Source organism: Somniosus microcephalus, unplaced genomic scaffold (assembly GCF_052327205.1).
Source record: "Somniosus microcephalus isolate GS21.2 unplaced genomic scaffold, FLI_Smic_1.0 unresolved_chr1, whole genome shotgun sequence".
NCBI lineage: Eukaryota > Metazoa > Chordata > Chondrichthyes > Squaliformes > Somniosidae > Somniosus > Somniosus microcephalus.
Window position 1 is genome coordinate 19,272,393 of NW_028225179.1, and position 72,089 is coordinate 19,344,481.

A 72,089-nucleotide genomic window follows, 5' to 3' on the forward strand; every position below is an offset into this window, starting at 1 on the left:
ATCTATTATAAAAGATGTAATAGTAGAGCACTTGGTAAGCAGTGACAGGATCAGACACAGTCAACATGGATTTACAAAAGGTAAATCGTGCTTGACTAATCTACTGGAATTTTTTGAGGATGTAACTGGTAAAATAGATAAGGGAGAACCAGTGGATGTGGTGTATTTGGACTTTCAGAAGGCTTTCGATAAGGTCCCACATAAGAGATTAGCGTGCAAAATTAAGGCACATGGGATTGGGGGCAAGGTATTGACTTGGATAGAGAACTGGTTGGCGGACAGAAAGCAAAGAGTTGGAATAAGGGGATCTCATCGAAACCTCTAAAATTCTGTCAGGCCTGGACAGACTAGATGCAGGAAGGATGTTTATGATGGCCAGGGAGCCCAGAACCAGGGGCCATAGTCTAAGGATAAGGGGTAAGACATTTAGGACTGAAATGAGGAGGAATTTCTTCACCCAGAGAGTGGTGAACCTGTGGAATTCTCTGCCACAGAGGGCGGTGGAGGCCAGTTCATTAAATATATTCAAGAAAGGGTTGGATATATTTCTTAAGGCTAAAGGGATCAAGGGATATGGGGAGAAGGCAGGGACAGGGTACTGAATTTGGATGATCAGCCATGATCGCATTGAATGGCGGAGCAGGCTCGCAGGGCCGAATGGCCTACTCCTGCTCCTATCTTCTATGTTTCTATGTTTCTATGTTTCTATGTGATGTAGGAAACGCGGCAGCGAAATTGCGCACAGCAAGCTCCCACAAACAGTTATGAACAGATATCCTGTATTAGTGACGTTGACTGAGGGACAAATATTAGTCAGGACACCGGGGATACCTCCCCTGCTCTTCGTCGAAATAGTGTTTACTGTCCCCCTGAGAGGCCAGACAGAGCCTCGGTTTATAGTTTCATCCAAAAGACGGCATCTCCGATAGTGCAGCACTCCTTCAGTATTGCACTGAACTGTCAGCCTAGATTTTTGTGCTCAAGTCTTGGAATAGTTCGTGGATTTCAGGAGACGGGTGGAATCTCTCCCAAGCTCCACCTTAATCTCCGCACAGACATGTCCCATAAACCCTTCATTTTCTTTGCATGTATCTCTCTATCTCTCCCTAACTATTTTTTTTCTCAACCTTTTTCCCTGATGGACTTCGCAGGCTTCCGAGAACGGCCACTGCTGATCTAACCTGCAACACTAGCAGAAAACGGTAAAGAAAGAAATAATGACTGAGGCGGCAGGGAAAGTAATTCTGGAAAGTACAATGGAATGAACAAAATATTTCAAGTAGGTGCGCAGATTGAAGCTGGCCTGTTCTTCAATCACAATTCAGGAGATCTCATTGGCCATTCCCATTCTCTGAAGGGCTTCAATCAACCAGTTGTGGCTTTGCTGCAAAATGTCACCACCGGAACCTGGCTGAATAACAACTCTGCTGGGGCTCGAACCCACAGCCTTTGAATGACTTTCATCGATCATTAACAAGAAGTCCAATGCGCTATCCATTGCGCCACAGAGCCGATCATAGAGTACAGTTTCACATTGCTCATTACACGGATAGTCATTGCCGTCAAGTACAGATTTATCTCCTAATCTCTCTGCTGCGCTTCTTGTCACTCTCACTGTCAATCTTCCTGCCTATCGCTTTGTCTCACTCTCAATAACTCACTCTCAATCTCTCTCTCCCTCTGCGCCTTGCTCTGTGTCTCTCTGCCTTTCTCTATCTCTCGGTCTCTCTCTCTGCTTTTGTCTCTCTTCCGCTCCCAGTAGGGTCGTAAACACTTCAACCTAAGTCAACAGATATGTGGTACAGGTCGGGAAGACTCAAGGCTTGAAGACACCGAGTGTCTTTAGGGGCAGAACAGCAGTTTAATCAAGTAATGCCCCACAGCAACCAGCACACAGCTCAGGGAAACGTCCTCATTTCTTGTCAGGACAGGATGAGCCCTCCCCAGTAGGGGCTGAACTTTTTTGATTACAGGCAGTGTAGTGGGGAAATGGTCGGCAGTTGGAGCTCCGGTTTTGGAAGAGTTAACGTATATCAGATACTTCCAGTTGTGGGCTGTCCAAAACTAGGGGTCATCAATACACGATAGTCACTGACAAATCCAATAGGCAATTCAGGACAAACTTCTTCACTCAGAGAGTGGTTAGAATATTGAATTGCCGGCCACGTGGAGTGTTTGAGACGAATAGATGCATTTCAGGGGAAGCTGGATACACACATGAGGGAGACAGGAACAGAAGGTTCTGCTGATTGGAGGTGATGAAGCAGCTCGGGAGGAGGCTGGTGTGGAGCAGAAACACCGACACACACCAGTTGGGTTCAGTGGTCTGTTTATGTTTTGTAAAAGTCAGCGTCATTCTACGTAATTCCCGCCTTCTGTTTGGCTTTGTTCTTTGAGGGAATGGGAATATCGACAATGCTGGAAATGTAGATTCACCTTCTGTCAGCAAACTTCACCGGAGAGCAGCTCCCGCCACTAGGTGCTGAGATACCGGAGAGACTGAGGACTCTGGGGGAGGAATGTCCGCGTGTTGCACAGGCTCGGAACATTAGGACAGCTATCGCCCAGTGTATAAAACGGCCATGGACCGACTCGACCATGCAAATTATTCGGGTAAGATTACGCGCAGCAGCGAAGATCAGTTGCCTTCTCCACTAGGTTAGGCGGGAGCTGCCAGCTTGAGAAATAGCAGTGGAGAGAATGCTGAGCGATTTCAGAGTCAGCGCTCTGAGAAAAGAGAGGATTAAAGAACAAAAAGCAGATTTAGAACTTCTGAACAGATCCGCCGCGAGCAGGGTTCGAGCCTCAGCTAAACAAACCACCGGATTTTCGAATCCAACATCTTACCCACTCGGCCGTCGTATCTGAAATTGCCTCCGTTTTAAACAGACCCAGAATGATCCGGGACTGATTCACTTTTGTTCATGTTTCTGTCCTGGACAAACAAGTGGATTGCAGCTGCCAATCATAACATGGTTTGGAGGGAACTTCCTGCATTAACCAAACCACCAACAGCCTCCAGCTGTCAATTAACTCTCCCCATCAGAGAGAGAGAGAGAGAGAGAGAGAGAGAGAGACAGAGAGCTTCCTGCATCCAACCCTGAGCTTGTTACCCTCACCAGCTGCTCACTCACACCCCGCTGTCAGAAACACTGAACTTTATACCGAGACCCTTCAAATACAGTCTATAAAATGAGAAAAGATCAAAGTTCATCAAAATTCGATTGAGTGGAACAACGTTAATAAACTTTCCACCGTCGCTCGGTTACCATGTTCGGCATTCCTTCAATCGATAGAATAAATTATCGGCTGTTAGAATTGTTTCCACTGGGGTGAATAATTTTTGTGTGAGGAATGTTCCAGCATCGTAAACCAGGGAAACGCGCCGACCGAGCTGTGTCTTGATCGCTTCTGGGCAGCCGGACAGTTCGCCCTTCATTCTACTCTGATTCACTTTCCCAAAGCGGATCTACAGATCCTCAATCTGCTGACTGGGTTTTCTGTTTTAGGTTACTTTCGATTTTTCCCGCTCTTGACTGGCAATGTATTCCAGAACTCGGAGCAACTCTCCCCCTTGCATCGTGTCCCAGCCTCGATTGAAAGCGGCCCACAGCGACCCCAACCTCGTCACCCACCCGCTGACAGACACACCGTGGTCACACTCTGCTCCAGTGAGATTAATGTCCAGAGCGGGTTCAAGGTCAAATTCAACTGCGAGCAGAGCAGAGCACTTGAGAGCGAAACAACTTTGCCTTTTGTACCTGTCTTCTAAAGCGCCGCACTGCTCCACCAGACAGTTCATTAGGACGATAATGTATCTCAATAAGTTTATCCCAATTCAGCCGATCTCAGGGGTGCAGAAAGCAAAACGTGATGATCCTGCATTGGCTGGAATCGAACGCGGATCTCACATGGCAGGCAAAAACCTTCTGCCTGAACCAGGCAATGTCCGCACAGACCCGCGCTGCTGGTGTCCAGATAGAAACATGCCAGAAAGGACATGCAGTCTGACAGAGCTCCTGTGGTGACCCGACCCCGTCTGATCCACAGCTGCAGCACCAGCCGCTTGCAACTGCGATCACCGAGTGTTTAAGGCATTTGACTTGAAATCGAGTGGGGTCTTTCTGCGCAGATCCGAATCCTGCTCCCAGCGCCACTCTTTCAAGCTCTCTTCCTGAACTGCTCTGAAATGATGGCTGATCAGCCAGGGGAGGCGGTGTTGTGCTGCCCGTCACTACTCTCAGTGACTCGGCGTCTGTCAGCTGGCTGCATGTGTCTCAGTGTGAAACCTGTCTGAGCGCCCAGAAGACTGACTTTAGTTTGACCATCTTTTTAATTTGTTTTCCAAGAGTTGCACTGAGCAGGTGCTGAGTTTCCTTCTGGAAAGCGGTTCACCAATTCAGCTCCGAGGGAAAGTGGGCTGTGACTAGAGTCACTTGTGTAATAGGAAGTGTCAGGGCAGCAGTTTGCCTTCCTGAAGGACATACATCAACAAGTTGAGGTTTTGCAGTAAAATCACCCTGTCGAGCCGCGGAATCAAGGAGCCCTGACTTGCAACAGGACTCGAACCCACAACCTCTCAATGCTGCATCTATGAATCATTCATTCATTGCTCACAGATCCAATGAGATCTACCAGTGCGCCACAGAGCCGATTACATCACAAAGCCTTTTCAGTTACCCGGCTGGTTGGTTTTCACGTTGCTCCCATGACGCTCGGACAATGTGGGAAAATCAGCGCAAAATCTGCTTTCATCCTATTTAAAGGAATGTTGTTTTCTACACTGTCACATAAGCTGTGAGAAGGTGAGTTTTTACTAACAATAAATGGGGTTCGGTTGGGATTTCAACACGAGACCTCCCACATTTACAACTGGAAGAAACTCCACAAGGAGAGTCACACCCCTAAACCAACGAGCCGCTGACGGAGCACCTTGCCCCTCATGAAGCATTACATCCTCAGAATCTGTCATTCGTGAAGAAAGGCATTCGACCCATCGTCCCTGCGCTGGCTCTCTGAAGGAGCTGTCTAATTAATCCCACAGCCCATAGTAGTACAAATGTTTTCCTTTTGAAGTATATATTAGTAATTTGAGACATGACATCAGCTGAGTGCAGCATGTTTCGGAGCAAAAGGTTAAATTGGACCTGACGTTTAAGATGATTGATATCAGACCAGAGGCGACAGGAGGAAACTCAACGAGTTCTTGTGACCTGCAATGCACTGCCTGAAAGGATGGTTGAAACAGATTCACTAGCAGCTTTAAGAAGAGCATTGACTAAATACCCGAAGGGAAATCATTTACAGAGCTATGGGGAAAGAGCAGATGAGAGGGAATAAATGTACAGGTCTTTCATAGACCAGCACAGGCACGATGGACCGAATGACCTCGTTCTGTGCTGTATTCCTGGCCCACCTCACATCTTCCACCCTCCGTAAACTTCAGGTCATCCCAAACTGCTAACTCGCACCTAGTCCCCTTCACACATCACCCCTGAGCTCGCTCACTTACACTGGCTTCCGGTTATGCGATGTCTCGGTTTTAAAACGTTCATCCTTGTTTTCAAGTCCCTCCACAGCCTCTCCCCTCACTATCTCTGTAACCTCTTCCAGCCCTTCAACCCTCCGAGATACCTGCGCTCCTCCAATTCTCGCCTCTTGCGCATCCCCAATTTAATCGCTCCACCATTGGCGGCCGTGCTTTCAGCTGCCCCCGGCCCAAAACTCTGGAAACCCCTCCCTGAACCTCTCCGCCGCTCCACCTCTCTTTCCGCCTCCAAGACGCTCGTAAAACCCTCCTCTTTGAACAACCTTTGACCATCGGCCCCAATATCTCCTGATGTAACTCGGTATCACATTGTGTTTAAAACCTCCTCTTTGAACAACCTTTGACCATCGGCCCCAATATCTCCTGATGTAACTCGGTATCACATTGTGTTTAAAACCCCCTCTTTGACCAACCTTTGACCATCGGCCCCAATATCTCCTGATGTAGCTCGGTATCACATTGTGTTTAAAACCCCCTCTTTGAACAACCTTTGACCATCGGCCCCAATATCTCCTGATGTAACTCGGTATCACATTGTGTTTAAAACCTCCTCTTTGACCAACCTTTGACCATCGGCCCCAATATCTCCTGATGTAACTCGGTATCACATTGTGTTTAAAACCCTCCTCTTTGAACAACCTTTGACCATCGGCCCCAATATCTCCTGATGTAGCTCGGTATCACATTGTGTTTAAAACCCCCTCTTTGACCAACCTTTGACCATCGGCCCCAATATCTCCTGATGTAACTCGGTATCACATTGTGTTTAAAACCCCCTCTTTGACCAACCTTTGACCATCGGCCCCAATATCTCCTTATGTAACTCGGTATCACATTGTGTTTAAAACCCCCTCTTTGACCATCGGCCCCAATATCTCCTTATGTAACTCGGTATCACATTGTGTTTAAAACCCTCCTCTTTGACCAACCTTTGACCATCGGCCCCAATATCTCTTGATGTAGCTCGGTATCACATTGTGTTTAAAACCTCCTCTTTGACCAACCTTTGACCATCGGCCCCAATATCTCCTGATGTAACTCGGTATCACATTGTGTTTAAATCCTACCTCTTTGACCAACCTTTGACCATCGGCCCCAATATCTGCTGATGTGGCTCGGTATCACATTGTGTTGGAAACCGCTCCTGTGAAGCGAGTTGGAATGTTTTACTCAGTTAAAGGCGCTACATAAATGCAAGCTGCTGTTGTTGTATTATTGTATGATTCTCTGACGAGGCGCTGTGCGGTTTTTCTTATAATCTCTTTGCTCTTTAGGGTAATCAGAGTTAAGGTGAACCAAGACTTTAAAACTTTCTAATAATTGGTTTTATGAACATTATTACACAACTTTTACAGACAGTGTTTCGGACGACATTTGAGTCAGTTTTGCAACTGGAAACTCAGAACGGACAATGTTTCTGCTTCGGGAGACGGGGAGGTTAATTATTTATAAAAACTGAAAATATTGGAAATACTCAGCAGGTCAGGCAGCATCTGTGGAGAGAGAAACAGATTTAACGATTTAGGTCCATGACCTTTCGTCAGAACACATTTCCTGAGCTGCTGAGAGTTTCCAGCATTTTCTGTTTTTATTTCCGATTTCCCGCATCCGCAGTATTTTGCTTTGTCTGAGGTCAGTTATTTGTCAAATGTTTCAGCGGCTCATGGAAGTTTCCCTGCAGCAGATTGAGCAGCATTCCCTGTGTCTCCGTGTTTCAGAGACGGATTCTAACGTGAAATAAAAACAGAAAATGCTTCTAATACTCAGCAGCTCTGTCCATCACAGGACTGATCGGATCTCGATTCCCGATACAAAAAGTGAATCGTCTTTTAGAGACATCGAGAGAGAACAGGAACAGAGGACGGAACAAACGGCGGACTGGATTCCAATTCCGCTCCCGCAAGTTATTACTGACAAAAAACACCAGGAAATGGGAACAGCAGATGGATTTCTCCAGAATTAAATGTTCGGGTTTTAACCAAGGATTTCTCCCCTGTTCCCAAACACCCCACGAAGAATTGGGAAATTTTAAAATGTGGGAAATACAGGAGGGACAGGATTGCTGAACTCTCTGCAGCAGTTACTGAGCCCAGGGTGGGAATATTTTCCAGCCCGGGAGATTGTTAACAGTTAAAGAGATCGTGGGCTGGACACAGGGCGGGAGCTCTTTTCAGTTCCTCCACTTTAAGTTTTATTAACAGAGCGAGCGGTGGAATTAACATTAACAGTGAAAGAGATCGTGGGCTGGACACAGGACGGGGGCTCTTGTCAGTTCCCCCACTTTAAGTTTTATTAACAGAGCGAGCGGTGGAATTAACATTAACAGTGAAAGAGATCTTGGGCTGGACACAGGACTGGAGCTCTTGTCAGTTCCTCCACTTTAACTTTTATTGATGGAGCGAGCGGTGGAATTAACATTAACAGTGAAAGAGATCGTGGGCTGGACACAGGACGGGAGCTCTTGTCAGTTCCCCCACTTTAAGTTTTATTTATGGAGCGAGCGGTGGAATTAACATTAACAGTGAAAGAGATCGTGGGCTGGACACAGGGCTGGAGCTCTTGCCAGTTCCTCCACTTTAAGTTTTTTTTATGGAGCGAGCGGTGGAATTAACATTAACAGTGAAAGAGATCGTGGGCTGGACACAGGACGGGAGCTCTTGTCAGTTCCTCCACTTTAAGTTTTATTTACAGAGCGAGTGGTGGAATTAACATTAACAGTGAAAGAGATCGTGGGCTGGACACAGGACGGGAGCTCTTGTCAGTTCCTCCCCTTTAAGTTTTATTTATGGAGCGAGCGGTGGAATTAACATTAACAGTGAAAGAGATCGTGGGCTGGACACAGGAAGGGGGATCGTGTCAGTTCCCCCACTTTAAGTTTCATTAACAGTGCGAGCGGTGGAATTAACATTAACAGTGAAAGAGATCGTGGGCTGGACACAGGACGGGAGCTCTTGTCAGTTCCTCCACTTTAAGTTTTATTTATGGAGCGAGCGGTGGAATTAACATTAACAGTCACAATGTACAGGTTTGTTGCAAATCTGAAAACAGTGAAACAGAAGAACAGGAGGAGGCTATTCAACCCCTCGAGTCTATCCAGTGACCCTGAACCATTAATGCCCACGGTCAGTGACACTATACTCACAATGCCCAGAGTCAGTGACCCTAAAACAACAATGCTCAGGGGCAGTAACCCTGTACCCACAAAGCCCAGGGTAAGTGACCATGTAACCACAATGCCCAGGGTCAGTGACCCTGTACCCACAATGCCCAGTATCGGTGACCCTGCACCCACAATGCTCAGGGCCAGTAATCCTGTACCCACAATGCCCAGGGTCAGTGATCCTGTACCCACAATGCCCAGAGCCAGTGAACCTGTACCCAAAATTCCCAGGGCCAATGAAACTGTACCCACAATGCCTAGTGTAAGTGACCCTGTACGCAAAATGCCCATTGTCAGTTCCTCAGTACCCACAATGCCCATGGGCAGTGCCCCTGTACCCACAATACCAATGGTCAGTGTACCTGTACCCACAGTGCCCAGGGCCAGTGAGCTGTACCCACAATTCAGGGTTAGTGACCCATTACCCACAATGCCCAGTGTCACTGACCCTGCAGCCAAAATGCCCAGGGTCAGTGACCGTAAACCCACGATGCCCAGGGTCAGTGACTCTGTATCCACAATGCCCAGGGTCAGTGACCCTGTACACACAATGCCCGGGGTCAGTGACCAAAACCCACAATGCCCATGGTCAGTAGCCTGTACCCACAATGCCCAGCGTCAGTGTCTATGTACCCACAATGCGCAACGTCAGTGACACTGTACCCACAATGCCCAATGTCAGTGACACTGTACCCACAATGCCATGGTCAGTGACCCGGTACCCACAATGACCCGGGTCAGTGTTTCTATACCCACAATGCCCAGGGTCAGTGACCTATACCCACAATTCAAGGATAGTGACCCATTACCCACAATGCCCAGTGTCACTGACCCTGTACCAACAATGCCCCGGGTCAGTGATTCTATACCCATAATGCCCAGTGTCAGTGACCTATACCTACATTTCAGTGTTAGTGACCCATTACCCACAATGCCCAGTGTCACCGACCATGTACCAACAATGCCCGGGGTCAGTGATTCTATACACACAAGGCCCAAGGTCAGTGACCTATACTCACAATGCAGGGTCATTGACAGATTACACACAATTCCCATAGTCAATAACCCTGTACCCATTGCAGTTGGGAAAGAGTTAAACTGACATCGCTGATAGTTTCACTGAATAGTATAAGGAAGACAGGGACTACCATGAAAGACCACATTCATAAAGATGCGGTCAAAGATAGCTGACCTTTGGAGAGATATAAAACAATTAAATGGAGACAGGACGTCCAGCATTTCAACTGCCCGTAAGAACGTTATTACCTAGGTTACATTCCAAGGTATCTTTTAATTGGCATTCAGCAGTTTGAATGATTCATTGAAGAGGCAGCTTATACATGTTTATATTAAGATTCGTAACCAATCCTTGAAGGTGCATGCAGGTCAAGATCCTATCAGGTGGCAGGAATGAATTTAACATGAGGTGGCCATGCTTATTGTGATGTATAAAATCGTAGTGTTCTCTGTAACAATCTGGAAAGGTCAGGCTAAGACAGAGCAGACTGTTTCCCCATGCGTGCAGTAAAGACGACTTGACTATCAATCTAAAACCTTGTGACGGGTGTTGATTTAAAATAGTCCACAACAATTGGCATCACGAACAGGATCCACACGGACGGGAGGCACATACGAGTGAAGCTGAGCCAAAAACGTGAGTACTTTTAAATACCACGTACAGTTAGGACAAGGCAACAGTGTCGCGTGTCTACCACCCACTTTTGAATCAAAGAACTAAAAGGTTTGAATCGATAAATCAAGCGGTCTTGGGGTTAGGTTCGATCCTCATCTGCGCCTGGAGAAATTTTATCACTTTTAATGAGACTTTATAAGATTTTTCCTTTTTATCTCTATCAAAACCATTCATAATTTTGAACATTTCTATGAAATCTCCTCTTGAAGTTTTCTGCTCTAAGGAGAACAATCCCAGCTTCTCTAGTATCTTGGCATAATTGAAGTGCCCCATCCCTGGTAACTATCCAGTCAACCTATTCTGCACTCACTCGAAGGCCTTGACTTCTTTCCTGAAGCGTGGTGCCCAGAATTGAACGCAATACTCCAGCTGAGGCCTCGCCAGTGCTTTTTAAATGTGTAGCATAATTTCCTTGCTTTTATGCTCTATTCATCTATTAATAAAAGAAAGGATCCCAAATTATTTTTAAAAGCCTTCTCACCTTGCCCTGCCACCTTCAAAGATGTGTGTGCACGCACCCCATGTGTCCCTGTTCCTGCACCCTCTTTAAAATTGTATCATTTAGAGCTGGTTAATAAATTGCAGTGGAGAGCATTGTGAGCAGTTTCGGGGCCAGTGATCTCCAGAGGGAGCCGATAAAAGGAAATAATCGGCCCCATTAAAATGGTACCATTTAGTTTATATTGCCTCTCCTCATTCTTCCGACCACAATATATCACTTTGCACTTCTCTGCGTTAACTTTCACCTGCCATGTGTCTGCCTATTTCACCAGTCTCTTTCTGTTCATACGCCCTCTTTGTAGCTCTTACTGTCTGCTCTTACTATCTGTTCTTTGTATCTTTCCCATTCGTCAGGATCTGTGCTCTGTTTTGCATTTATGTATGCTTTTTATTTTATTTTAACGTGGTTTCTTACCTCTTTATTCGTCCATGCCTGTCTTTTGGGCAGTAGATTTCTTGCCCCTCAGGGGTATAAACTGCTTCTGTACCATATTCAATTTATTATGAACACCTCCCACTGATCTTCTCTCATTTTAACTATTAACAGATTTGCCTAGTTTAATGTGGACAGTCTCTGTCTCATTCCGTTGAAATCGGCTTCATTCAAATCTAGAATGTTAGTAACTGTTTCGCGTTTCTCCCGTTCAAACACTACATTGAACGCAATCATGTTATGATCACTATTAAATAAATGTTCACGCACTTTTAGTCTGTTTAATAAGTCTGACTTGTTACTCGTCACTAAATCTAATATGGCCTGCCCCCTTGTTGGTTCTAGGACATATTGTTGTAGAAAACTATTTTGGACGCGCGCAATAAATTCACTGACATTCTGATAGGTGCTAGTTTGCTAATCTCAATATATATGAAAATTAACATCCACCGTTAAAACCACTCTGCTTTTGCTACACGCTTGTCCAATTTCTGTATTTATAAAATCTAGAATTTCACAGCTGCGACCAGGGGGCTTCTACACAACTCCCACTACAGGCTTTAATCTTTTCCTAGCTTTTAATTCTACCCATAAAGTCTCCATTGCCTGCTTATCTCTCGTTATATCCTCTCTTAGCATTGAAGTGATTTCACCCTTAATCACTAAGACTACTACTCCCCCTGTACCATTTCCCTATCTTTCCTGTAGACGTCCAGCAGAACTTCCACCACTCTGTATTACGCCAACTTGAGATGAAGGCTACAATTCCATGAACCTTTCATTTTCTTTTGTACCTGTCCAGTAGTTTGAACTAATTAATCTACGTGGACTTTTAATACTTACTGCTCCTGCACAGTTCCTAACTTCTCAGCTTTTTCAATATACTCTGATCTATATTTCTCAGGCCTAAAGTGGATGATCTCACAGTTCTGCACGTCGAACACCATCGGCCACACTTTTGCCCACTCAGTTAATCTATACATTGCATTTTCTGCTCGCACCTACACTACTTACTGTGCCGCCTAACTTAGTGCCGTGAGCAAACTTGGATATACGATGGATGTCATCGAAATATAAAAGAGGGCTGGAAACGGGCATAGAACTGCGGGCTGAGGTGACAGGAGATTAGAATTCGGAATGTATAAAATGCAGTCTCCAATGCTCCGCTTATCTACATCAGACCGAATGTAATTTGCAATACATCATCGATCCATATTGGTCGCTGTAACCTGAGCGTGTAGCTCGGTGAATTGGTGTTACAGTTTGGAAAGGGTTGGGTCTCTGTGACACAATCAGTTGACACTGTCGGCTGTCAGCTGAAATAATTGATGGTTCCATTAATGATCGGGTAATCTTCACCTTAATGTCTTAGTTTCAGGTTTAAACGACTGAAGACGAATGTGCCGCAAACATTGCCAGCTGGGCCCGGCTGTTACTCCCACCATGTACCCTGTGGTCGGAGAGCAGGCACATCACATATATATATAAACGCCTGAGACTGGCTTCACGGAAATCAGAATTTGTCTTAACAGACAAGACCCCGAAAGGCTGGATGGGAGGCCGCACTGATTGCAGGAGAGTTGGTTCGCTGTGACATGGATACTTCAGTAGAGAGCCACACCAGACACTCCATGTTTCCACAATGAAACTCACACCGTTTATTTTGGAAATGCAAAATGATATTTACATTCTGACTGGTTTCAGTTGATTTGTGAGAGATCATTGTAAGATCCTGCAGGGCTGCCTCGGTTAATAACAACTGTTTTAAGCTGCATTTCAGACACGGCAACAAATCTATCCTTTTGTTGCTGTTTTCCAGAGCCCGGTTGAGTGAGGCCGCGAAAAGCAGCTCTCTTCAACAACCCGCTGCTGGCAAATAGCTGCGAATGTGGCCTCAGACAGGGCATTACAGCCCATCTCTGGGGAACAAGATCCCACTGAAGCAGAGCTGTGCAGACCTTTGCATCTCTCGCCTATAGGTGACGCCGTGGAGATCGATATCATAGACTAATAGAATATTGCAGCACAGTAGGGGGCATTCGGCCCATCGAGCCTTTGAAAGAGTGAACCAATTAATCCCACTTTCCTGCGGTTTCCCCATAGCCCAGCATATTTTTTTATTTCCAAGTGTTTATCCAATTACCTTTTAAATGTTAGTACTAAATCTGCTTCCTCTACCCTTTCAGGCAGTGCATTACAGATCATAAAATATTCACTGTATTAATGCTTCCTCCTGTCACTTCTGTTTCATATCCAAATACTGTAAATCTGTGAATTCAGGTAACCCGCCCTCTGGTCACCGGAAACAGATTGTTCTGCTTAACTCTCCCCAAATCCTTCAAGTTTTTAATCACCTCTCTCAAATCTCCCCTTAAGTTTCTCTGCTCTAACGAGAACAACGCAGCTTCTCTCGTCTCTGCACATAATTTAATTCTTTCATCACTGGTACCCTACTATTATCCACTGCACACTCTCTTAGGGCTTGACATCCTTCCTCGCTGTGGTGCCCAGAATTGGCCACAATACTCCAGCTTGGGCCTAATTCGTGTTTTATGAAGGTTGAACATAAATTCCTTGCGTTTTTACTATATTCCCCGATTTATAAAGTCAAGGACCGCGATTGCACTCTTTACAGCCTTCTCAAATTGTCCTACCACCTTCAGATACTTCTGAAGTTACACCCCCAGGTCGTCCTGCTCCTGCACCCACTTTAAATGTACCACGTGGTTTATTTTGACTCTCCTGATACTTCCAACCAAAATTAATTAATTCATCAAATTTCACCTGCCATGACCATTTCGCCGGTCTGTCTATGTCCTCCTGAAATCTGCCAATAACATTCTCACTATTTACTACGTTGACAAGACATCCGCAAACTTTGAAATTTGACTCCCTATACCCAAGTCCTGGTTATTTATATATAACAAGAAAAGCACTGATCCTAATACCCATCGCTGGGGGACCCACTGCAGCGAAGGCAGCGCATCACTACCGGTGAAGCAAGATACCACATGGCCAGGCAAAGCCTCCTCATGCACAGAACACATTGACAGTGAAATCCGGGGATATTGTATCCTGGTCACTCGGCCTTCCATCAACAGTTCGCGTTTTGTTTACCTCAGTGTGTAAGTGCAGGGGCAGTAGACTTTGCATCAGGAAGTCATGATGGCCGAGTGGTCTAAGGCTTCTCCGTTCAGGTAGTTGTCTTCTCTGCAGGTGTGGCTTCGATTCTCACCTTTGACATTTTGTCCTTTACTTAAGCGGAACGATTTTATCTGGATCTGCTGGAGGTAATTTTTCGGCCCAGTTGATTTATTCCTTCCAGAAAACGAAGCCCACTTCCATCCAAGGCATGTTTTTTTGTGGTTGTAAGTATGTATTGTGTAGGGAGTCAGCAGAACAGGGCCAGTGGAATCAATCTATTGTGCTTCAAACTTGCAGTTCCACATCATAAATGATCAGATAGGACCCAACTCATTCCATAGCAATCTCCAGTGGCTTTGGAAGAAGGTTAATGTAAACTACCACATTTACATCATGGCATTAAATACACTCAATTAAAGTTTGTTTTAGCAATCAATTACCTGTGATCCTTGTAGATATATTTGGGTGTGTCCATGTTAGATACACATGTATTTGAGAGTTACTAAAGTGTTGAATGCAAGTGATTTGCGTCTCTGTTAGTTACTGATATACTTAGATGTGTCTGTAGTATTATTTAATGTATTGGGTGGGGGATCTGTGTCAGTTATAAATGTATCTCTGAGCGCTGCAGATGTCCAGTCCGGCCCTATTCTACCTTCTCATCGACCCCACGTGGGACACGGCAGACCATCTGTTACATTCGGATTCAACTTTGCTTTCATTAACCATGTTAACATTTAGACAAGGAGATGTTTAGAAGATAACAACTCTTGTTCCACCAGCCTCGCTGCTACCTCCTAAGCCTCCCTCAATCTTGCTGATACAACCTGAGTATTCATTACCCACTCTGGGAGACTCTGCAGAGCATTGGTTCCCCTCGCTGAGAGCACCTCAGCGTCCCTTACTCTCTTCGATACATTCCGAGCGTCCCTTACTCTCTCTCATACCTCCCGAGCGTTCCTTACCCTCTCTGACACCTCCTGATTTCCCTTAACCTCTCCAATACCTTCTGAGAGTCCGTTACTCTCTCTGATATCCATTTAGAGCACTCATACCCACGTGATACTATATCAGAAACCCTTAAATTCCCCCACAGCCTCTGAGATCCCATTGTCATTGCAATCCCCTCTGATAAACTCTGAGACTCCCTGATACCAGGAGCAAAGTGTGTTTGGAATGCCGTGGCGCAGGACAATGTGGGCGGAAACGGCTGACTTACATCGTGTGTAGGAAAGTTAAGCACGATCATGTGTGTGAGAAAAGCGCAGAAACGTTTTGCCTGGAGCTGCTCCCTTGAGGCAAGTTTTGTCAGGTAAACTGCTGTAGTGAAAGCACAAAATTAAAAACAGAAAATGCTGGACATATTCAGCAGCTCAGGCAGCATCTGAAGAGAAATGTTACTTTTACCAGGACGTCACTGCCCACTTTGATTGATACTTCACGTAGCTCATATCGTAAAATTTCAACACCTCTGTGCAAGAAACAGTTTGGGTGGAAATGAGGACTTTGCTTATTTGAGCAAATAGAGTGAGGCAGCAAAACAGAAGCCGCACTGCGAATTGCGCAAGGATAGGACTCAGAAACAGGAGTCTTGGATGTGTTGAAAAAGAGGAAAAAGATTTAGTCTTAAATGCAATAATCGTAGAATTTGAAACAATGCGTGTAGAGCACAGACGATTAGTGACCCACCACCTTAATCTCTCAACCACCTCGCTCCATGAACACACCTCCAAAAGCTCTTTTATTTCCTTATGTCTCATTGCAAAGCCCTTGGCTCAAATCAAAAGCAACAGGAGATCCAGCTTTCAATTATCAGTCACCAGTATCAGAACTAAGACATGGCTGGCGTGGTAGCGTGGCCGAGCGGTCTAAGGCGCTGGATTTAGGCTCCAGTCTCTTCGGGAGCATCGGGTCGACTCCCACCGCTGCCATCAATTGTGCTAATTTTGTTGTTGTCCGAATCAATGCTCGCTGCAAAGTTCAAAATGAAAAAAAGATAAAGGAGGGAACGTTGATCAGGTCAAGCACTTCATCAACAATCCCTTTATTAAGTGGCATTGTGCGTGGCATAGCTGTTCTTTTTATACCTTCCTGCAATGTGGGCATCGCTGGCAAGGCCAGCATTTATTGCCCATCCCTGATTGTGCTTGACAAGGCGGTGATGAGCCACCTTCTTGCACCGCTGCAGTCCGTGTGATGAAGGTACTCCCACAATGCTGCTAGAGAGGGAGTTCCAGGGTTTGGACCCAGCGACGATGAAGGAACGATCATATATTTCCAACACAGAATGGTATGTGACTTGGAGGGGAACTTCGAGTTGATGGTGTTCCTATGCGCCTGCTGCCCTTGTTCTTCGAGGTGGTAGGGTTCGTGGGGTTGGCAGGTGCTGTTGAAGAAGCCTTGGTCAGGAGCTGCAGTGCATCTTGTAAATGGTACACACTGCAGCCGCCGTACACCGCTGGTGAAGGGAGTGAATGTTTAAGGTGGTGAATGGGGTGCTAATCAAGTGGGCTGCTTTGTCCTGTATGGTGTCGAGCTTCTTGATTTTTGTTGGAGCTGCACTCATCCAAACAATTGGACAGTATTCTATCACACACCTGACTTGTGCCTTGTAGGTGGTGGAAATGCTTCGGGGACTCAGGAGATAAGACACTCGCCACAGAATACCCAGCATCTGACCTGCTCTTGTAGCCACTGTTTTCAACGGCTTCCAGGCACGGCTCAAGTTGCTCTCCGCCGGTAGTGGCCGGATTAGAGATCGGGGAACCTGCGCTGTTGTTGAGGCAGTCTGGCTGCTGCTGCATCCACCTCTCGCACTCCGAGAGCCCGGGCAGCGGTCCGCACCGATCTACCTTCTCTGGATTCGGCGTCACTTGTAAACTGTGGACCTAGTGGCGGAACACCAGTGTATCTGCATTCGCAGTAAAATGCTGTGTGTTTGAATCACGGCGGGATCACTGAGCTTTCACAGTGTGCGAACCTGAGTTTATATCAGGGCACTGTTTCAAGGATTGAATATCCAGTTTTGGGGCAATAATTATTTTCAGAATTAAGTGCGCTTTTTCTGTTACTTTTGATTACACTCTAAGTTTTTCTGTTCGAGAGTATTTTTTCAATTTTATATCGGAACATTGTTTAAGGAATGTGGTGCGCTCACTGATTGTTGAATAACTCTCTCACCCACTTGAGAGAGCTTTCTGATGCGGTAACAGAGAGGGTTGATGAGGGCAATGCGACTGACGTGGTGTACATGGACTTTCAAAAGGTGTTTGACAAAGTGCCACATAATAGACTTGCCAACATAGTTAAAGCCCATGGAATAAAAGGGGCAGTGGCAGCATGAATACCAAATTGGCTAAGTACAGGAAACTGAGAGTTGTGGTGAACTGTTGCTTTTCGGACTTGAGGAAGGTAATCAGTGGTGTTCCCCAGGGGTCAGTTCTAGGACCACTGCATTTCTTGATATATCTAAATGATTGGGCCTGGGTGTTCAGGGCACAATTTGAAAAGTTGCAGCTCACGCAAAACTTGGAAGTATAGTGAACAGTGAGGAGGATAGTGATAGAGTTCTAGAGGTCATAGACAGGCTGGAGGAATGGGCAGACACGTGGCAGGTGAAAGTTAACGCAGAAAAGTGAGAAGTGATACATTTTGGTGGAAAGAATGAGGGCAGGAAATGTAAACTAAAGGGTACAATCCTAAAGGAGTCCATGAACAGAGAGACCTGGGGTATATGGACACAAATCGTTGATGGTGGGAGGGCAGGTTGAGAAAGCAGTTACTAAAAGCTTTCGGGATGCTGGGCTTCCTAAATAGAGGTATAGAGTACAATAGCTTTTTATTTACGATGATCCTGTATAAAACACTGGTTCGGCTCCAACTGGAGTATTGTGTCCAATGCTGGGCAACAAACTTTGGGAAGGAGGTGAAGGCCTTAGAAATGGTGCAGAAAAAGATTCAAGAAAATGATTCCAGTGATGAGTGACTTCAGTTACGTGGGTCGACTGGAGAAGCTCGGGTTGTTCTCCTTAGAGCAGAGAAGATTGAGAAGAGATTTGATAGAGGTGTTGAAAATCATGAGGGTCTGAACAGAGTAGATACAGTGAATGTGGTCCCATGGGCAGAAATGTTGAGAACCAGAGGACATATATTTAAGTTGATTGGCAACAGAACCAAAGGCGACTTAAGAAAATCTTTGTTTTCACAGCGAGTGGTTACGATCTGGAATTCATTCCCAAAAAAGGTGGTGGAGGCAGATTCCATCACAGCTTTCAAAAGGGAGTTGGATAAGTATCTGAAGGAAAAACATGCAGTGCTCCGGGGAAAGGGCGGGAGCGTGGGACTAGCTGAAGTGCTCTTGCTGAGAGCGGCACGGGCTCGACGTGATGGAAGGCATTCTTCCACACTGTAACCATTCTATTCTCTGATTCTGTGAAAGGTGCTATATAGAGTCAAGTTGTTGCTGTATTTCTGTTTTTTTAATATTCTTAACATAAAAAATCCAAACTTTACAAAACTGAATCCACACAAAATGCCACGTGGAAATTATTTTGAATAACATCCGTTGCACCTTTGCAACACATCATTCCGTTTATTTGTCTTTCCTCGGTTTGCTGATAAACGTTTAACTCGCGGCCTGTTCATGTTAATGGTAATAAGCAGGAACAGATCGACACAGCGTGTCTGACTGCCCCGAGATGTGCCAAAGGCATCATAGAGTCATAACGGCAGAGCAGCAGGCCATTTGGCCCATCGAGTTGGTGCCGGCTCTCTGTGTACAGCAACCCCATCCGTCCCATTCCCCACTCTATTCCCGTAGCCCTGCAAGTTTATTTCCCTCAAGTGACTTTCCAGTCTCCGCTTGAAAGCATTGAGTGTCTCCACTTCCACCACTTGCGTCAGCAGTGAATTCCAGCTCTTCACCACTCACTGCGTAAAAAAGTTTTCCGCTTCTACCGATATTTTGTCGGCATCCACCTGCTTAGTAAACACTGATACAAAGTACTCACTGAGTATTCTAGCCTTGCCCTGTGCCTCTAAGCATATATTGCCTTCTTTTTCCCTAACAGGCCCCACTCCGCCTCTTACTACCCACTTATTGTTTACATGCCGATAGAAGATTTTTGAGTTCTCTTTTATGTTAGCCACCATTCTACTCTCATATTCTCTATGCCAATCTTATTTTCCTCTTCACTTCCCCTCTCAACTTATTGTATTTGGTCTGGTTCTCCCTTGAAGAATTCACCTGTCATTCATCATACACCCTTTTTGCTTCATCATTTTCTCGAACTCACTCTTCATCCAAGGAGTCTTTGCTTTGGTTCCCTTACTTTTCCCACTTGTTTGAATGTACCTAGCCTTTACTTGGAACACCTACTCCTTAATCCTCATCCATTGTTCCGCTCCAGTTTGTCCTGTCATCCTTTGGTTCCATTTTATCCTGGCTGGATCAATTCGCATCCCATTGAAGTTAGCACTGTTCCACTTTAGACGATCCACTCTAGATTGTTCCTTGCTCCTCTCCATTGCTAATCTAAATCTTATGATACAATGATCACTCATACCCAAGTGTTCTCCCACAGACACTTGGTCGACCTGCTCCAACTCATTTCCCAGCACCAGATCCAGAAAGGCTTCCTTCCCAGTTGGGCCAAGAACATATTGGTGAAGGAAATTCTCCTGAACACATTTCAGAATTTTCTCCCCCTCCTTTTTCTTTACCCTAGCACTATCCCAATCGATATTTGGGTAACTAAAGCCCCCCAATAGCATCACTTTATAGATCTATAGCATCAGTTTAGGACAAATGCATCAAATCAAATGTTCACCCGACACAGACAGAAAAAAACAGAGAAACTGGTAGAAGGAGATAGGGAAACAAATCTAAATACAGAAAATATAAATATTTGCCATCATTGATTTCTCTCTATTCCAACCCAACGTTTCAGTGGTGGATAAATAACTTCCGTGTAAATCGTTCAGTTCGAGAATCGGACCAAAGGATGAGACACAAAAGATCTGAAAACGGTCGAAACCAGGGACCTTAGGATCTTCAGTCGAACGCTCTCCCAACTGCACTATTCTGGCCCCACATTAATGAAGCTTCGTGTAACTCTTTTGGAAGAAAATCTATCCCCAGGTGGACTCCGCTCGTTGCTCACTCTGGGGGAATGGGTCCCGACCAGATAACCGAGCTCAGGTTATGTTAATGATCTGCTGAAGTGTTTATAAACACAGAAAGCTGACACACCAGGGGAGACGTCGCAGGTTTGGATACGGAGTGAAATGCACCGAAGGATTTTTGTAACAGTTAAAGAACACACTAACCCCGAGCTGCAGGGGAAATTCTATGAAGTTCAATATTCAACAGCGAGATGCTGGAGAGATAAGAGTCCCGAATTAGGGAGAGATTTTCTGATACCGCTGCTGAATTTCATTTAACACTCCCTGAACTCACTGCAGGACTCAGAGCTGGGGATCGACTGTGAAATCAGCCTATAAAATAAAATAATACAACTGGCCAACGTAGGGCTCGCACCCACGCCCCTGAGATTAAGAGCCTCATGCTCTACTGACTGAGCAAGCCGGGCCCACACAAGCTTACCCTCTTTGTCTGTTATTGCAGAGCGACAGCTGTTGGCTCCACCCCAGGGACCCGTCTTGTTCTGCAAACCATGAACCAGCTTCCTCGCAATTCCCGGGTTTATCAGTAAACCGACCCACACAAACCCGAGAGAGTGATGGATTCCTCTCACTGATCGATAGTAAAACTCAGATGTTCTGCTCTTTTCACCTTCTGAACTTTCACATCCATTTTGCTCAGTATTTATTTCGCTTTCCTTTTTATTCTGTTCGTGCATTTCTTTATAAACATTTCATTGTAATTATTGATGAGAGGGAAGAAATGAATAGAAGAGATTTACTGGAATGGTTCCAGGGATGAGGGGCTTCAGTTATGTGGAGAGACTGGAGAAGCTGGGGTTGTTTAGAGCAGAGGCGGCTAAGAGGAGATTTGACAGAGTTGTTCAAAATCATGAATGGTTTTGACATCGTAAATAAGGAGAAACTGTTTCCAGTGGCAGAAGGGCCGGTAACCAGAAACCACAAATTGAATCTCATTGGTAAATGAACCAGAGGCGACATAAGGGGCCATTGTTTCATACGGCGAGTTGTTGTGATCTGGAATGCACTGCCTGAAAGGATGGTGGAAGCAGATTCAATAATAACTTTCAAAAGAGAATTGGATTAATACTGGAAGGGAAATCTTTACATGGCTATAGTAAAATTCCAGGATATTGGAACTAATGGAGAGTTCTAACAAAGAGGCAGCACAGGCGCGATGGAAAGTCCCAGGCTTCATTTCTGCCTGCACTGAGATCGATTATCTCACCCAGTGTGCTGCCGGGCTCCACAAAGTAGGAAGGGCCGAGGTTCCTACACTGGCCTGTGCTTCATCAGCTAATCTCACCCGGCATCATATTGAGCCGCACAAAGCAGGATGGGCCCAGGCTTCATCACCGGCCTGTGGTGTATTACATCATCGCATGGTGTGTGCTACTGAGCCATACAAATCAGTCAACTCCCTGTATTCATCCCCGGTTGTACTGAGTTAGCAGATATCACCCGGTGTGGTACTGAGCCCCATACAGAGCAGGATGGGCCCAGGATCATTCTGCGGCTTGTGGTGTGTTCGCTGATCTTATTTGGTGAGTTGCTGAGCCTAAAGAACAGGAAAGGTCCAGGCTTCATCTCTGGTCTAAGCTGAATTCTCTGATCTCACCTGCTGTCTGGGCCTTTGTTGGGCATATCTGGGTCCTTGTAGCAACTGTCCGAGTAGTAGGCCATGGTCTGTGCAGGAGTTGTTCAGGTCTTTGTAGAAGCTTCCTGGGTCTGTGTAAGAAATTACTGTGTCTGTGTTGGAGCTACCTGGGTCTGTGTAAGTGCTGCCTGTGTCAGCGTAGGAGCTGTCTTGTTCTGTATGTTATATCTGGGTCAGTTTAACAGCTGCCTGTGTCAGCGTAGGAGCTGTCTTGTTCTGTATGTTATATCTGGGTCAGTTTAACAGCTGCCTGTGTCAGCGTAGGAGCTGTCTGGTTCTGTATGTTATATCTGTATCTGTGTAAGAGCTGTCTGTGTCAGGGCACGAGCTGTCTGGTCTGTATATTATATATGTGTCTATATAAGGGCTGTCTGTGTCAGGGTAGCAGCTGTCTGAGTCTGTATGTTATATCTGAGTCTGTGTACGAGCTGTCTGTATCAGGGTAGGAATTGTCTGGCTCTATGTTATACCTGAGTCAGTGTACGTTCTTTCTAGGTTTTTTTTTTGAGCAACCAGGGTATATGAAGAAGCTGACGAAAGGCAATCCACCAGCAACATTAACTGTTTCTCTCTCCACAGATGCTGACAGACCTGCTCCATATATCTAGCATTTACTGCTTTTATTTCAGATTTCCAGCAACAGCAGAATTTTGCTTTGGTTTCTATTAAGAAGATGTCTGGAGTTGTGCATGAATGTCTGGGTCTGTGTAGGAATGTCCGGGTCTGTGTAGGAATGTCTGGGTCTGTGTAGGAATGTCTGGGTCTGTGCAGGAGCTGTCTGGATTTGTGTATGAATGTCTGGGTCTCTGTAGGAGCTGTCTGGGTCTGTGTAGGAATGTCTGAGTCTGTGTAGGAGGAGTCTGGGTCTGCATAGGAATGTCGGTGTCCGTGTAGGAACATTCTATGCCTTTCTTGGAACTGACCGTGCCCATGCAGGAAGCATCCATGTCATTGTAGGGGCTCATATATAGGTGCTGGCTGTGTCATTGTAGGAATTGTTTTGTCTATGTAGGAGCGAATGGGTCAGTGCAGGAGTTATTGGGTCTGTACAGTTGCTCCCCGGATCAGGGTAGGTGCTATCTGGGTCTGTGTGGGGAAGTCTGTGCCTGTGTCAGTGCAACCTGTGTCAGGGTAGAAGTTGCCTGTGTCCGTCTAGGAAGGTCTAGTGCCTGTAGTCGTGCTCCCTGTTTCAGGGTAGGAGCTGCCTGGGCCCGTCTAGGAAAATCTCTGCCTGTGATGGTGCTTCCTGTGTCAGGGTAGGAGCTGTCTAGGTCTGAGTAAGCTTATTGGTCTGAATCGAAGCTGTCTGTGACTACATAGGAACTGCATTGATCTTTCTAGAGAAAATAATCTGTCTGATGGGGCTGAGATTTGATCAGAAGGTGACAGCGTCTCCGTGCTCACCTGTGCTTTGTAAAGCAGATTTTTTAGGTTTTAATTTACAGATGGGTAAATTGATAATCAGGGGCGGTAGGAGCCTCAGCGCCCCAGGGTGAGATATGGGTGAATCTGCCCGGGCCAGGTCCTGAATGTGCAAATGTGGCAGAAATCACGATGGCCGGGGGATGAGATGGTTGGGGCTATGAACTGAACCCCCTGCCCAAACAAAACTTGCCACAGTCACTTGAATGGTTACTTCCGGGGCAGTTGTTGCGTCACTTTCTGCCTCCATGTCTTCTCACTGCCTTTGCTGAAACATTGTCCAAATCTGAGGCCTCGCGCCAAACTAATGCAGAAACTCTGCTGCTGCTCTCGTGATGGGCTCCTGCTGTCCCGATACATTACCGTCCTAACAGATCAGTAACTGCCTGAGTGGAGCAGTGCGGCGCTTCAGATGTCAGGTAGAGAAGGCAATGTCAGAGCTGTCTCGGTCTCAAGTGCTCTGCTCATCAAGAGCAGCCAACACATGGCTTGATTATGGAAACGCTTTAAGTATGCATGCACTTACTAGCTGCTCGTTGGTCTCGGGGTATGATGCTCGCTAAGCATAAAATGTGCGAGAGGTGCCGGGTTCAAATCCCGGATGAACTTTCATTTTGCTCGCGACTTTTGACCTTGAATTCCCTTTGTAACATTTGGAAAGATAAAAGAGAAGTTTCCAAATCAATCCACGTGAATCTCCAGCCTTTTGGGAAGAGGGTCAGGGCAAATATTTCGGATCAGAGGCAATCTCTACGGCCTACACTTTCAATAAACGAGTTTTTTCGGGAAGTTGAATGCGATAGACAACCAGTTCTGGATTTTCATCTCACTGAAATAGATAAATGAAGGAAAGACTTGCATTTATTGGGCGCCTTTTACCAGCACCGGACGTCCCAAAGAACTTCACAGCCAATGAAGTACTGTTGTACATCACTGTTGTAATGTAGGAAACGTGGCAGCCAATTTGCGCGCAGCAAGCTCCCAGAAACAGCAACGTGATAATGACCAGATCATCTGGTATTTTTTGTTATGTTGATTGAGGAATAAAAATTGGCCAGAATGATTGATGTCCCAGTTTTATTCAGTATACAGACAGTCATTAAGATAAATAATGATTGAGACTGGGAAGGACACCGTTTTCACACCTACCCGCAATGATCACAAGATCCTTACTCGTGAGGAAGGACATTCAGCCCATTTGAATACAGCCCTCCAGAGCATCCGTAGTCTTCACCTCATTGTTTAATCCAGTTTTTTCCTAAATCATTCCGGGGTTTTCACCACCACCGCTCTTCCTGGAGTCCATTCTAAATGTTGATCATTCTCCTGATATCAGTCCTAATGAGTTTACTTTTATTTTGAGGCTGTTTCTTCTTGTTATTCCCCCCACAATGCAAATTGGTATTCCAGACAAGTTAGTTTCTTGTAGATCTCTGCATTACCATGTCGCACATGCCTCCGTTCTAGGCTGAAAATTTCGATCCAGCGGGTAGGGGTAAAATCCCTCCCCCCGTGTATGTTTGCTCTGCAGGATCGAGGTGTGTCTGGTACTGCTGCTCCCTCCTCTGGCCGCTGTGCAGTATTGCACCATCTGGTACTGTTGCTCCCTCCTCTGGCCGCTGTGCAGTATTGCACCAACTGGTACTGCTGCTCCCTCCTCTGGCCGCTGTGCAATATTGCACCACCTGGTACTGCTGCTCCCTCTTCTGGCCGCTGTGCAGTATTACACCACCTGATGCTGCTGCTCCCTCCACTGGCCGCTGTTCAGTATTGCAGCACCTGCTCCCTCTGCTGGCTGCTGCGCAGTACTGCTGTGTACGGTTGAACCTAGTGCAACTTCGAGCTCCTCTGCTTCTAGCTGTGCCAGAACTGGAAGAAGAGGTGGGGACGCAACCTTAAAGAATAGAAGGAGTGAAAAGGGGATTGCTTGATCCAGTCTGCTGACGGCTAATGTAGGGTAAAGTTATCTGAGAAGGAAGAGAACAGAATTCACAAACTGAGAGCGTGAGTAGTCTTTTCAACCTTCTACCTGCTCCGACATTACACTAGACCAAGGCTGGACTTCACCTCAACTACATTTTTCTGCCGTTGCTCCATATAACTTGATCCCGTTACCTAACAACAATGTGTTGATCTCAATCTTGGAAGCAACAATTGACCCCCATGGACTTATCGGGAAGAGAGTTTCAGATTCCTACAAACCTTGATGTGAAAAGATGCTTTTGGATTTGACTTTTGAATGGAGCGGCTGTAGTTTTAATTTATTCACCCCTTTACTTGATTCCCCAGTCAGAGGAACTAGTTTAACTCTATCGACACTATTAAACCTTTTAACACTTTAAACACTATGATCAGCTCACCCATCAATCTACTAAAGTCAAGACAACAGTAGCCAAGTTTATATAATTAATCCTCATAGTTTAACCCTGTAAGGCTCGGTATTAAACTGGTAAATCTGCGATGCACCAATCCAAAGACAATATATCCTTCCTGTGTGCGGTACCCAGAACAGAACACAACAGACTTGACTGTTCCAATTCACGCCTGGCCGGCCTCCTACGTTCTATCCTTCAGAAAACTGAGGTAATCCTACCTGCCCGCGTCATTACTCGCACAAGTCTCGTCCAGCCATCACCCCTGTGCTCACTGACCTGGAATGGCAGGGAAACAATTTCTGTGTGAAAAATGGGGAGAATCGGACATTATAGAGACGTGGGAGGCTATTGAAATCTCGAGCCAACGAGGACTTTTTCATTTTGAGTCTAACTTTAGACAAACCGGAATCGCTGAATGGCAGCTTATGATCAATTATCATTATGGAGCCTGACATTACTGAGAACGCAAATCATAATAATGATGCATTATAGGCTTGCGTCATTATCAATACGTAAATGTTGCAGCAAGCACAAGGTGAGATGGGTTGCACTGATGGTTTTTCACTACAAATGGGAAAATATTGCACTTGCCCGGGATTTGTACATGAGACCGGTCAGCCAGTGTAGAATTTATCTGCCAAGAACAGCCCATCAGCCGGCCTTTCAGACACCGTGTGTCCATTACATCTCAGTTTGTATTCGGGGAAATTCCTCTCTGACCCATCGAGGTGAGCGGAATTAGTCGAGGAAATCACCCTGGCACTGTATTCCTCGCAGTACCGAGCTGTTGTACAAGGTGAATCTGCCCCAGCAGATATGTTACACTCGGTCCCCTCCTCCAAATCGTTAATATAGAGTGTAAAGAGTTGGGACCCAGCACTGACCCCTGCGGAACACCACTAGTTACTGATTGCCTGTCTGAGAATGAACCATTTATCCCAACTCTCTGCCTTCTGTTAGATAGCCAATCCTCTATCCATGCCAGAATATTACCCCCAATCCCGTGATTTTTTATCTTAAGCAATAATATTTTGTGTGGCAGCTTGTCAAATGCCTTTTGGAAGTCTAAATACACTACGTCCACTGGTTCCCCTTTATCCACCCTATATGTTACTTCCTCAAAGAACTCCAGCAAATTTGTCAAACATGACTTCCCCTTCATAAAACCATGCTGACTTTGTCCTATTAAATTATGATTATGCAAATGTCCTGTTATTGTCTCCTTAATAATGGACTCCAAAATTTTACCTACCACAGATATTAGGCTAACCAGTCTATAGTTTCCAGCCTTCTGTCTACTGCCCTTTTTAAATAAGGGTGTTACATTAGCAGTTTTCCAGTCTGCCGGGACCTTTGCTGAGTCCAGGGAGTTTTGGAAAATTATTACCAATGCATCCACAATCCCTACCGCCATTTCCCTCAAGACCCTAGGATGTAAGCCATCAGGTCCAGGTGATTTATTCGCCTTGAGTCCCATTATTTAACCGAGTACCACTTCCTTAGTGATTTTGATCGTGTTTAGCTCCTCCCCCCCTATAGCCCCCTATTTGCCCAGTGTTGGGATATTCTTAGTGTCCTCTACTGTAAAGACTGATACAAAATATTCATTCAGTGTTTTTGCCATCTCCATATTTCCCACCAATAATTTCCCGGTCTCATCCTCTAAGGGACCAACATTTAGTTTAGCCACCCTGTTTCTTTTTATATAACTATAAAAACTCTTACTATCTGTTTTTATATTTTTTGCTAATTTACTTTCATAATCTATCTTCCCTTTCTTAATCAATCTTTTTGTTATTTTTTTGCTGTCTTTTAAATTTTACCCAATCCTCTATCCTCCCACTAGATTTGGCTACCTTATATGCCCTTGTTTTTAGTCGAATACTATCCTTAATTTATTTACTTAGCCACGGGTGGCTGTCTTTTCTTTTACACCCTTTTCTTCTCAGCGGAATATATATTTTTTGGCAGTTGTAAAATAACTCCTTAAATGTACACCACTGATCATGTATCGTCTTACCCTTTAATCTATTTTCCCAATCCACTCTACTCAATTCCGCTCTCATACCTGTTCCAGAGGTATTCACAGAATCACAGAAACCCCACAATGCAGATGGAGGCCATTTCGGCCCATCGAGCCTGCACTGACACATATCCCACCCGATCCCCGTAACCCCTACACCAACACATATCCCACCCTATCCCCGTAACCCCACGTATTTAATCCCCCTAACGCTAAGGATCAATTTATCATAGCCAATCAACCTAACCCGCACATCTTTGGACTGTGGGAGGAAACCGGAGCACCCGGAGGAAACCCACGCAAACACGGAGTGAATGTGCAAACTCCACAGAGACAGTCACCCGAGACTGGATTTCGAACCCGGGTCCCTGGCGCTGTGAGGCAACAGTGCTAACCACTATGCCACCATTCCAGAGTTCCACAATTCTCTGGGAAAAGAACCACCTCCAGACATCTGATCAAGATCTGGCCTCATACAACTTAAAATTGTCACCCCTGGTCCTCCCTCAAATACTTAATTGGAACAATTTGTGAACTGGATCAAAATCCACTCTTCATCATCTTATAAACATTGATCAGATCAACCCTCAGTCTAGGCTTCTGTAAAGTGTCGACACGCAACTCGTTCAGCCGATCTTGACAACTAAGCTGCTTTATACTGGGAATTAGTTTAGTGGTTCTCCTCGGCACCCTTTCCAAAGCAGGTTGGCCTTTACCTCAAGAGGGCTGAAATATTAAAGAGGAGGAAGATATTCTCCAGTTTACAAAGTTCTAGTTGGACCACATCTGGAGTATTGTGTTCTGTTCTGGGCACGGCAAGCAGGAAGGATATATTGGCCTTGGAGTTGTGCAGTGCAGATTTACCAGATTAACACCGAGACTTACAGCGTTAAATTATGAGGATTGATTGTATAAATTTGCCATCTGTTCACTTGAGTTTCAAAGATTGAGGGGTGATCGGTTTAACATGTTAAATTGATTATTAGGGTAGATAGAGTTCAACTAGTTCCTCTGTTTGGGAAATCAAAGACAAGGGTCATAAACTCAAATTAGAACCGTGCCATTTAAAAATTAAATTCGAAAGCAACTTTGCTCCCAAATGTTTGTAGAAATCCAGAACTCTCTGTCTGAAAAGGCTTTGATGCTGGAGGTCAATTGTAGCTTCCAAAACTGAGATCTACACGGTATTGTTAGGTAAGGGAATCAAGTTATATGGAGGAGGAAAAAATGGAAGAGAACTGCAGATCCTTTCTGTCATGAAGCCAATTTCTTATCCAAGCTGCCACTGACCTACCTTCTTCATGAGCCTGAATTTTATCAACTAGCCTTCTATGTGGTACTTTGTCAATCGCCTTCCATAAATCCATGATTCACCGTTGAAGAATGCACCTGACATTCATCCTACGCCCTCTTGTTTAGTTTCATCATTTTCTCTATCTCCCTCGTCATCCAAGGAGCCCTTGATTTAGTTGCCTTACCCTTCCCTCTTGTTGAAATGTGCCTAGCCTGTACTTGGAACATCTCCTCCTTAAAGATCACCCATTGTTCCATTACAGTTTTTCCAGTCATCCTTTGGTTCCATTTTAATCTGGCTGGATCCTTCCGCTTCCCATTGAAGTTAGCCCTATTCCAGTTTAGAAGTTCCACTGTAGATTGTTCCTTGCTCCTCTCCATTGCTAATCTAAATCTTATGATACAATGATCACTAGTACACAAGTGTTCTCCCACACACTCTTCAACCTGGCACACCTCATTCTCCAGCATCAGATCCAACAAAGCCTCCTTCCTACTTGGGTCAAGAACATACTGGTCAAGGATATTTTCCTCAAAACATTTCAGAACTTCCTCCTCTTCCTTTCCCTTAACTCTAGCATTATCCCAATCGAAATTTGGGTGATTAAAGTCCCCCAGTATGACCACTCTATAGCTCTTGCATATCTCTGCGATTTCCCTGCAGATTTGCTCCTCTGCCACCCTCTCACTATTTGGGGGCCTGCAGAATACCCCCAATAGGGTGATCATACCCTTTTTACTCCTCAACTCTAACCAAATGGATTCTGTCCTTCTCCCCTCAAGAACATGTTCCCTGTCCAACACTACAGTATCTTCCTTAATCAGCACTGCCACTACACCTAACATTTTTCCTTCCATATCTTTTCTGAACACATTGTACCCTTGAATATTAAATGCCAAGTCCTTACCATTTTTAAGCCGCGTTTCGGTTATTGCCACAGCCTATTGCCACACGGCTAATTGTGCTTGTAGCTCACCAACTTTATTCACCACACTTTGTGCTTTTATGTACATGCATTCTAAAGCCATTTTTTAATTTTTCGTAATCTTTCTTAGACTGCTCCTATGTAATATTGTACTACTTCCGCCTCTAGTACTACTTTCTTCTCTAGTACTATCCAACACACTCACTCTTTTATGCATCTTATTCCTCTTTACTGCTCCTATATTCTGGTGCCCATTCCCCTGCCAAGCTAGATTAAACACTGCCCAACAGCACTAGCAAACGTCCCCACGAGAATATTGGTTCTGGCTCTCTTGAGGTGTAACCCGTTCAGCTTGTACAGGTCCCACCTTCCCCAGAAATGGTCCCAATGCCTCAGGAATCTAAAGCCCTCCCTCCTGCACCATCTCTCCAGCCACGTATGTAGGACAAGAAATGGTGAAACTTCTTGGCCAATGTCTTCACTCAAATGATTATTCGCTGTCACAGTAAAATAACGCAACATTTTCAATACAGTTGACTATTCTAGAGTGTATTATATGAGGATGCGGAGACGGACGACAATGCTGAGCTATTAATTTTGCAAAATCTTATTTGATAATACAGGTCGTAGATTCAAAACCAGTTTTGTAAAGAGACTCTAATGTTGTTGACTTGAACTAGTCAGCAATGCTCGCACGGCAGTTGGATGCCTGTGTCCAGTTGGAAAGCTGTCTGAAAGAACATGCAGTCTGGCAGAGCTGGACCTCCAGCAGATTGACTTTTCTGCTGAGCAGACGATGAGCCTCCTTCTTGAAAATGGTTCGTCAGTCCAGCTCAGAGGGGATTAAGCATCATGAAAGTGGAATGGGACTGGGGCCACTTGTGTGACAGGAAGTGTAGGGGGCAGTTTCCCACCCTTGAAGAATATTCATGATTTAGTTGCAGAATTTGTTTTCACCACTCGCCACTCAGCCCAAGGATGAGCCGAGACGAACACGTGGAGTTAAAGCGATTCTGCATGTCAGTTAATTCAGTGGCATTTCACGAACAATAAGAAATCAGATAATAATAACCGCATTACAAAATGGATAAGGTGTTTAACTTTAATGTGTATTATAATGCTATCAGAAAATTGTAGTTTCCTGTCTTCCGCGGTCGGTTTGCACACTGGGTTCCATCCTGGATCGGACCTGTTTTACACCTGACCATTTCTAACAATCACTGACCTCATGTAACGGAAATATCTAAATTCCTTTTGTTCCAGAAGCTGACTGAACATTTTCAACGTTGTGGATCCGGGTGTAACGGGCAGGACTTGTGGTGAAGAGGACTTTCGTGCACATTGTTTCTGTTTGGATGTCATCTTTTTTTATCTCCGTCATTTCACTCCAGCCGAATGAACTGAAGGAAGAAGGAATAAAGATCTCCGATTCCCGATCTCTGTTTAACCTTTATTGGAGAAGGAGAAGAATTCCAATGGTCCGTGTTAATTTTAACAAGATATGAACAATGAAGGGGCCAAGACCAGTGGTTTGGACGAGATTAGAATTTAAAGCTAATTTTATGTAAGATTCAGTCAAATGCTGGGAAGGTTTATCAGCATCAAACATTCAACACAATAAATAAGCACAATGGATTAACATTCCATCGTCTTAACCTCTCGTCTCCCATCTACAACAACTCAGCCATTCCATTTCCTGCTTTTTGCATCCAAACAGAAATACTCCGCAAGAAAGACCGCTTTACCGCTTGTCCTGCCCGTGCACCCAGATCGACAATGGTGAAAATGTAGAATCAGCTTCTGTAAGCAAAAGGCATTCCATTAATTCAGGAAGGCAGTAATGTGCCTGATCGAAAGGTGAGGTGTGCACCCCTTTTAATCAGACCAGGCAGGCTGGTCATGCCGGTTTGATTCCCGGCCAGTACAGAACCCTGTACGGTTTGAATTCGGCACACATAGGACCAAATCACAAGGCAGCTTCTCACATCCTTTCAGCGCCAGAGAAAGCAGGACTGACCAATACTCAGGGCAGAGGGTGTTTCAAGAAGATTGACGCTGAATGTAAGTTTATCCCAATTCAGGCGAGCTGATGGGTGCAGAAAGCAAAATGCAAAGTTCCTGCATTGGCCGGAATCGAACATGGGTGCAAGGCGTCCAATGAGACACTGAGCAGAATACACCTAGGAGACTTTAACTTTTCTCAGTTGGTTTGTTTTCAGTTGCTTCAGTGAAGCTCTATGATTTTGAAATATATGGGCAAAATGACACGAAATCTCATGTTTGTAATGGAAAGTATTTATGTTTTCTGCAATGTCGATCGGCTGTAAGAAGCTGCGTTTTGTCTAAAATTTAGCGGGGTTCGTCCGGGATTTGAACCGGGGATTTCTCGCAACTGTGAAACACCAAAGCAAGATTGTGAGCAAACCCGTTTTAAGCAGACATAGAATAATCCGTGACTGACAGCAATCCTGATTATGATTAGCAACAACGTCAGACACCTTATCCATTAGGCCAAGAAAATTTATCGTGCAATCCGGGTATTTTGCTTCCAAAGGCCAGCCCTGCTTTCTAAATGCTTGTCTGTCGAGCATCCCCCAGGTCTAAATGTATCGACTTGTTTCAAAGCATCAATTCAGATTCCTGCGAATGGGACATGTGCCGCCAGGGACAGCGGTGGTAGCAGAGCAATCTTAACGGTGTAAATAGGTGAAAGTGAATGTTAGATTAAGGTAATGCCGCAGGAAAGTGACAAAGAAACGGAAGGAGGAAACTAAAGGAGGGCTACAGATAGTGGGCGGAAGAAAAAGCTGGGAGAAGAGGCGGGTTTGAATTATGGAGCATCAAGCTCAGGCATGTGAGAGCGCGGGGTTTGAAGGAGTAAATAGGTTCTCACCATCAATAAAAAAAATGCAGTTTGATGTAGTGAAGATTGATTTTTCGCTGTGTTCTATCAGCAGGTGCTACAGAGAACAGTAGATATAAGGCGAGCTATACCATAATTTGGATGTGAACCGAGGTTGCTATGGCCACATTGCGGAGTACTAGACCATTATACGATCCTGGCGTCACACATCAGCTGCTCCAGCGCTGCCCTAACCACAGCCAATTCACGAATGGCGCTGCTTAGAAAAGATAGATTTTTGGTGAAGATGCCAAAATCAGTACTGACAGAAAGTTTGACAGCGGTGAAATTCGACCCACGTCCCACAGCGACAGGAGCCGTAATCCAGAATGGGAACTAGTGCAGCCGCAGTTACATTTAAAAGGATTGTAGCCATTTCACACGAGCAGAAACGCACCCCTGGCGATTCATTAGGACAAAAAAACCGCGCTGGGAGTCGAACCCAGGATCGCCTGTTCGCGAGATAAGCGCTGAACCCAGCTAAGGCACGGAACCAAATCAGGCTGCAACTGTTCTCCCTCCTCTCACTGATATCTACTCGCTACCTGTCACTGCCTCTTGGAGCCTGAGGCTGTTTTGTATTGATCCATCTCTCCTGTCTATTCCGATGTTGTCTGTATCTCACTGTGTTTATTTCAGTTTCAATCTATGGGTTGATTCTAAAAGAATCTGTGCCTTACATGAAATAAATGAGGGGTCAGACAATTCTTCCTCTGACACTGGGGAACTAATGAGCCAACAGTTACAACAATATATTGTTTATTGTGATGCACCCATTACATTGTTCCATTTTGCATTATATAGGTTCAATTCTGTGCAAAAAACTGTGATCCCAACATGTTTCCAATAGGCCGCTTTTTAATTTGACGTCACAGACGCCACCATTTCACCGCAAGGTGATTCTTAACTAATACACAGAGAAATCAAGCAGTGAACTAGTATTTGTAGAAAGGGTTGTGAGACTGTAAAATGCACTGGCCCAGCAAGCAGCAGATTTAAAACAAGATTTAAAAACCGGCAGCCTGTGGGAGGAAGGGGATGGAGGCAAGAGAGACACAGAAAAGACCAACGTGGAAACTATTGGCCCCGAATCTACTTTAAATCCCCCCACAGTATTTTAACCCATTTAATGTCAGATTCACACATTGGTGCATGTGAGCAATATAGGACATTTACTGCTGTCTCTGGTCTAAAATAACTGCTTTGTTATTTGATCCCACCCGCTGTGTTTAGGTTCTACCCTGAATATTTATCTCCGACCTAGAATCAGTTTGTAATCTGGAGACAAGGTTTCTGCAGCCGGCGGGCAGGGAGCAGAGGCTGAGGCTGATCTGTGTCATGTGGGAGCAGAATACAAAGATTCTGCTGTTTATTTTCATTACCCTGCAGAATATTCCACACTGTTCTCAACATCTTACATACCGTTAAATATCGGAAGTTTTCTTTTATTGAAATGATCGCTGCGATTCTTCTGGACTTGCTAAATTTGCAGCAAATTAAATATGATGAAACCGTCATCGCCAATAATAAACAGCGTCAGCGATTTGAGAATTTAATTTCTTGGAGCAGATATTTTCGTGGCTGCAATGGCCGAGTGGTTAAGGCGTTGGACTTGAAGTCTAATGGGGTTTCCCCACGCAGGCTCGAGCTTTGCTCGCAGCAGGTTCTCTCATTATTGTAATTAATTACTTCAAATAATTAATTTTCTTCAACCTGCTCCCTCTGGGAGGATTTTGGAATTTTCAATGCCGGTTTTAAGGAAACTAAAGGATTGCCGAGAGACCTGGATCACTTACTTCAAGAAGGTTTGCTGACCGAATTCCAAAAGTGTTCTGCAGATTGTCTGGAAGCTCCAGATAAGGAGGCCTCGATAGTCTCTGAGGAACCTTCGCATACACTCGGTGCTGCCCGGGAGCATCAGTCTGTATAACCATGGGAGAGAGAGAATGGAAAGTCACTGGAAGGCTGGTTTCTGTCAGCAGCAATGGTACAGGAGCAGCCATTCTAAAGTGAAAAACAGAACACATTCCAGGAGACAGGCCAGGAGACAGACAAACGGAGTGGAGATCTGGAAGACTGACCAGATAAACAACAAGGAGGACACTAACAGATAATTCATCTCTCCCACTCCCGAAGCAGAAGAATTGACCATTCTGAGTCTTGAGTTGCACCACTGAGGTTGTACAAGTCTCTCTCTGTAAAACTTGTATTATTATGTTAATAAAACGATTTGTTTGAAAAGTTTAAAGCTTCATTTGCCAAGGAATTTTCTTGTACAATCGGGCTGCATTGGTTCCAAAGGCCGGCCCTGCTTTCGCAGAGCTTGCCTGTCGAGAGGGGAGTCCCGCAGGTTTAAATGTATCGACTGGTTTCAAAGCACCAACTCAGATTGGGGCGTATGGGACATGTGGCCCAGGAAGAGCCGTGGTAGCAGAGCACACTTAGCGGTTTAAGAGGCTGAAAGTGAATGTTGGATTAAGGTAATACCGCAGGAAAATTACAATGAAATGGAAGGGGGGAAGGAAAACTATTGATTGTGGAAGGAAGAAAACATCTGCGTTATGTTGCGGTTTCGAACCGAAGTTGCTGCGGCCAAAACGCAGAGTATTAATCACCACACAATCACGGCACCACACATCAACTACTGATGTTTGTTTTGACCACAACCAAGTAACGCACTGCACTGCATAGGGAACAAGGAGTTTTGGTGAAGAGGCCAAAATCAGCACAGCCAGAAATTCAGAAGCGGTGAAATTCGACCCAGGCCTCGCAACGACTTGGACCTTCATGCAGAATGGGAACTAGTGCCGCCACAGTTAAATTTAAAAGAATTTGAGCCTTTTCACATTAAAAGAAACTCACCCCTAGAGATTCATTAAGAAAGGCTCCGCTGGGAATCGAACCCAGGCTCTTCTGTTTACTAGACAGACGCTTTAACCAGCTAAGCCACGGGGCCAAATGCTGACACAATTTCTCGCCTCCACTTACTGATGTCTATCAGCTACCAGTCACTGTCTTCTGGACTCTCAGGCCGTTTCTTATTTCTCCAGCTCTCTTGTCCATTCCGCCATGTGTCCCATTGCTGTCTGTATCTCCCACTTAATTTATCTCAGTGTCAATCTGTGAGGTGATTCTGAATGATTATCCTATGTTTGTGTCTTATATGAATAAGTGAGGGTATCAGACAATTCTTCCTCAGACACTGGAGAACTATTAAGCCAACAGTTACAACAAGATATTGTTTATTGTGATGCAGCAAATACAATATTCCATCTTGAAAGATTCAGTTTCAATTCTGTGCAAAAGTAACTGTGACCCCAACGTGTTTCCAATAGGCTGCCTTTTAATCTGACGTCACAAACGCCACCATTGCACCTCAATGTGATTCATAACTAATAAACAGAGAAGTAAAGCACTGAAAGGGTATTTGTAGAAAGGGTTGTGAGACTGTGGAATGCACTGGCCCAGCAGAGCAGCAGATTTAAAACAAGGTTTAAAAACCGGCGGCAGGGGAGAGGGAGGCAAGACAGTCACAGTTAACATCACCTTGGAATCCACTGGCCCCGAATCTGCTTTAAATCCCCCCACTGTATTGAAACACATTTAATGTCATATTCACACATTGATGCATTTGAGCAATATATGAGATTTCACGCTGTCTCTGATCTAAAATATCTGCTTTAATATGCGAAATTATCATGGCCGAGATTAAGCACGCAGTGCAAGATTAGCGGCTCTTTGCTCTAGGAGTGTGGTTCATGTTTTGGGAATTCACATCAATTAAAATGCAAGAGGTACTGGATTCAAATCCCAGACGCGCTCTAACATTTTAATAGAATCACTTTCCTCGGCCTGGAGACATTCCACAAGTCTTCAACTAATAACCACCAGAAAATCAGCCTGTGTTCAGTATATCGTAAGACAGCGGCAATTATGTTCTTTAAAGCAGGAGTTCAGTCCCAGAAGTGCCGAAGCTGTGAGGTCAATATGTAAATCCGTTTGCTTCCATAAGCCTGCTCCACATTTTCCACATTCTCAATCTGGGAGCACGGGCAGGACATGTGGTAAAGGGACTTTATTAAAGGTGGTTTATACGGTTTGGAAACAGAAATACTGAAATAAAAGGGATTTTTGGATGCCTCCTTTTGGATAATGTTAGATCGAGGTTGGTGAGTCGTTAAAGTCTCAGGACTGTTAATCCAGTTGGAAGATACGTGGCCTGAAAATGTTAATCCCCAACTTAGACAATGTTTTCTCTCCCTGTTTGTTAAAATTCTCCCACTTTCTCAAAGAAATATTTCACACAGCTCTAATGGACAGAAGATGGAATCGAGAGCTCCTTCCCCCTTTCTCACATTCATCCCTCCTTGCTTCATTTCCATCCTCCTTTTCCGCGGTTTCCTGCCTCATTGGACAAGGAGCCTGTCTTTGATGTTAACTGTGTGATCGACATCTTATCAGTTCCAGTCCTAACCTCGTCTTCTTGCAGATTTATTGAAATCTATTTGATGGAAACTCTTCAAAATATAATAAAACCACCCATTTAATGACTGTGAGTTAAAACAGGCGTTTTAATGGTGAGAGGAATCTTTAGAGGAACAGAACATCTCCTGCAGCAATAGAAATAGAGTCAGTGCCCAGCTCTGCTGTTTGGGGCAATCCTCGCCTCCTCCTGTTTCATTTTCACATCGATGGGAGAAGCTGAGAGCGAACACCAATCTACACGGGCTTTAGACTGGTTAACAGACAAAAAACAAAGAGTAGGAATGAGCGGGTCTTTTTCAGGATGGCAGGTTGTGAATCGTGGGGCACCACGAGGATCGGTGCTCGGGCCCCAGCTATTCACAATCTATATCAATGATTTGGATGAGGGAATTAAATGTATCATTTAAAAATTTGCTGATGATACAAAGCTAGGTGGCAGTGTCCGTTGTGAAAAGGATGTGAAGAAGCTTCAAGGGGATCTCGACAGGCTCAGTGAGTGGGCGAGAACATGGCAGATGGAATATAATGTGGATAAATGTGATGTTATCCACTTTGGTAGAAAAAACAGAATGGCAGAGTATTTCCTAAATGGTGAAAAATTGGGGAATGCAGATGGTTAAAAGGGACTTGGGTGTCCTTGTATATGGGTCGCTGCATGTGAATGTGCAAGTGCAGCAAACCACTAGCAAGGCAAATGGTATGCTGGCCTTCATTACAAGGGGATTTGAGTAAAGGAGTAAAGAAGTCTTACTCCAATTATATAGGCCCTTGGTGAGGCCACACCTGGAGTACTGTGTACAATTTTGGTCTCCTTTCCTAAGGAAGGGTGTAATTGTCATAGAGGGAGTGCAACGACGTTTTATGAGATTAATTCCTTAGATGGCAGGACTGTCGTATAAGAGTAGATTGAGTAAAGTAGGCCTGTATTCTCTTGAATTCCGAAGAATGAGAGGAGACCTCATTGAAGCATACACAATTATTACAGGGCTTGATAGGGTAGATGCTGGGAGGATGTTTCCCTTGGCTGGGGAGTCTAGAACCAGGGGCCACAGTCTCAGGATAAAGTGTAGGCCATTCAGGACTGAGATGTGAAGACATTTCTTCAGACAGTGGAAGGTGAATCTTTGGAAATCTTTACCCCAGAGGGGTGTGGAGGCTCAGTCATTGGGTATATTCAAAGCAGAAGTCGATAGACGTCTGCCTAGTCAGGGCATCAAGGGATATGGCGATAGGGAGCCCCAGGACAGTGACAGTGTAACACAAAGAATTCGACCCAACACAATCGTCGCTAAGCAAAAGGAAAAATATCTGTCATATTGGACAGAAACAACAAAAACCCAAAGCAAACTCAATTGCTACTTGGCCCTAAACAGACAATACAACATGGCTGATTACCTGACCATGGTAAAGGATAGCAAACTGAGAAAAACCTTGACAATGTACAGACTTAGTGAACATAGCCTGGCGATCGAAAAAGGTAGACACAGGCAAACCCGGCTACCAAGAGAGGACAGGATATGCTCTCACTGCAGTCAGGGAGTGGTGGAGACAGAGATGCACTTCCTCACAGCGTGTAGAAAATATCAAGGCATAAGGGAGAATTTCTACACAAAATTCACAAAAATATGCCCGGAATTTAGAAATTTGAATGACGACCAAAAACTCCCATACCTACTAGGGGAAGAGAGAAATTGCGTAACACTAGCGGCACTCTATGTTACAGCTTGCCATAAACAGAGGGACAACCACTAAATATAAGAAAAGAGTATATATAAATTATATGAAAGTATATTTATACACTCAGGGATATATCACTCAGGGATATATCTGTTTATACACTGTATGGATAGATCTGTATTTTTGTGAACAAACATGAATGTTTTCCGATGCTTTGGCAATATAAGATGTAACTTGTCATGCCAATAAAGCGATTTGAATTGAATTGAATTGAAATTGAGTTTGTCGGGAGCGGTGAGAGTGAAGGTTCAGTGAGTATTTAAACGAACTTTCGCGGTCTTTTATTCACAGGCCAGTGTCGAGAACGGTGAGACCGGAGGTTCAGTGAGTATTTAAACTCACTTTCGCGGGCTTTTCTTCACAGGCCATTGTCGGGAGACACCGAAAGTGTGAGAGATCATTACAGGATCCTGCAGCGCTGCCTCTGTTAATAGCAAAAGTTCGGAGCCGCATTTCAGACGCGGCAACAAACCCATGAGTTTGTTTGCTGTTCCCCAGCTCCCGGAGTGAGTGAGGCCCGTGACAGCAGCGAAGTTCAGGCCACCTGTCCGGCCCCGCTCTCTCCAAGCGCCCGCTGCCGGCAGACAGCAGCGATTGCAGCCTCAGAGAGCGTAAACTGCCCATCGCTGCGAAACAAGATGTCACTGCAACAGATGAACGCAGAGATTTGCATCGGTAGCATGTAGGTGAGGATGGTCGAGGTTGATATCGATCGACTCATTGTTGTTGGAACCGCTGAAATTGAATCTTTCTCCTGTAGCAGATGTTACAGGTTTACATATGAAAAATGCCCTCGAGATGCAATCGACAAATTTGGAGATACCGTGTCATGGGACAAGTTAAAGGATCAGCACAGTTAATGCCGAGAACAAATTAAACAATAGCTCAAGCTGATGAATCTTGCACTGGTGAAAATCCTGGACGGAGATTTAGAGGAAGCGACAGTGGGAAGGGCTGTGCTGCGATTCTAACACTTCTCCAAGCACATTCCGGGCAAGTCACCGACGGTAAAAAGAGGGCCTGGAACGGGAATGGAACTGCGGGCACACGTGACAGATCATTGGGAATGTAAAGCTGCTGTCTCCAATACTCTGCTTACCTGAATCAGTCAAAATGCAATGGACAATACATGACAAATCCATTTCATTTTTGGGTCTGTATTCTAGACAGAGTGGCTCTTAAGTCTAGGGGTGTGAATCTCGCTTTGGGGATTGCAGATTGAAATTTTCGAACGGTCCCGCGTGAGCCCCTTTTTATCGTCGACTTGTAATATTGGACTTGCGCTCAAAACTTGTGCCAATTGGCCTAACAAACAATCGATCAGGGCCCAAATCACTCTCCAACAATCTCCAGCGGCTTTGGAGGAAGGTCAATGCAAACTGCCTTGTAAATATCATGGCTTTAAAGACAATCAATTAAAGTAATTTATTTAGCAAACAATCGCCTCTGATGGTTCTAAGTAAATTTGTGTTTGGCGATATTAGATACAAATGTATTTGTGAGTTGCTATTGTGTTACATGTAAACGTTTTTACACCTGTTTGTTACAAATGTATTTAGATGTATCTGTATTATTTATTAATGTATTGGTTAGGGGAATCTGTGTCAGTTTTAAATGTATTTCTGAGCGCTTCAATTGTCCAGTCCGGCCCCATTCTACCTCCTCATTGCCCCCACGTGGGACACGGCAGACCATCTGTTACATTCGCCTTCAACTTTTGCTTTTATTGATAATTTTAAAATATGAGGTATAGAAAGTAATAACTCTGCATCCATCAGCCTCTCTGATAACGCCTGAGCGGCACTTCCCCTGTCTGATAAGCCCTGAGAGTGCCTTACCCACTGTAGAATTTCTTGAGCATCCCTTACCGTGTCTGGTACTGATGGAGTGTCGCTTACTCTACCTGATACATCCCTAGCATCCCTTACACTGTCTGGTACACCGGGAGGGTAACTTACCCTGTCTGGTACATCTGGAGCATCCCGTACCCTATCTGATACATCCGGAGCGTCCCTTACACTGTCTGGTAAATCCGGAGCGTCCCTTAAACTGTCTGCTACATCCAGAGCGTCTCTTCCACTGTCTGGTGCATCCGCAGTGTCCATTACTCTCCTTGATACCTCCTGAGCGTCCATTATCCTTTTTGATAACAAGTTTGCCAAAATTACATATTTCTCCCTTCATCAGCGGCTATGTAGTGCTTCCCGTCGCTCACGCTACTCAAGTGTTCAGGGAAAAGAGCCAACTACCAGGTAAATAAAACCCAGTTCTTCAGTTAGCCTCCGCAGTTCACTTGATTTCCGATTGAATTTTCTTGTAGAATCGGGCTCCTTTGGTTCCAAAGGCAGGCCCTGCTTTCGCAGAGCTTGACTGTCGAGCGGTCCCGCGGGTCTAAATGTATCAAGTGGTTTCAAAGCACCAACTCAGATTGGGGTGAATGGGACATGTGCCCCAGGAACAGCAGTTTTAGAGGAGCACACTTAGCGGTTTAAGTAGGAGAAAGTGAAAATTAGATTAAGGTAATACCGCAGGAAAGTTACAGTGAAATTGAAGGAGTAAAGTAAAAGAAAGATTGTGGAAAGAAGAAAAATCAGTACGGTAATTCAGATTCGAACCAAGGGTGCGGCTGCCACAATGCAGAGTACGAAACACTATAGGTTCACAGTGCCACACATCAACTGCTGGAGCTCTGCTCTGATCACAACAAAGTAACGCACGGCATTGCTTAGAAAAGATGGATTTCTGGTGAAGGCCAAAATGAAAATTGGTGGGGTGGTAAATTGCGAGGAGGAAAGCCTCAGGCTACAGGACAATATTAACGGGTTGGTCAGATGGCCGGAAAAGTGGCAAATGGAATTTAACCCGGAAAAGTGCGAGGTGATGCATTTTGGACGGACAAATAAGGCAAGGGAATACACAATGAGTGGTAGGACCCTAGGAAGTACAGAGGGTCAGAGGGACCTTGGTGTACATGTACATAATTCCCTGAAGGCAGCGGAACAGGTAGATAAGGTGGTTAAAAAGGCTTATGGGATACTTGCCTTCATTAGCAGAGGCATAGAATATAAGAGCAGGGAGGTTATGATGGAGCTGTACAAAACGCTGGTGAGGCCACAGCTGGAGTACTGTGTGCAGTTCTGGTCGCCTCACTATAGGAAGGATGTGATTGCTTTGGAGAGGGTGCAGAGAAGATTCACCAGGATGTTACCTGGGATGGAGCGCCTCAGCTATGAAGAGAGACTGGACAGGCTGGGGTTGTTTTCCTTGGAGAAAAGAAGGCTGAGGGGGGACCTGATTGAGGTGTACAAAATGATGAGGGGCATAGATAGGGTAGATAAAGAGGAACTTTTCCCCTTAGTAGGGGGGTCAATAACAAGGGGGCACAGATTCAGGGTAAGGGGCAGGAGATTTAGGGGGGATTTGAGGAGGAACTTTTTCACCCAGAGGGTGGTTGGAAGCTGGAACTCACTGCCTGAAAGGGTGGTAGAGGCAGGAACCCTCACAACATTCAAGAAGCATTTGGATGAGCACTTGAAATGCCATTGCATACAAGGCTATGGACCAAATGCTGGAAAATGGGATTAGACTGGACAGGGAGGGATGGGCGGCACAGACACGATGGGCCGAAGGGCCTCTTTCTGTGCTGTAAAACTCTATGGCCTAGAAATTCAGCTGTTTGCGCCAGCCGTTAGCGCCAGATTTCCGGCGCTATCCACTTAGCGCCCGGGCACCGCCGGATCTGCGCCTACGCCGAAATTCAGCTGCGCTTTAGCGCCGGCGCAAAGTGTTAGCGCCCGGTCAGCTGCGCGCGCATCTTATGACGTCATTCCGTCGTGCAACGCCGTTTGTGCGCCCCAAACCGGAAATTCAGTGGCGCCCGGCCGATGCTGGCGTGGCGCTGCTAAGAACTGTGAAATGGAACTCAACACAGGCCCTGTGGGATTCGGGGAGCGCTAATTAAAGGGCACATCCACTCACCCATAAAAGCTAGCCATTTCGCTGCAATGACTTGACTGGTTTGCATTTCTGCACAGAGAGCAAGGCACAGAGATTACTGATTTCGGACACCATAGGAGAGGTATTTTTGGATTCTAGCCAGTGCTTTGACATTTGCATCCTTGTGATTTTGCTGTTTGGAACTTTGTAATGGGGGCTGCATGGGGGGCCAACCCTCATTTCCTACATTTTGTGCGAAGGGCTGGCAGACGCTTTGAGACAGGCCCAGGCATGGCTAGACGCAGAGGGGCCATTAGGCGTCGCCAACGTAGGCCTTACCCAGTCAGGCAATGCCGGGAGTAGGTCTCATATCTCACCATGACTGCGGCGCATTGTGTTAAGAGGCTGCGCTTCAGAAGGGAGGTGGTTGAAGAGATCTGCCAGCGGCTTCATGCAGATTTGCAGCCACAGCTCATGTGCAGGGCATCTCTCTCGGTGGAAGTGAAGGTCACGGTGGCTCTCAACTTCTATGCCTCTGGCTCCTTCCAATCCGCTACTGGGGACATCGCGACCATCTCCCAGTTCGCCGCGCATCGCTGCATCCGACAGGTCACCGAACCACTTTTCGCGAGGAGCCACCAATCATCTCCTTCCCCATGACCCAACACAAGCAGGAGCAGCGTGCATTCGGATTTGCCAGGATCGCGGCCTTCCCCATGGTGCAGGGCGCCATTGACTGGACGCATGTGGCTATGCGGCCACCTATCCACAATGCCGAGCAAGACCGCAACCGGAAGGGCTACCATTCCCTAAATGTGCAGCTGGTGTGTGACCACAGGCAGCGCATCCTAGCTGTCAATGCCCGCTTCCCAGGAAGCTTCCACGATGCCTTTATCATGCGACAGACTACTGTGGGTGACATGTTCCAGGCACAGCCTCAAGCAAGGGGATGGCTTCTCGGGGACAAGGGCACCCTTTGGCACATGGCTCATGACCCCGCTCCGCGCGCCCAGGACCCCAGCGGAGCTGGCATACAACGAAAGCCATCAAGCCACAAGGAACCTAATAGAGCAAACGATAGGCGTCCTCAAGCAACGGTTCCATTGCCTGGATCGTTCGGGCGGGTCTCTTGAGTATTCGCCGGATAGAGTCACCCAGTTCGTCATGGTCTCCTGCATGCTCCACAACCTGGCTATCCGCAGGACTCAGGCACTGCCACCTGACATTGGCCCACCACCTCAGGAGGGCGAGCAGGAGGACCCTGAGGAGGAGCAGCACCAGGCCAGGAGGGAGCGACAAGGTCCAAGGGCCGTCCGCCGGGGGCTTATTGCTCGACACTTCTAGGCCCCCTGTCAGGGAATGGCCTGGCCCACTGAACGCAGCCGCTTCGCAAGCCCTCAGCCGGTTAACCCAACAACCACTTGAAACATGACACCTGCACATGGTGAATAAATAAACATCTTTATTTGAAAACCTCAGGGCCCTTCCCACATGGAAGAGCAAAACAGAGAAGACCCCCAAAAAACAGTAACAAACTTCTGTCACTCCCAAAACCTGGGGAGGACTAACATAACATCAGCATGCAAATGGCCTCGTCACTGGCCTAACAAAAACAAGCCCCCCCAACAACACAAACACCCCCATAAAACAAAAACACATAGTGCCCCCCAGAACAGAAGCCCCCGCATCACCCAAACCCTCGGTGAACACACTCTATTGGGTGTGGCGAGAGGGCGAGTCTGTGGACAGGCGTCTTTTGCCCCGGCCCGTCCTGCTGCTGCGCCTCAAGCTGGGCCGTGAGGCTGTGCCGAGGCTGGGGGAAGGATCCTCAGGGCGACAAGGCGTCTCGCCAGATGCCCTTGGGGGTCGGCCTACACGAGGGCGGGCCCGGGAGGGGCCAGCTGGTGGCTGCTGCAGCTGTGGGTGGCCCTCTTCACTGGCTGCAGGAGCTCCTTGCACCGTGGCTGGGGGAGTGGCAGGCTCGCCTGCACCAATGGGTACAAGGTGGGTGATGCCAGGCGCGCGCTGGTCGCCAGACACACGTGCATGCGGCCGGCCTGGCCGGGGAGCAAGCGCGCCAAACTGTGGGTGGCCAGACCGGTGTGCTGCAGCAGGGCGGCGCCTGGCCTGGCGACGCCTCCCCGCAAGTGCGAGGGTCGCTGAAGTCAGTGCCCCAACTGCGCCGGAATGTCCCCGCATCTGCAGTCCCATTGTGTGGACAGCACCTCTCAGCTGGCGAGTGGCGTGCTGTGCTGCCTCGAGCTGCTCGACCCCCCTCTCATGCGCTGCCACAAGGAGCTCCACCCCCCTGGCGTGCGCTGCAGCGAAAACCTCTAGGCCACTGGCCTGGGCTTGGCCGAAAGCCACCACACTTTGAGAGAGGCTTTCGATGGCCTGAGGCATCTGTGCCAGCACCTCCATGATTTCCACGTGGCGGCGCTCCGACGCCGCCGACATCTCGTCCAGGAGGCGCACCTCCTGGGCGACGTCCGAGTCCGGACTGGAGGGCGCCTCCACACTCTGGCCAGAAGGCTGGCGTGCCGCCGGAGCGCTGCCACGTGCGGCCACGCCACTGACACGAGGTTCTGCCCTCCCCTCCACCGCCTCCCCCCTCTGGGCAGAAGGCTGGCGTGCCGCCGGAGCCTTGCCGCGTGCGGCCACGCCACTGACACCAGGTTCTGCCCTCCCCTCCACCGCCTCCCCCCTCTGGGCAGAAGGGTCGCGTGCCGTCGGAGCCTTGCCGCGGGCGTCCATGCCACTAGGACCAGGTTCGGGGCTCCCCTCCCCCGCCTCCCCCTGGCTCTCCGGAACGCCAGACGTATCCCCTTCATTGGCATCTCCTGGAGCGGAGGAGGGTTCCCCCGAGGTGGCGCCTTCCTGCTGCTCCTCCACATCCTCCTCCTCCAAGGGCCTGGCTGTGTGGGCTTCAGGGAGCACCTCCTCCTCAGCAGCTGAAAGCAGGAAGGCACAAGTGTAGCTTTAGAGTGAGGACAGGCCGACAGCGAGGGAGGCCGCACTGGTGCATTATGCGCATTTATCGGCCACTGGGGAAGGATGTAGATCTGATGCGCGAGGACAAGGATAGAGGTGCAGCCGGTCCTGTCCTTACCAGTGGGCTCCAGTATAGGGTCGGCGTCGCCGATCGCCACAGGCCCAATCACCGGGTGCCGCAGCAGTCGGGCCACCCTCTCTTCCAGAGGCGTCAGCTCCTGGAATTCACGAGGGCCTCCACCAGTGACACGGAGGCTCCTCGCGTTCCTCGCCAGCTTGGCCTGCAAGAGAAAGGAGGGCGTCTAAGTACAGTGTGGTGCCCTGTAGCTGTGTGTGAGGCCTCCCATGGTGGAATAGCTTGCACAGTGTGGTGCCCTGTAGCTGTGTGTGAGGCCTGCCATGGTGGAATAGCTTGCACAGTGTGGTGCCCTGTAGCTGTGTGTGAGGCCTCCCATGGTGGAATAGCTTGCACAGTGTGGTGCCCTGTAGCTGTGTGTGAGGCCTGCCATGGTGGAATAGCTTGCACAGTGTGGTGCCCTGTAGCTGTGTGTGAGGCCTCCCATGGTGGAATAGCTTGCACAGTGTGGTGCCCTGTAGCTGTGTGTGAGGCCTCCCATGGTGGAGTAGCTTGCACAGTGTGGTAAGTGCGGAAAGAGCTCTTGATTAACATGCAAGTGCCATTGCAGCGGCAGCAGGGCTGGCCATTAGACCTTGGATGTCCCTTTGGCCCTAATGGGAGGTGCACATGCAAGGATGAGGGGGACATTGGAAAGGGTACTCACCTTGACCAGCAGACATAGGTCGTTGTATTTCTTGCGGCACTGGTCCGCACTCCTGGGAACATCTGAGTTGGAGGAGACCCTCCGGGCAATTTTGGTCCAGGCCTCCCTGAACTGGCTCCTGGGAGCCTTCCTGCCACTAGCCGGGCAAACGACCCGCCTTCTTTTGCGCACCCCATGAAGGAGCACACCCAGCGCATGCTCAGAGAAGCGTTCGGCTCTTTCACGGGCCCTCTCCATGTCCTCCACGCGTTGATATGCCACACAACCACCCCTGAGGCCTAGTTGCAGGACTACAGCATGCAGGGCGTGGCTGCAGTCAAAGTTGACCCTTCCCCCTTTAAGAGCTGGCCGGCGTCAGGGTGTCTGCTGACACTCACCACATGATCGCACCTGCGCTGCGCCCGGAATCGGCGTTATTAGGCTGCATCGCCGGATTAGCGCCTGAACACAGGGTTCCAACGCCTTGTGCAGCGCTCGGCCAAAAAGTTGGCCAAATCTACTGAATTTCGGCGAGCTCGCCTGCACTTTCCGGCGGGCGCTAAATTTGACGAGCGCCAGACTTTAGCGCCGCAATAGCGTCCGAACTGATTTTTAGGCCTATGACTCTAAGGCCTAGAAATTCAGCTGTTTGCGCCAGCCGTTAGCGCCAGATTGCCGGCGCTATCCACTTAGCGCCTGGGCACCGCCGGATCTGCGCCTACGCCGAAATTCAGCTGGGCTTTAGCGCCGGCGCAAAATGTTAGCGCCCGCTCAGCTGCGCGTGCATCTTATGACGTCATTCCGTCGTGCAACGCCGTTTGTGCGCCCCAAACCGGAAATTCAGTGGCGCCCGGCCGATGTGGGCGTGGCGCTGCTAAGAACTGTGAAATGGAACTCAACAGAGGCCCTGTGGGATTCGGGGAGCGCTAATTAAAGGGCACATTCACTCACCCATAAAAGCCAGCCATTTCGCTGCAATGACTTGACTGGTTTGGATTTCTGCACAGAGAGCAAGGCACAGAGATTACTGATTTCGGACACCATAGGAGAGGTATTTTTGGCTTCTAGCCAGTGCTTTGACATTTGCATCCTTGTGATTTTCCTGTTTGGAACTTTGTAATGGGGGCTGCATGGGGGGCCAACCCTCAGTTGCTACATTTTGTGCGAAGGGCTCGCAGACGCTTTGACAGAGGGCCAGGCATGCCTAGACGCAGAGGGGCCATTAGGCGTCGCCAACGTAGGCCTTACCCAGTCAGGCAATACTGGGAGCAGGCCTCATATCTCACCATGACTGCGGCGCATTGTGTTAAGAGGCTGCGCTTCAGAAGGGAGGTGGTTGGAGAGATCTGCCAGCTGCTTCATGCAGATTTGCAGCCACAGCTCATGTCCAGGGCGCCTCTCTCGGTGGAAGTGAAGGTCACGGTGGCTCTCAGCTTTTATGCAAGCGGCTCCTTCCAAGCCGCTGCTGGGGACATTGCGAACATCTCCCAGTTCGCCGCTCATCGCTGCATCCGACAGGTCACCGAAGCACTTTTCGCGAGGAGGCACCAATTCATCTCCTTCCCCATGACCCAACACAAGCAGGAGCAGCGTGCAGTCGGATTTGCCAGGATCGCGGGCTTCCCCATGGTGCAGGGCGCCATTGACTGCACGCATGTGGCTATGCGGGCACCTATCCACAATGCCGAGCAATATCGCAACCGGAAGGGCTACCATTCCCTAAATGTGCAGCTGGTGTGTGACCACAGGCAGCGCATCCTAGCTGTCAATGCCCGCTTCCCAGGAAGCAGCCACGATGCCTTTATCCTGCGCCAGACTACTGTGGCTGACATGTTCCAGGCACAGCCTCCACCAAGGGGATGGCTTATCGGGGACAAGGGCTACCCTTTGTGCAGATGGCTCATGACCCCGCTCCGCGCACCCAGGACCCCAGCGGAGCTGGCATACAACGAAAGCCATCAAGCCACAAGGAACCTAATAGAGCAAACGATAGGCATCCTCAAGCAACGGTTCCGTTGCCTGGATCGTTCGGGTGGGTCTCTTCAGTATTCGCCGGATAGCGTCTCCCAGTTCGTCGTGGTGTGCTGCATGCTCCACAACCTGGCTATCCGCAGGACTCAGGCACTGCCACCTGACATTGCCCCACCACCTCAGGAGGACGAGCAGGAGGACCCTGAGGAGGAGGAGCACCAGGCCAGGAGGGAGCGACAAGGTCCAAGGGCCGTCCGCCGGGGGCTTATTGCTCGACACTTCTAGGCCCCCTGTCAGGGAATGGCCTGGGCCACTGAACGCAGCCGCTCCGCAAGCCCTCAGCCGGTTAACCCAACAACCACTTGAAACATGACACCTGCACATGGTGAATAAATAAACATCTTTATTTCAAAAACTCAGGGCCCTTCCCACATGGAAGAGCAAAACAGAGAAGACCCCCAAAAAACAGTCACAAACTTCTGTCACTCCCAAAACCTGGGGAGGACTAACAAAACATCACCATCCAAATGGCCTTCGTCACTGGCCTAACAAAAACAAGTCCCCCCACAACACAAACAGCCCCATAAAACCAAACCACATAATGCCCCCCAGAACAGAAGCCCCCGCATCACCCAAACCCTCGCTCAACACACTCTATTCGGTGTGGCGAGAGGGCGAGTCTGTCGACAGCTGTCTTTTGCCCCGGCCCGTCCTGCTGCTGCGCCTCAAGCTGGGCCGTGAGGCTGTGGCGAGGCTGGGGGAAGGATCTTCAGGGCGACAAGGCGTCTCGCCAGATGCCCTTGGGGGTCGGCCTACATGAGGGCGGGCCCGGGAGGGGCCAGCTGGTGGCTGCTGCAGCTGTGGGTGGCCCTCTTCACTGGCTGCAGCAGCTCCTTGCACCCTGGCTGGGGGAGTGGCAGGCTCGCCTGCACCAATGGGGACAAGGTGGGTGATGCCAGGCGCGCGCTGGTCGCCAGACCGGTGTGCGGCAGCAGGGCGGCGGCTGGCCTGGCGATGCCTTCGCACCAGTGCGAGGGTGGCAGAAGTCAGTGCCCCAACTGCGCTGGCATGTGCCCGCATCTGCAGTGCCATTGTCTGCACAGCACCTCTCAGCTGGCGATTGGCGTGCTGCGCTGCCTCGAGTTGTTGCACCCCCCTCTCATGCGCTGCCACAAGGAGCTCCACCCCCCTGGTGTGCGCTGCTGCGAATTGCTCTAGGCCCCTGGCCTGCGATTGGCCGAAAGCCACCACACTTTGTGCGAGGCTTTCGATGGCGTGAGGCATCTGTGCCACCACCTCCATGATTTCGACGTGCCGCCGCTCCGACACCGCCGACATCTCGTCCAGGAGGCGCACCTCCTGGGCGACGTCCGAGTCCGGATTGGAGGGCGCCGCAACCCTCTGGCCAGAAGGCTGGCGTGCCGCCGGAGCCTTGCCGCGTGCGGCCACGCCACTGGGACCAGGTTCGGGGCTCCCCTCCCCCGCCTCCCCCTGGCTCTCCGGCATGCCAGACGTCTCCCCTTCATTGCCATCTCCTGGAGCGGAGGAGGGTTCCCCCGAGGTGGCGGCTTCCTGCTGCTCCTCGACGTCCTCCTCCTCCGAGGGCCTGGCTGTCTGGGCTTCAGGGAGCACCTCCTCCTCACCAGCTGAAAGCAGGAAGGCACAAGTGAAGCTTTAGAGTGAGGACAGGCCGACAGCGAGGGAGGCCGCACTGGTGCATTATGCGCATTTTTCGGCCAGTGGGGAAGGATGTAGATCTGATGCGCGAGGGCAAGGAGAGAGGTGCACCCGGTCCTGTCCTTACCAGTGGGTTCCAGTATAGGGTCGGCGTCGCCGAGCGCCACAGGCCCAATCACCGGGTGATGCAGCAGTCGGGCCACCCTCTCTTCCAGAACCGTTAGCTCCTGGTAATCGCGAGGGCCTCCACCAGTGACACGCAGGCTCCTGGCGTTCCTCGCCAGCTTGGCCTGCAAGAGAAAGGAGGGCCTCTAAGTACAGTGTGGTGCCCCGTTGTTGTGTGTGAGGCCTCCCATGGTGGAATAGCTTGCACAGTGTGGTGCCCTGTTGCTGTGTGTGAGGCCTCCCATGGTGGAATAGCTTGCACAATGTGGTGCCCTGTTGCTGTGTGTGAGGACTCCCATGGTGGAATAGCTTGCACAGTGTGGTGCCCTTTTGCTGTGTGTGAGGCCTCCCATGGTGGAATAGCTTGCACAGTGTGATAAGTGCAGAAAGAGCTATTGATTAACATGCAAGTGCCATTGCAGCGGCAGCAGGGCTGGGCATTAGACCTTGGATGTCCCTTTGGCCCTAATGGGAGGTGCACATGCAAGGATGAGGGGGACACTGGAAAGGGTACTCACCTTGACCAGCCGACATAGGTCATTGTATTTCTTGTGGCACTGGTCCGCACTCCTGGGAACATCGGAGTTGGAGGAGACCCTCCGGGCAATTTTGGTCCACGCCTCACTGAACTGGCTCCTAGGAGCCTTCCTGCCACTAGCCGGGCACACGACCCGTCTTCTCTTGCGTACCCCATGAAGGAGCACACCCAGCGCATGCTCAGAGAACCGCTGGGCTCTTTCACGGGCCCTCTGCATGACCTCCAGGCGTTGATTTGGTACACAACCAGCCCTGAGGCCTAGTTGCAGGACTACAGCATGCAGGGCGTGGCTGCAGTCAAAGTTGACCCTTCCCCCTTTAAGAGCTGGCCGGCGTCAGGGTGTCTGCTGACACTCACCACATGATCGCACCTGCGCTGCGCCCGGAATCGGCGTTATCAGGCTGCATCGCCGGATTAGCGCCTGAACACAGGTTTCCAACGCCTTTTGCAGCGCTCGGCCAAAAAGTTGGCCAAATCTACTGAATTTCGGCGAGCTCGCCTGCACTTTCCGGCGGCCGCTAAATTTGCCGAGCGCCCGACTTTAGCGCCGCAATAGCGTCCGAACTGAATTTATAGGCCTAAGACTCTATGAGCACCGCCAGAAATTAGGAAGCAGTTGAATTCGAGCCCGTTCTGCAGCGCCTGGAGCCTTCATCCAGAATGGTAACTAGAGCAGCCGCAGTTACATTTAAAAGGACTGTAGCTATTTCACACGGGAAGAATTTCATTAAGAAAAAAAAGGCCCCGCTGGGAGTCGAACCCAGGAGCTATCTGTTCATTAGACAGACGCTTATGACCAGCTAAGCCCTGGGGCCGAAACCCGATCCATGTGTTCGCTTCCACTCACTGATGTCTATCAACTACCGGTCACTGTCTTCTGGAGCCTCAGGCCGTTTTGTATTTCTCCAGTTCTCTTGTCTATTCCGCCATGTGTCCCATTGCTATCTGTATCTCCCGCTTTGTTTATATCTGTGTCAATCTGTGAGGTGATTCTGAATGATTACCCTGTGTTTTGGTCTTACATGAAATAAATGAGGAGATCAGGTCATCCTTCCTCTGACACTGGGGAGCTAATGAGCCAGCATTTATAACAAGATATGTTTTATTGTGATGCAGAAAATACAATAGTCCATCTTGAAAGATTCCTGTTCAATTATGTGCAAAAAGAAATTGAGACGCCAACGTGTTTCCAAATTGCTGCCTTTTAATTTGACGTCACAAACTCCATCATTGCACCTCAAGGTGCTTTATCTATCATCTATCTATATATATAAACGGATACTTCTTTCTGTCTGTCTGTCCTTCTGTCTGTCTGTCCTTCTGTCTGTCTGTCCTTCTGTCTGTCTGTCCTCACGTGTGCGTCTGTCCGGATATGCGCTCGAAAGTTATAGAGCGTACCTGCGCGTGCGTTACGTCGAAACAAAGCTTACCTTTCCGAAACGCTGGTAAGCGTATTTACGTTTCGGCCGGACGAAAATCGCGCCCGCAGTATCCAAAAACCTTCAACATTCCGCTCATTAGCATCTCATTATCCGCTCATTAGCGACAGAGTGACCTCGAGGTCGACCAATCGTACGCCGGGTTGCTGGCGCATGCGGCCGGGCCCTCCTACGGTCGAGTGATGGGACAATTGACCAATCCTACGCTTTGGTGACATGATGGTCGACCAATCGGTGCATGTGTGGGCGGGTCTTATTGTTCTGAACCGAGGTGAGTAGCCGCCATCTTGCTTCCATTCTTTTTCCTGCTTTCTGCGTCTTTCTTTTCAAATATACATTTCCAGCAAAATAAAACTGCTTCTATTAAATTGTTTTAAAAAAAACTTAATTAATTTGTAAATATTTTCTCTAACCTGAAGATTCTTTTTCCTACCTTTCCCCTTTTTTTTAGGCCTCAAAGCCTGGGCCTTTCTCGCCCAGCCAGGCCCGAGCTAGGTAATTGTCCCACGGCTTCTGCTAAGCTCCTCACCCCACCACCACCCCCCCCCCCCCCCCCCCCGTGTCACGTTACCCGGGGCAACGGCGTCAGCCACGAGGGTCACGAGGGTCAGGGTGCGTGCGCAGCAGGAGCAGCTGAGACGCGGCGTCTCTCTCTGTTCCCCGCTCGGATCGAGCGGGGGGGGCGGGGCTCTCGGGTGTGCGGGTTTCGGGCGGGGCTTGGTGAGCGGGAAGGGTTACCCTGGCAACCAGGCCCGCCGGCCACCTCTCACAGCTGCAATCGGTGGGCTTCAAGCCGGCTCGGCCGGGGGGGGGGCGGGGCTTGAAGAGCGGGGCTCTCGGGAGTGCAGGGCGGGGTGGCCGGGGCTCGGAGAGCGGGGCTCTCGGGAGTGCGGGGCGGGGCGGCTGGGGCTCGGAGAGCGAGGCTCTCGGGTGTGCGGGACGGGCGGGGCTTGGAGAGCGGGGCTCTCGGGAGTGCGGGGCGGGGCGGCGCGTTCGGTGCTCGGGAGGACGGGGGCTCGGAAGGGGGGGAAGGGTAACCCCGGCAACCGGGCGTGGCCATTTCTCAGCCTCAAGCCGACTCACGCCTGTTCTCGGGGCTTGGCTCCATTTGCGGCTGCGGGCGATTCGCCCTCTCTCTCTCCTTCCCTCTGTCTCTCTCCCCATCTCCCCCCTCCCCCCTTCTCTCCCCCCTCCCCCCATTCTCTCCCCCTCTCCCCCCTCCCCCCTTCTCTCCACCCCTCTCCCCCTCCCCCCTTCTCTCCCTCCCTTCTCTCCCCCGCTCCTCCCTTCTCTCCCCTTCTCACCCCCCTTCTCTCCCCCACTCCCTGCCCCCTCCTCGCCCCCCTTCTCTCCCCCCCTCCTCTCCCCCACTCCCTCCCCCCTCCTCGACCCCCTTCTCTCCCCCCCTGCTCTCCCCTCCCCCTCCTCCCCCCTCCTCCCCCCCTCCGTCCCCACTCCTCCCCCCCTCCTCCCCCCTCCTCCCCCCCTCCCACCCCCCTTCCTCCCCCACCCCTCCCCCCTGCCCTCCCTCCCCCCTGCCCTCCCTCCCCCCTGCCCTCCCTCACCCTCCCTGCCCTCCCTCCACCTCCCTGCCCTCCCCGCCCTCTCTTCCCCCCAGTCTCTCTCTCTCTTCCCCCCAGTCGCTCTCTCTCTTCCCCCCAGTCGCTCCCTCTCTTCCCCCCAGTCGCTCTCTCTCTTTCCTCCAACAACAACATGCCCTCGAAAAAGCCTCGGCACCGCTGGGCACTTCAGCAAGTCTATATATATAAAACAGCTAGAAATTCGGTTGGTAGCGCCAGCAATTAGCGCCTAAAGAGCCCGAGAATTGGGGCGTTACCCAATTTTTGGTCGGGCGCAGTGAATATAGCGCCACCTCCCATATTGAGCATTCTTTTAGCGCAGTTGCTAACTCTTTGCGTGCGCCCACGGGCGCAGGCAGATCATGATATCATTTCAGTGTGCAATGCCTTTATGGCGCCCCGGACTGGATATTCGGTGGCGCCCGCAACCTTTCCACCTGGCACTATTAGTGACAGTTGGATGGAGCGTTCCAAGGCCATTCTCGGACGCGGGGGGCGCTTTAGCAAAAGGACAGCTTTGCAGCAAGGGATGCCAGATTGCAGCAAGGCTATGACATGGGTCCACAGTGAGAATGCATGCTGGCGGGGGGAACAAGTGGAAGGAAACAGTTGTAAAAGGTGAGAACCTTACCATCGCTGTCGACAAAGGGGTCGGCAGCTGCAGTGGTTACAGGACCACTCAGACGTCCTCCAAGAACCTGGTGGACTCTCTCCTCGAGATCCGTGAGAGTGACCACTTGTGGAGGTCCTCCACCGGTGCGAAGCTGGTCTTTGCCAATCCTCGCCAGCTTGGACTGCAGGGGATAGGAGGGGAAATTATGTTACATGATGCCCTGAGTGATCATCTCATGCCCCCCATGGTGGAGGAGCCCTTGCGTGATGCCCTGAGTGATCATCTCATGCCCCCCATGGTGCAAGAGCCCTTACATGACGCCTTGCGTCAAATATGCATGCGTGTGCCCAGAAAGGGCCATGTGTGCTTGCTGGCAGATGGCCAATGGGGCACAGGCCACCCTGTAGCCATCAAGTCAGGTGCAAATGAAGTGATGCAGAAGTTTGCAGAAACAACACCCACCCTCACGACCCGAGTGAGGTCATTGAATTTCTTTCTGCATTGGACAGGGCTCCTGGTCACCATGCTGCTGGACTTGACCCTCTGGCGTACATCCCTCCAAGCTCGTCGGTAGTCCTTATGATTCGGCCTCCTGCCATTGTCTGGGTGGAGAACATCTCGTTCCACTGCGGCCACCAATTGCTCCAGAGCCTCATTGGTGAAGCGCTCTGCTCTCTGTCTCACCTTCTCCATCTGGTCCAAGTTTTTAGCGCCACAGAAGGGCCTGCGCCGATTCTGAGGCCTGCAAGCAGCAGAGTGTGGATGCTGCAGCTGACTGACCCACCCCTTTAAGAGCTGGCCGGCGCCTGGAAGTCTCGTGGTCATCGGTAATTGAGAGCACCTGCGCTGCACCCGTCCGCTCTGATATTGGGTTGTGCTGTTAGTTTAGCGCCTTAGGAGTCTCGTGTAATGCCTGAATTCGCGCCTCAATCACCATTAGGGGCGATGCAACCCAATATCGCGCCAGGTGGAGATAAGTTGTGTTTGGCTATAAACTTTACACTGCACCAATTCTAACGCCCCAAGCGGGGCAAGACCCAATTTCTAGGCCAATGTCTCTCTGTCTGTCTGTCTCTCTGTCTGTCTGTCTGTCCGGCTATACAATCAAAAGTTATAGAGCGTACCTACACATATGTTGTATCAAAAGAAAGCTCATCATTAGGGGACTCTTGAAGGCATATTTACTTTTTGGTCGGACAAAAATTGTGCCGACGGTATCCAATAAACGTTCAAAATTCCGCTCATTATCCGCTCATTTGCATCGAGTGGGGGCAGGTTCATTGTGTGTGTGGGCGGGCCTTATCGTTCTGAACCGAGGTGAGTGGCCACCATCTTGATTCCAAACAGTTCATTTCTTTTTCCCACTTTCTGCGTGTTTCTTTTCAAATCTACATTTCCAGCAAAAAAAATTGCTTTTATTAAATTGTTCTTAAAAAAAATTAATTCATTTGTAAATATTTTCTATAACCTGATTCTTTTTCCTATCTTTCCCCGTTTTTGTAAGGCCTCAAAGCCTGGACCTATCCTGCCCTGCCACGCCCGAGCTAGGTAATTGTCCCATGGCTTGTGGCAAGCTCCTCCACCCTCACCCATTCTCCCCCGTCACATTACCCGGGGCAATGGCGTCACCCGCGAGGGGCACGCGACAGGCACAGGGTGCGCGCACAGCAGGCGACACACAGAAGCCCGAGGCATAAAGCGCGGGATCCAGCAGGTGAGATGCGGCTCCTCTCTCTCTCTCTTCCCCGCTCGGCGGTCTTGAAGCTGGCTTACACGGGAGAGCGGGGCTCGGGAGAGCGGGCAGGACTCGGGAGAGCGGGGGGCGGGACTCGGGAGAGCGGGGCTCGGCCTAACCAGGGCGCTGCGCTCGGCTGGGCCAAGTTAGTGCATGAGGCGGCACGGAGCTCTGCGGAGCCATAGCCGGCAGAGGGGAAAGGGTCTGCTGGCTCCCCCCTCCCATTCTCACCCCTCCCTTTCTCCCTCCTCCCATTCTCCCCTCCCTTTCCACCCCACAGCCCCTCCCCCCTCCCCCTCCCCCACACACACCCCTCCCCCCCCCACACCCCCCTCCGCCCCCACACCCCTCCCCCCCTCCTCCCACTTCCCCCCTCCCCCCACCCCCCTCCTCCCACTGCCCTCCTCCTCCACTTCCCCCTCCCCCTCCCTTTCGCCCTCCTCTCCCCTCCCCTTCCCCTTCCACCCAGCCCCCCTCCTCCCACTTGCCCCCTCCCCCCCTCCTCCCCTTCCCCCTCCCCCTCCCTTCCCCCCTCCCCTCCACTCCCCCCCTCCCCTTCCCCCTTCCCCTTCCCCCCTCCTCTGGCCTCCCATCCCCTTCCTCCCCCCTTCCCCCTCCCTTTCCCCCTCCCCTTCCCCTGCCCTTCCGCCCCTCCCTCCCCCTTCCCCCACTCCCGCCTTCCCCCCTCCCTGCCCCTTCCCCACTCCCTCTCCCCCCCATCGCCTCCCCATCCCCTTCTGCCCCTCCTCCTGCCCCCCTCCCCCCTCCTCCCCCTCCCCCTTACCCCCTCCCCCTCCCACCTCCCCCTCCCCGCTCCTCCCCTCCCCCCTCATCCCCTCCCCTCCCCCTCCCCCCTCCCCCTCCCCCACCTCCCCTCCCCAGTCGCTCAATCTCTTCCCCCCAGTCGCTCTCTCTCTTCCCCCCAGTCGCTCCCTCTCTGCCCCCCAGTCACTCTCTCTCTTCCCCCCTGTCGCTCTGTCTCTTCCCCCCAGTCGCTCTCTCTCTTCCCCCCAGTCGCTCTCTCTCTTCCCCCCAGTCGCTCTCTCTCTTCCCCCCAGTCGCTCTCTTTCTTCCCCCCAGCTGCTCTCTCTCTTCCCCCCCGAGTTGCTCTCTCTCTTCCCCCCAGTCGCTCTCCCTCTTCCCCCCAGTCGCTCTCTCTCATCCCCCCATTCACTCTCTCTCTTCCCACCCAGTCGCTCTCTCTCTTCCCCCCCATTCGCTCTCTCCCTTCCCCCCAGTCGTGCTCTCTCTTCCCCCCAGTTGCTCTCTCTCTTCCCCCCAGTTGCTCTCTCTCTTCCCCCCAGTCGCTCTCTCTCTTCCACCCAGTCACTCTCTCTCTTCCCCCCAGTCGCTCTCTCTCTCTCTTCCAACAACAACATGCCCTCAAAAGTCCCTCGGCACCGCCGGGCACTTCAGCCAGTATATATATATAAAAGGATAGTGGTGTCTGTCTGTCTGGGCATCACTCAAAAGTTATATAGCGTACCTACACATATGTTATATCAAAAGATAGGTTATGATTAGGAGGGTATACTAGGCATATTTACTTTTTGGTCAGACAAAAATTATTCGGACAGTAGACAAATAACGTTCAAAATTCCACTCATTAGCAGTTGGCCAATTATAAGGGGGAAAATCCGCTCATTAGCATTGACTGACTTGAAGGTTGACCAATCCTACGGGGGGAGCGCGCTGCATCATGGGGGGCATTTCATGGCGTGTGTGTGTGTGGGCGGGCCTAATCCTGCAGCCTCCCGAAACTTTGCCGCCATTTTGTTTATAACTGCAGCGTCACCACCAACACAACAAACCCCCTCATTGCGGCTCCGGCACAGTGTCCTGCTCCCTGCCCGATAGATCCAGAGGTGAGTTGGGGTCACTCGGGCCGGCCCTGGCAAATAATCAGCCCGAGATACACAGCGGAGGAGCGGCAGCGGCCCGCCGTCAACCGCGCATCCCAAGACACAGAGCGGGGGACCGGCCGGCCATAAACCACGCAGCCCAAAAATGCCCTGGCAACGCCGGGCCCCCCAGCTAGTAACTAATAAACAGAGAAGTCCAGCAGTGAAAGGTTATTTGTAGAAAGGCGTGTGGGACTGTGGAATGCACTGGCTCAGAGGAGCACAAATAAAACAAGGTTTAAAACCCGTCGGCGTGTGGGGGGAAGGGGAGAGGGAAATAACGAGCCACAGGTAAGATCACCTTAGAAACCATTGGCTCAGAATCTGCTTTAAATCCCCCTACTGTATTGAAACACATTTAATGTCATATTCACACATTGATGCATTAGAGCAATGAGAGTTAACGCTGTCTCTGATCCAAAATATCTGCTTTATGTATGTGAAATTCTCATTGCCGAGTTTAAACAATCAGTGCAAGCTCAGTGGTTCTTTGGTCTACGGGTGTGGTTGTCGTTTTGGGACATCGCATCAATTAAAATGCAAGTGGTCCCTGGTTCAAATCCTGGACCTGCTCCAACATTTTAATAGAACCAGTTTCCTCTGCCTGGAGATATTCCACAAGTCTTCAAATAATAACCGCCGAAAATCAGCCTGTGTTCAGTATAGCGTAGGAAAACGGCAATTTTATTCTTTAAAGCAGCAATTCAGTCCCAGAAGTGCCGAAGCTGTGAGGTCAATATATAAATCCGTTTGCTTCCAGAAGCCTGCTCCACATTTTCCACATTCTCAATCTCGGAGCTCGGGCAGGACATGCGGTAAAGGGACTTTATTAAAGGTGGTTTCTACGGTTTGGAAACAGAAATACTGAAATAAAAAGGATTTTTGGATGACTCCTTTTGGATTATAATGTTAGATCGAGGTTGGTGAGAGGTTAAAGTCTCAGGACTGTTAATCCAGTTGGAAGATAAGTAGCATGAAAATGTTATAGTCCCCAATTTAGACCATCTTTTCTCTCCCTGTTTGATCAAATTCTACCACTTTCTCAACCTAATATTTCACCCAGCTCTAATGGAAAGTTGATCGAATCGAGAGCTCCCTTCCTCCTTTCTCCCTTTCTTCCCACCTTGCTTCATTCCCATCCTCCTTGTCCGCGGTTTCCTGCCTCATTGGACAATGAGCCTGACTTTGATGTTAACTCTGTAATCGACATCTTATCAGTTCCAGTCTTACCCTCGTCTTTTTGCAAATTTATTAAAATCTATTTGATGGAAACTCTCCAACATAGTTGGGTAAAAATGTTCAAAGTTTATGACGTCAGGAAGCTCGTGCAGCCTTAGTTAAATTCAGCAGCTCGCGAACACATGAGAGTAATTCCTGCTGCAGTCTATCATATAAACCCAGCCAGTGTTACCCAATTAAACAACATAAACCAGTGCCCCAGCCCACCGCACTATAAAACAACCTGAAATATGCAAGTAAATGAACACGGATGAGTGTCATTGACAGTGCGCGTCTCTAGTGGTGTAATCATTTAGCGCGCGGTACTTATCTGACAGTACAGGCTCGGGAAATGCCGAGGTTGTGAGCTCGAGCCTCACCTGAAGCAGCCAATGTTTTTGCGGTGTGATATTTCTACCAGAGCTGATGTTATATTTGGTGTTTCTGGAAGCTATCTACTTATTAGCTGTTCCACGTGGGCACTTAGTTTCCTCAGGCCCACCGTGTTGCAATAACGGATGAGAGTTTTAGAGGAGCCCTTCAGTGTTACTTATTGACAGATCGAAAGTGGGTCCAGTTTTAACTGTTAAACCAGCAACTATCAGGCAAAGATTATTGTGCAGGAAATAGATTCAATTTCAACGCAGTGACTAAGATTTTGAGACAATCGAGAAGATGTGTAAACTGACGGGTTATCTGTATGAACAAACGAATTAGGAGCAGGAGAAGGCCACTCGGCCTCTCGCGCCTGCTCCACCATTCAATAAGATCATGGCTGATCATCGACCTCAACTCCACTTTCTCGTGTGATCTCCATATCCCATGATTCACCTAGAGTCCAACAATCTGTCTCTTTCAGCCTTGAATATACTCAAATACTCAGCATTCACAGCCCTCTGGGGCAGAGAATTCCAAACATTCACAACCCTCTGGGGCAGAGAATTCCAAACATTCACAACCCTCTGAGTGAAGACATTCTTAAGGAAGCTCGGAGCTGTTTGCCTGAGGATTGTCCCACGGATGTGAGAGGATGGATTTACCTTCCTTATCTGAAGAATGACGGAAAGTTTGATACATATTTAAAAAATTGTATTTTTTGTGTGCGTTTCATGAAACTTCTTAAATTAAAATGATGACTGAAATAATTCAGTATGAATTTAAACTTTGGATTTGGCGGCAATCGAAACCAGGTCTCCCGCATGGCCGGCGAGAATTCCACCCCATAACCACTAATGCTCAGCACACTCTACCGTTCAATTCTCCTATCACATTCTTGAATCTGTTAATGAAATAATAAAAGACAAAGCACAATACTGCAGAGTCTGGAAATGAAATTATTCAGAAAATGCTGTAAACACTCCGCAGGTCAGGGATCATCTGTGGAGAGGGAAACACAGGGTTAACGTTTCAGGTTGATGAGCTCTCCTCAGATCTAAGGTTTTGCACCAATCATTGAAAAAATTGCAGGTCATTTTATTAAAATTGATATTTCCACGCTCTGGTCAGTCTGATTTTTCAGAGACAGAGTTATTTTGTTGCTACATTTCACAAATTATAAAACAAGGCTGGGAGTCCAAACCAGAAACTCTTGTTTACTGAACAGGCCCTTTAACCAACTGAGTCACGGAATTTTAAGAGACAGGTAACTTTTCAGGAAGACGAAGGGTCATCGACCTGAAACATTAACTCTGTTTCTCTCTCCACAGATGTTGCCTGACCTGCTGAGTATTTCCAGCATTTTCTGTTTTTATTTCAGATTTCCAGCATCCACTGTATTTTGCTTGTGTGCCAAAGCATCTTCCCTGGGCTACAGGTATGGCAGGTTCCTCTGGTTGTGTTTATGTTTCATTCTCCATCTATGAGTTGTTTCTGAAACCGTCAGTTTGTGCTGCTTTGTGGGTGAGCGGCAGACTTGTAGCTATGTATTGCTCGCGCTCCCAGATTGACAATGTGGAAAATGCGCAGCAGGCTTCTGTAAGCAAGTGGATTTACATATTTAGCTCACAGTTTCCGCGCATCTGGGGCTGAATTCCCGCTTTTAATAATAAATACGCGGGTTTCTCACGGTGTACTTGACACAAGCTTGGCGCAGAATTTTTCACAGTAATTGTTTTAAATCTTTTGCAATGTCGTCAAACTGAGGGAATTCGGGATATTTGACTAAAGTGCCGGGGCTTATCCGGGATTTGGGTCCTCGCCTCTCGCATTTAAATCAGTGGATTATTCTGTGCGACAATCATACCGCTGGATGCCATCTCTCAATGTCTCCATCTCTATGTCTTGTCTCTCTGTGTTTTCTACTCATTCCTGTACCACTTGATAATGCTGTACATTTTATATGAACCGAGATTGGACGGACAGAAGCGGTCTGAAAGAAATTGTACGGCTTCATTGCCAGCGGCTCATTGGTCTCGGGGTTTGATTCACACTTTGGGGGGTTTCATTGGTTGATATGTGAGAGGTTTCCAGGTTGAAATGACAGAGAGGAAATCCACGGAGCCCTAAAGCTCAACTGCCGGCGCGCAAGTTAAGTGTAGGTCGGGGGCTTGCACCCGTGGGAAACCCCCGACCCAAATTACTGGGCCCATATGGCTTTAATGAAAAACAATTGAAGTATTTTTAGCAATCAATCACCTGTGATGGATGTAAGTATATTTGTGTATGTCCATATTAGATACAAATGTATTTGTGAGTTGCTATTGTGTTAGATGTAAATGCTTTTGCACCTCTGTTCATTACAAATATATTTAGATGTGTCTGTATTATTTATTAATGTATTGGGTGGGGAATCAGTGTCCGTTATAAATCTATTTCTCAGCGCTGCAAATGTCCAGTCCGACCCCATTCTGCCTTCTCATTGCCCCCACGTGGGACAGGGCAGACCACCTGTTACATTCGGATTCAACTTTTGCTTTTATTGATATTTAGAAAATGTGAGGTTTAGAAAGTAATAACTCTGCATCCATCAGCCTCTCTGATACCTCTTGACCGTCCCTTATTCTGTCTGATAGGTCCTGAGTGCACCCTAACCGCTCTAGAACCTCCTGAGCATCTCTTACCCTGTCTGGTAATTCCGCAGCGTCCTTTAGAATATCTGGTACATCCGGAGCGTCCTTTACACTGTCTGGTACATCCGGAGCGTCCCTTGCCCTGTCTGGTACATCCGGAGCGTCCCTTAATCTGTATGATACATCCGGAGCGTCCTTTACACTGTCTGGTACATCCGGAGCGTCCCTTACCCTATCTGATACATCCGGAGCGTCCCTTACCCTATCTGATACATCCGGAGCGTCCCTTACACTGTCTGTTACATCAGGAGCATGCCTTACACTGTCTGATCTATCCAGAGCGTCCCTTACTCTGTGTGATACATCCGCAGCGTCCCTTACCCTGTTTGGTACATCCGGAGCGTCCCTTACACTCTCTGTTACATCAGGAGCATGCCTTACACTGTCTGATCTATCCAGAGCGTCCCTTACTCTGTGTGATACATCTGCAGCGTCCCTTACCCTGTTTGGTACATCCGGAGCGTCCCTTGCCCTGTCTGGTACATCGAGAGCGTCCCTTAATCTGTCTGCTACATCCGGAGCGTACTTTACCCTACCTGATACATCCGGAGCGTCCCTTACCCTGTCTGTTACACCCAGAGCTTCCCTTCCTCTCTTTGTTCCCTACTGAGCGTGCATTATGCTTTTTGATAACCAGTTTGCAAAAATTGCATATTTCATGCTTCATCCGCAGCCATGTAGTGCTTCCCGTCGCTCACGCTCCTCAACTGTCTAGGGAGAAGCGCCAACTACCAGCTACAAAAAAAACACAGTTCTTCAGTTAACCTCCCCAGTTCACTTCTTTCCCCAAGGAGTTTACTTGTAAAATCGGGCTGCTTTGGTTCCAAAGGCCGACCCTGCTTTCCTACAGCTTGTCTGTCGAGCGGTCCCTCAGGTCTAAAGGTATCGACTGAGATTGCGGCGAATGGGACATGTGCCCCAGGAATAGCGGTGGGAGCAGAGCACATTTAGCGGTACGAGTAGGTGAAAGTGAATGTTAGATTAAGGTAATACCACAGGAAAGTTACAATGAAATTGAAGGAGGAAAGTAAAGGAGGGCTATTGATTGTGGAAGGAAGAAGAACCTGTATTATGTCTCGGATTCGAACCGAAGTTGCTGCGGCCACAACGCAGAGTGCGAACAACTATACGATCATGGTGCCACACGTCAGCAACTGTTTGTGGTTTTCTGCCTCATTGGAAAATGAGCCTGACTTTGATGTTAACTCTGTGATCGTCATCATATCAGTTCCAGTCCTAACCTCATCTTTCTGCAGATTTATTAAAATCTATTTGATGGAAACTCTCTAACATATAATAAAATCGCCCATTTAAACGATGTGAGTTAAAATAGGCGTTTTAATGGTGAGAGAAATATTTAGAGGAACAGAACAACTCCTGCAGCAATAGAAATCGAGTCAGTGCCCAGCTCTGCTGTTCAGGGCAATCCTCGCCTCCTCCTGTTTCATTTTCACACCGATGGGAGAAGCTGAGAGCGAACTCCAATCTACACTGGCTTTACACTGGTTAAGAGACAGACAACAAAGAGTAGGGATGAACGGGTCTTTTTCAGGATGGCAGGCTGTGACTAGTGGGGTCACTCAATGATCGGTGCTTCGGCCCCAGCTATTCACAATCTATATCAATGATTTAGATGAGGGGACTAAATGTAACATTTCAAATTTGCTCAAGGTACAATGCTAGGTGGCAGTGTCAGTAGTGAAGAGGATGTGAAGAGGCTTCAAGGGGATCTGGACAGGCTCAGTGACTGGGCGAGAACATGGCAGATGGAATATGATGTGGATAAATGTGAAGTTATCCACTTCGGTAGAAAAAACAGAAAGGCAGAGTATTTCCTAAATGGTGAAAAATTGGGGAATGCAGATGCTCAAAGGGACATGGGTGTCCTTGTATATGAGTCACTGAAAGTGAATGCGTAGGTGCAGCAAGCCATTAGGTTGGGAAATGGTATGCTGGCCTTCATTACAAGAGGATTTGTGTATAGGAGTAAAGACGTCTTACTCCAAGTATATAGGGCATTGGTGAGGCCACACCTGGAGTACTGTGTACAATTTTGGTCTCCTTCCCGAAGGAAGGATATACTTGCCATAGAGGGGGTGCAATGAAGGTTCACGAGATTGATTCCTGGGATAGCGGGACTGTCCTATGAGAAGAGATGGAGTAAACTAGAACTCAATTCTCTTGAATTCAGAAGAATGAGAGGGGATCTCATTGAAGCATACAGAATTATTTCAGAGCTTGATAGGGTGGATGCTGGGTGGCTGATTCCCTAGGCTGAGGAGTCTAGAACCAGTGGCCACCGTCTCAGGATAAAGGGTAGGCCATTCAGGACTGAGATGAGAAGACATTTCTTTACACAGAGGGTGGTGAATCTTTGGAATTCTCTACCCCAGGGGGCTGTGGAGGCTCAGTCATTGGGTATATTCAAAATAGAAGTTGATAGATTTCTGACGAGTAAGGGCATCAAGGGATATGGCGATAGGGCCGGTGAATGGAGTTCAGGCAGAAGATCAGGCCTGATCTCATTGAATGGCGGAGCAGGCTCGAAGGGCCGACTGGCCTACTCCTGCTCCAATTTCTTATGTTCTTATGTTCTTATACCGCTTGAAATATCAACTGAAAAAGCAAATGATGAGGCAGCTGGCAGAAAGGTTTAACTTTATCCTTTGGAAGTGAATCTAATTTCAAACTTTTATCGATCTTAGACCAGCGCAGTTTCCTGATTCGCACCAAGTCTGTACATTTATTTCTGTAAAACTTTATTCCTGCTCCCGCTCTACATAAAGAACACAGGGCCTTGCGCCATGGGCATTCAAAGACATTTCAACTCTTTCCATGTATCCTATATTTGTTTCAATCACACACTTCAAAAGAAATCTTAAGATTAAGACGGAACAGTTCCGATCTAACTGCACCGTAACAGCGGGCCAGTAGTTCACATTTAAACCCCCATTGGCAGCTAGGTAACGCTGCCTGTCGCTCACGCACTGCAAGAGTTTTCGGAAAAGCGCCAGCCAGCATCAAAACAAAACCCAGTTCTTCAGTTAACAAGATATCACAAGATTCTCCAAGGAAATTTCGTGAACAATCCGCCGCTGTCCTTCTAAAGTCCAGTCATGCTTTTGCAGCGCTTATCTGTCAAGCGGTCAGACAGATCAAAATGTATCGACTGGTTGTACACTGGTGCGAATGGGACATGTGCCTCCATGAACAGCGGTGGTAGCAGAGAGAACTAAACCACGTAAGCGCATGAAAGTGAATGTTAGATTAAGGTAATACCGCAGGCAACTGACAATGAAATGGATGGAGGGAAGTAAAGAATGGCTACTGATTATGGAAGAAGAAAAAGCTGGGAGAAGAGGCGGGTTTGCATTACGGAGTATCAGGCTCAGGCATGTGAGAGTGCGGGGTTTTAAATGAGTAAATAGGTTTTCACCTCCAAAAAAACATCTTTTTTCATGTCGTAAGATTTGATTTATCAGTCTGTTCCATTAGCAGGTGCCGCAGAGGACAGCAGATAAAAAGCGAGCTGTGACGTGATTTAGGTTTGAACCGAGGTTACTGCGGCCACAATGCAGGACACTAACCATGATGTGATCACAGTGCCACACGTCAGCTTCGCGTAGTTTTTCTGACCACAGCACAGTTGCGCACGGCCCGGGTATTTTTGCTGTTAAATATGAATAAAATGTGACGTATGTTTGCAGCTGTAGGTGTTTCTGTCCTGTTACTGTCATAAAACATAGAAACAGGAGGTGGCCATTCAGGCCCTCGAGCCTGCTCCGCTATTCAATTAGATCATGGCAGATCTGCATCTGAACTCCATCTACCTGAGATGATTCCATAAACCTTCACATCCTCGCCGAACACAAATTTATCGATCTCATTTTGAAATTGGCAATTGACCCCAGCCTGAACAGTTGTTTCAGGAATAGAGTTCCAGATGTCCACTGCCCTCTGTGTGAAGAAGCGCTTCCTTACATCATCCCTGAACGGGGTAGCTCTAATTTTACTGCTTCGCCCCATTGTGCTGGACCCTCCTACCAGAGGAAATAGATTCTCTCTCTATTAAACCTATTTGATTGCAGTTCTGACCGAACTCCACACTCCAGAACATTAACTGTCCCTCTGATCCTGTCCCTCTAATTTGGATTTTGAGCCCATGCTTCTTTCCCTGATGATTCTTTGCGCCCTGCCCCTGCAATTGAATTTGTTGTAGATCACTGGCAGCAGGCGGCAGAAGCGACAGGAAATGATGCTTCTCATGGCTGCCTCAGCCCCCTGCGGGAGCTCGTGGGGGTTTGATAATCTTCATGTGTCACGAAGTCAGAATGTGTGAAGCGGTGTTTCAGAATATGACCATATATAGAATAAAATCTAAATGTTTAAGACACAACTGGATTTCAGGAACCCGTCTCGCTCCAGATCATAAGGCCTCCTGTTGCTACTTTTACATCACATGTGTGTCTCAATAAATGGAAACCCCTCACAATAAACACTCTCACCTTTCACAGTTTAGCGGACGAGATTCTCGGAGCGAAGTGTGTGATCCTCTCATTTATTCATTTGTACAAAGTTCGGGAAAAGACGGAGTTGGAAATAATTTACAGGGAAATCATTTAAACTTATCTTCAAGGCTCGTGTCACCCACAGAGAAGCACAAACTCACGGATTCAGAGCTGTAACATACAGTGGGTTCCATGGTGCATTGGATATCGCCTTGGACGTCTAGTTAATTAGTGGAAAAAACATTCAAAAGTGGTGGGACCAAGTCCCATCAGAGTGGTTGTTTAGTCAGGTTTTGGTGACGATATTTTGCAGCAAAACCACAACTAGTTCACTGATGTCCTTCAAGAGATTAGCGTGCAAAGTTAAAGTACATGGGATTGGGGGTAAGGTACTGACTTGGATAGAGAACTGGTTGGCAGACAGGAAGCAAAGAGTTGGAAAAACCGGGTCTTTTTCCGCGTGGCAGGCAGTGACTAGTTGTGTACTGCAGGGATCGGTGCTAGGACCCCAACTATTCACAATATATATTAATGATCTAGACGAGGGAACTAGATGTAATATCTCCAAGTTTGCAGACGACACAAAGCAAGGTGGGCATGTGTGTTGTGAGGAGGATGCAGAGAAACTCCAGTATGATTTGGACAGGTTGGGTGATTGGGCAGATGCATGGCAGATACAGTGTAATGTGGATAAATGCGAGGTTATCCACTCTGGTGGAAAAAACAGAAAGACAGGTTATAATCTGAACGGCAATATATTGGGACAAGGGGAAGTGCAGCGATACCTGGGTGCCTTGCGCACCAGTCGCTGAAGATAAGCATGCAGGTGCAGCAGGCAGTTAAGAAGGCAAATGGTATGTTGGCCTTGAGAGCGAGAGGTTTCGAGTACAGGTGCAAGGATGTCTTGCTGCAGTTGTACAGGGCCTTGGTGAGACCACACCTTGAGTATTCTGTGCAGTTCTGGTCACCTTATCTGAGGAAGGATCTTCTAGCCATGGAGCAAATGCAGCGAAGATTCACCAGACTGATACCTGGGATGGCAGGAATGATGTACGAAGAGAGATTGGGTCGACAAGGCTTATATTCGCTAGAATTTAGAAGAATGAGAGGGGATCTCAGTGAAACTTCTTAAATTCTAGCAGGACTAGACAGACTAGATGCAGCAATGATATTCCCAATGGCGGTGGAGTATAGAACCAGTGGTCACAGTATAAGGATAAGGGGTAAGCCATTTAGGACTGAGATGAGGAGGAATTTCTTCACCCAGAGAATGGTGAACCTGTGGAATTCTGTACCACTGAAGGCAGTTGCGGACAATTCATTAAATATTTTCAAGCAGTTAGATATATTTCTTCAGGCCAAAGGGATTAAGGGATATGGAGAGAAAGCATGGACAGGGTACTGAATTTGGATGATCTGCCACGATCTCATTAAATAGAGGAAGAGGCTCGAGGGGCCGACTGGCCTACTCCTGCTCCTATCTCCTATGTTTCTATGTTTGAAGTACTGAGAATCGCCAATGAGGCCGCTTGAATTGTGATTAATTAACATGTCAGCTTCAATCTGCGCACCTCCTGGCAATATTTTCTTTAGTCCACGTGTGTTGTGTGGACAAACCCTGCGCATTCTGTCCTCTGGAGCTCAAACATTCTCTGGAGAAAAGAGAATCCGACCTTCTGGAACGGTACAAAGACATCATTTGAACCCGGGAACCTCTCCCATATCAGTCACTGAAACCCCCCGAGTGTGAATCAAACCCCGAGGCAAACGAGCCGCTGGAAACGAAGCCGTAAGATTTCGCTACCACCCACAGCTGATCAGCCATCCTTTCAGAGCGCTTCTGTCCATCCAATCCGCTTTCTTACACAATGGTCAACAATATCAAGCGGTTCACTAAATATTCCAAGTCAACAATATTAGTCTCACTTCACCAGACTCGGTTGGAAAGAGCGAATTTTACTTTTCTGAATTACTTTCCTTGCCGTCTCAGTCATTATTTCTTTATTTGCCCTTTTCTTCTGGTGCAATCCCAGGTTATATTTTTCCAATGAATGACATAAAGCGCAATTTGCTGTGAGGCCGAAATAGCTCAGTTGGGAGAGTGTTAGACTGAAAAAGATCTAAAGGTTCCTCAATCAATCTCTGGTTTTGGCAATTTTATGGTATTTCCTGTCACTTTCTTTGGTCTGAATCTCGAACTGAACGATTTACTCTGAAAATCTTTATCCGGAACTGAAGGGTTGGGTTTGAATAAATAAAGAAAAAAAGCCTTGCATTTCTATTTTGCATGTCACGACTACCGAACTCTTCAAAGCACTTTACAGAAGTGGAGTCACTGTTGTACTGTCGGAAATGCGGCAGCCAATTGCGCACAGCAAGCTCCCACAAACAGCAATGGGACAATGACCAGATCATCTGTTTTTGTTATGATGGTTGAGTGACATCTAGAGTGGGACATACTTATATCCTCTGTATTTAGTTTTTATTTCTCGATCACCTTCTGCCCTTTTCTCTGGTTTTTTCTCTCTCGGTACCGGGTGAACATTTGATTTGATGCATTTGTTCTAAACTGATGCCTTTTGCACATCTCGGGGCGGTCAGACACGCTCCGTCTGTCTGTTTCTGCTTGTGACCATTAACGGGAACAGGCCGCCAGTTAAACGTTTATCAGCAAACCGAAGAAACACAAATAAACAGAAAGATGTGTTACTCCACCCCAGTGCAAATGTGCAATGGATGTTATTGAAAATAAATTCCCCTGATATTCAGTAATTTTTTGTAAAGGCGTTATTAACACCGCCTCTAACCAACTGAGCTGATGGCCGCAAATACTCACCTCCAGTGGGTGCGAGCCCCAGGCTGGGCGGTTTGTGTTTTACTTCTCACACTGGCTGACAGAGTTGCTGTACAAAAAATCAACACGCAACTTCCCTTAAATATTGTTCCGATATAAAATAAAAATTGCCAAATAAAACCTGAATATGTAACTGGGAAATAACGGAAAAAGAGCACAATTCTGAAAAACACTGAGTTTCCCAGCTTGTAAACAGTTCCTTTTTATCAATTTAGGAGCGGTTTCTGTAACTGCGCATGATTTTGAACACGCAGCTTTCATTAACTGGCTTCAGACTGGGATACCATTGCGCCACAATGAACGGAGTAAAGTTGGGATCTATAGGAGTGAGGTCAGTGCAGACTGCGGCTCAGGTTCTCCGAGTGCGAGAGGTGGAAGCAGCAACAGCCAGACCACCTCAACAACAGTGCAGGATCCCCGCCCTCTAATTCAGCGATTCACCCTTTCCCTGAACACGTCATCTGATTGCCGATAATAAACGGAGCAGAGGTTTCCATAGTGTCGTGATTATCACGTTCACCTCTACACGCGAAATGTCCCTGGTTCGATCCCGGGTAGAAACATTATTTGGAACTTGCTGCAGAAGAGCCTCCAGGAGCGAAGAATGATGCCATTGTTTTCGGTCACCATCACGAACTCTGCTCCCTTGAAACTGACTCCATCCCTCTGCCTAACAATTTTTTGAGGCTGAACATCACTGTTCGCAACCTTGGTGTCATAACTGACCTTGAAATGAGCTTCTGACCACATATCTGCGGCATAACAATGGCCACCTACTTCCACCTCCGTAACATCGCCTGTATACACTCCTTCTTTTGCTCATGCGCTGCTGAAACCCTCATCCATGTCTTTGTTACCTCTAGACTTGACTGTACCAACGTACTCCAGGCTGGCCTCCCACATTCCACCCTACGTAAACTTGAGATCATCCAAAACTCGGCTGTCCGTGTCCCAACTCGCTCCAAGTCCCGTTCGCCCATCACTCCTGTGCTCGCTGACCTACATTGGCTCCCGGTTAAGCAGTGCCTCGATTTCATAATTCTCATCCTTGTTTTCAAATCTCTCCATGGCCTCGCCTCTCCCTATCTGTGTAATCTCCTACAGCCCCACAACACACGAGATATCTGCGCTCCTCTAATTCTGCCCTCTTGAGGATCCCTGATTATAATCGCTCAATCTTTGCTGGCTGAGCCTTCTGTTGCCGCCCTAAGCTCTGGAATTCCCTGCCTAAACCTCTCCGCCTCGCTACCCCACCTTCCTCCTTTAAGACGGTCCTTGAAACATATCTCTTTGACCAACTGCTCTAATTTATCCTTGTGTGGATCGGTTTCACATTTTTTGACTTACAACACTCCTGTGCAACGTCTTGGGACGTATTGCTACGTTAAAGGCGCTATGTAAATACAAGTTGTTATTTTTATTGTTGTTGAGCGCCACCGAGAGCCCGATGTACTCTCCAGATAACGAAAACCCTCGGTCCTACTCTGAAATTGAGCTGAGATTTTGTCGGATGTTTGACGCCCATTATGTGTGTGATACTGTCCATCAGGGCAATGGTAATTGAACATCCTGTATGGACGATCTCGCTCCATCAATGTTGAAGTTCGGCAGTTAAATTAATCTATAATTGTGGAGATGGGGTTTGGGCGGTTCTCTGTACGCAACTTGCGACG

General features: G+C 48.0%; 1 non-coding gene across 1 annotated transcript; it reads right to left on the reverse strand.

The window, feature by feature from the left end:
• Positions 1–36,121: 36,121 nt before the first annotated feature.
• Positions 36,122–36,195, reverse strand: trnat-agu (transfer RNA threonine (anticodon AGU)). Its single transcript has one exon. It is a non-coding gene; the product is annotated as a tRNA-Thr (tRNA).
• Positions 36,196–72,089: the final 35,894 nt, after the last annotated feature.